General features: G+C 43.1%; 1 protein-coding gene across 1 annotated transcript; it reads right to left on the bottom strand.

Annotated features, from left to right (window-relative positions):
• Positions 1–21720: 21720 nt before the first annotated feature.
• GHRHR (growth hormone releasing hormone receptor) lies at positions 21721–54172 on the bottom strand. The gene is made up of 13 exons (XM_065398482.1): positions 54116–54172; positions 47107–47209; positions 46148–46255; positions 36697–36794; positions 32609–32706; positions 31869–32001; positions 31553–31706; positions 30467–30527; positions 29225–29294; positions 27678–27769; positions 27096–27225; positions 25670–25711; positions 21721–21846 (listed from the first exon to the last, which is right to left on the bottom strand). The coding sequence occupies exons 1-13, from the start codon at positions 54170–54172 to the stop codon at positions 21721–21723; spliced, it is 1272 nt and encodes a 423-aa protein (XP_065254554.1).
• Positions 54173–72089: the final 17917 nt, after the last annotated feature.

The following is a 72089-nucleotide window of genomic DNA, read 5'->3' as shown; positions in this document are numbered from 1 at the left end:
CCATCACAGATGGGATTTTCAAAAGCGCCTAATGAGTTAGGAGGACATGTCCCATTGAAAAATAAAAGAGAATGGGAGTTAGGAGCTCAAATGCCATTGCCTGTCAATGAGGACTGTGATCCTAGATCCTCTAGATGCTTTTAAATATCTCTTCCCTTCCCTCTGCAATAGAGTAAATAACCATTTTTACAATTTAAGGCCTTTTCATGTGAGATTATAAAATACAATGACACTCTATTGGACCATGAATTGGCAGAGGGCAGATTAAGTGTTCTGCTAAATCCAGGCATAATTAAGCAATTTGCCTTAATAGCCTGAACATTGGGATGGATGTTTGGGATTATTTCTGTCCCCTTCACAAGCAGGATTTTCTTTGCTTAAATTTTATAGGGAATGTGTCATCGTAGAAGCTGTTTCTTATTCTCTTTTTTGTTTTCCTCCTGAGGATCTGAAATGCCTGAAGCCTTCAGGTTTTCATTCTCATCTGCTTGAAGAAAGACTACAATGAGGAATTGAAATACACAGTTATGCCTGGGGCTGCTTCAAACCTTCAGAATAAAGTTAACAAAAACAGTTCTTTTAGTCTCAACAGAAAATATGGTGCCATCATGCTGACAATGAAATGAAGTACTTTCAAAGATACTACTGGAATCAATAGACAGTGACCCATCCATTCACACGACATGGCTCAGGGTTACAAAAGTATATACCCCGTCACATGACTGGGGGTCAGTAACCTCTGTTTCCAGTGGGTACTATTACAAATACTAAAAAAAAAAAAGTGATATAAAAGTAAAAAACAACCTCTTGGAAGAGGTTAAAGCTGCCACTGATGGTGATTTTGTTTAAACTCTATGGTGGATAAATCATTAAAGAGTCATTAGAGCAGGGGGATTGGATCCTGGGTCTCCCAAATGGGTGCCCAGTCGCTGGACTACAGAGTCATTCTCACATGGTGGCTTTGACCTAATGGCTCTTTAAGTATTTATCCAAAGTGGAACAGTTTCAACGAGAGAGGGAGGGAGCCCCACATCAAGATATCCCATAAATCAATGGTTAGAATAGGCTCTTAAGTGATGTGGGAGACCCCCATTCAAACCCTTTCTCCCCTCAGGCAGAGGGAGGAATTGAACCTGGATATCCCACATCTCATGTGAGTGCTCTAACCACTGGATAAAAATGATAAGGTGAACACTTCTGCCTCCCCTCTCCCCCATTTTATGTGGGGCTAAGCAGCTGCCTCACTCATTCTGTCAAGAAACAACTTGGCACCAAAGCCATCTGAATCCAGGAGAGGGGTTTCCGGTCGTGGCTCACTAGCAGAAATAGGTGGCAACCTGCAGCCCAGTCTTATCTCCATCAGAAGGACAAAGCTTAACGTATACCCCTCTGGTCAGCATTTCCCATTTGCAAGCTTACGTGGTTCCCTGCCTAGCATGGTGGCCTTTGTGGATCACATTCTAAAGCACCTATCTGTCCCCATCCATTGTACAGGGAGCGTAGTCAGTGAACCCAGGCTTTATGGATCAAACTGTTGTTCCTGTGATTTTTCTGGGTTCCTACATCCCCTTGTGTATCATGGCCGTAGTGTCTGTAAAATGCAGGCCTAGAATGCAAAGTGATATCTCAGCAGTTGACCCCTGGAAACTGAACTACCAGCTAACCTGAGAGGTGGTCCATCCCGTCCATAATTGAAGCACATGGGTAGGATTGTGTGGCCAAGTTAGCTCAGCTCTTGTGAAAAGCAGAATTCAATCTCCGAGGTTGTTAATCGGGTACCTTTTGGGAGCACTCACATTTCCTGATACATTTTCAAACCTACCCCATTCAGGAAATCATAATGCCCTTGGTGGGCAATTAAAAAAAATCAAAACTACAAACAAAAGCAAAAAAAAATCAATGTGAAATACGAGACAGGCTCCTGCTGATTCCGCTTGAATTTCAGCACGAGTCTGATTCTTTTGGTTTGGTACCAGGAAGAATCAGAATGCATGGCAGCAGGGGGCTTGTCTGCAGAGCCCCGAAATCTCAGGAGGCAAAGTAATAAATTATACATCTTACCTGTTGCACACTGCTTTCAGGTTTCCAGTAGGGGAATGCAAAGTGAGCAGCATGGCAGATGATTGAGGGTTCTCATGGGGACTGCCTTTTTTTCAAAAAGCTCTCTATGCTTCCATGCTATGGAACTATTGTCCTGACATCATTCCCAATCTACATGCGTTAACCTCATCCCGTCACTGCTTCTCTGCTCTGCGGCCCCCTCTCTTTGCCCATTTTTCCTCTCTTTCTCTTGATATAGGGCAAGCCACAATCCTTTGTCTAGTTCCAAGCCTTCCGTCTCTCATACAACAAAAACAGAATGGAAAATTTCACTCACTGTCTCGATTTTCATCCAGCAAAGACAAGTAAATATGTCATTTATAAATACAGTCAATGTCAACTTTGCCTCTTAAAGGACACTATTTCCCATCACAAGGGGAAGATAAGTCTTGTGATCAGAAATGTCAGCCCTGGTTAGCAGCACCCATTTTCACTTGGTTTTGCAGAAAGAGAGGCAGCATTTTAACAGCACTCTCTGGCAATCCAGCTGGAAAAGTCAGGAAAAACAGCACCTTTTCTCCTAACCCCACTATCTCTAATGCTAGTCTGTTCAGTTCTAAATGTTCATGCATTTAAAACTACTGACCCAGTTTCTTTCTGTTTGAGGGCTTTCCCTACACCCCCTCCCCTGGTTCTTGTCATGCAGGCAGAAAGCAGAAGACCAGAAGTCTGAAGTGCAGGCAATGCGATGTTTATTGGGGTTAGTTCCAAGAAAACATATCCATAACTCTACACGCCAGCAGAGTCTGTTTCCCAGTGTTTCATTTCCAGCTCTAACACCACAGAGCCTTTACCCCATGTCCCCCTTCCCAGCTCTGATGCTGCAGAGCCTTGCCTGTGTCCCCCCCCATTCCCCCTTCCCTATTCCCACCTCCTCCTCCTTAGCAGGCCCAAATATACCTGCAGTGCACGCCCACAGTCACACCCCTTACAAGTTATGGTCATGTTCCATTCTGGAGGGTCATGAGTCTGGGGTCTTCATCCCATCCCTTTTGTACCCCATGGGAGGGGTAAGGAGTGAGGTTGTGTCAGGCCTTTCTTCGGCTTTTAGTGTTTCTTATGCGTCCCCCCTTGCCCCTCCTAACTGGTTGATTGACCTTGCCTTGAGATAAGAAGTTGAGGCAGTCTTTAAGTGTGTGCTCATATAGTACATTCCCACCATGCCCAGTAACACTTTAACTGCTCTATCCCTTATCTCTTCCCATTGTACTAAAAGCTCCCTCTGGTTGTGGGAAATGCAACACACAGTGTCTTTGTTCATTGTTCATCACACATATTAGTATAAGATATAAGAGTATCAAAAAGTCAAACCCCAAATTCTATCTCAGGCTGACAAACAAGCCTATACGTGAACACCTTCAAACTTGGCTTGATTTACAGATCGTAGGGATTTAAGATTCAAACTAAGCACGTGTGTACTTTGACTTTCTGGATGTAAGGCGATGAAAGAAATTCCAGGTTGTATAACATCAGCCTTGCAAATCTAACATGGAGATTTACCAGGCAGGTACAATGATTTTACACCTGCTCGTGGCATGAAGAGAATAATAATTAAATATAAAAATAAAAAATGAAAGGCAATGGAGTCTAGTGAATATAGCACTGGACTGGGAGTTAAGAGAGAGAGGTTCCTTTCCTGGTTTTGTGACTGATATACTGCATGACCTTTGAGCAAGTTCAGCACGAGTTCACCCTTAGAGCTGCAGAAACACCCTAAAAGTGGGAGCGGGGGGCACGGGCGCCTGAACCATGGCCCCACCCACATTGCCACACCCCCAGAGGCCACGCCCACACACTGCCCCTTCCCCAAAGACCCCACACCCTCATTGCCTCTTGCCCCAAGGCCCCCACAGCACACCCTTCTCTGCCCCCTCCCCGCGTCGCTCACCTTTATAGCTGGTAAAAAGTGGGAGGGGCCATGGCTCCCTGGCCCTCCCTGTTCCAGGACCCCTGTTTTGAGCAGCAACTGTTTCTCACCATGAGTTGATACAGGCCTCAACTGAGGCCTCTCGGCACTTAATGAATGACAACGTTTGACTCTTCCATCAAAAATGTTCTTTGCCCCTCTGCACAGGATTTCACAAAATCTTTGTTGTAAAAGATAGAAAGGCCTTATCTAGCCTGTGTCTCTGCCAAAGGAAGATTGTTCCCTGCTAGAGTTGTTGATAAATTGGGGAGGGTTCAGAGAAGAGCAACAAGAATAGTTAAAGGATTAGAAAACCTGCCTTTTTGTGATAGACTCAATCTAGTCTGTTTAACAGAAGGTTAAGAGGTGAACTGATTACAGTCTATTAGTATACACACGGGGAACAAATATTTCATAGTGGGCTCTTCAATCTAGTAGAGAAAGATGTAACATGATCCAATGGCTGGAAGTTAAAGCTAGACAAATTTATACTGGAAATAAGGCATTAAAGTTTAACAGTGGGGGAAATTAATCATTGGAACAAATTTACCAAGGGTCATGGTGGTTTATCCATCATTGGCAATTTTTAAATCACAATTGGATGTTCTTCTAAAAATATGATCCAGAAATTATTTTGGGAAAGTTATCTGGCCTGTGTTGTATAGGTCAGACTAGATGGTCACAATGGTCCCTTCTGGCCTTGGAATCCATGGTTGAAAAACAGGGAGAAAAAATGTGAAAACTAAAATTTGTTTCCCTATTTTTTCATTAAAATTAAAAATATATATATTTGACCAGCTCCACTGGCTACAGTTCATTGTCTACAATGTCTTGTGCAGTCTAATTGTATGTGTCTCTGACAATGGGCCTTTTCATTTTGTTTGCACACAACCAGGGCCGGCTCCACGCACCAGTTTGCCAAGCAGGTGCTTGGGGCGGCCACTCCGGAGAGGGGCGGCACGTCCAGCTATTCGGCAGCAATTCGGCGGACGGTCCCTCACTCCCGCTCGCAGTGAAGGACCTCCCACCGAATTGCCACCGCAGATCGCAATCGCGACTTTTTTTTTTTTTTTTTTGCGCCGCTTGGGGTGGCAAAAACCCTGGAGCCGGCCCTGCACACAACACAATGCAGTTTCACTAGTTTTTTCAGTCATGGTGAAAATATACTCCAGCAACAAGGATTTTCTGCTGCACTAGCCTGGGACTCAAGAGATTTGGGTGCTAATCCTAGTGTAACCCACACACCCTCTGGGTGTAGTGTTCTGTCCCATCTAGTGGCATCGAGACCACGTAAAGAGAGAGACTTAAATGAGTCTGCTCTACAGTCTTTGCTAACAGTCAGTTGGCTTTTAGCTCATGTGGTAGACACTCATACATTAAGCTCCAGCGGTCCCAGGTTCAATCCCGCCCACCAACAGGAGTCTGTGTGTGTTACACTAGCTCTGCCAGTTACCTGCTGTGTGACTTCAGCAAATCGCTTCCCTCCCAGTTTTTCAGTTTCCCCATCTGTAAAATTGGAATAGTGATACTTGTCTCAGTTGCAAAGTACATTGAGATCTCCTGATGAAAAGTGCTATCTAAGAGCTAGATTGTAATATATTGTCATTGATGTGAAATCAGCTCCAAGGCATTTGTCTGGTTATACTGTCAAAATTATTCACACAGGCCTATTTTCTCATCAAAGTTTTCATTGCTCATAATCTCAAATGCCTTTCTGGAGGAAAGTCTTCTATGCTCTCTTATGTGAATCCATCCCACTGCCGTTTCTTCTCTTTGCAGTTCCCTGCTTCTGATGCTGCTCCCTATTTAAAATGGCATAAACAAGTCTGCTTCTGCTGACAATTCGCTTTTTTGGATGTTTTTAACTGTTATATTTTCGGGAGGTGTTTAATGGTAATTACACAGGTACATATGCATGCAGAATAACAGGTGGTTTGCAGAGATTGTAGAGCAAAGCACACTCCTACATACAGGTAAGAATAGATGTACACTGGCATTAGGTGCAGTATTTATAGATGCAAGTATGTACATTGGTGTTTGTTGCAATATTTGTAGACACTGATGGGTTCACACTGGTGGGTGTTTATTACAGATGGTCAGGAATTCAACACACTCACACCCCCGCCCTGGAAAAAATATTTTTAAAGAAATGATTTTTTTTTCAGCCAAAATCTGACAAATACAAACCATTTTTAGGCAAATGTCAGTTTTCAGATGGACAAGGTGGGTGAGGTACTATCTTTTATTGGAGGTCCAATAAAAGATATCACCTCACCCACCTTGCCTCTCCTGGGACTGACACGGCTACCACAACACGGCATACAGATTTCAGATGAACAGTTTTGCTTTTTGGTTTTCCAATAAAATAGTGGAAAATTTTCAAGGAGAGCACCCACTTCCTGGAAAATTTTTCATTTGGTCAAAACCCCAATTTTCCACTGAAAAATAGTTTTCATTGAAATGTTTTGACTAGACATTGTATTTACCCATAGGCATTAGGGGCATGACCACCCCGGTGTCTAACTTCAGTGGGCTTTCGGTATGTCTTTGCTGCACAATTGTTGTGTTTGGGGAACAATGCAGATGCGATTCATTCAGGAGCAGATTCTTCCTCCCTTCCGGAGATGCTGGATTTATGGCTTATTACAAAAAACTTGTAACCCACTAACAAGCCGCCCAGCTGCTTCCTTCCCCACCCCCCCATGACTGGAAGGGCGTTAACAAGCTACTTCACCTTGAATGGTCCCTTGAAATATATGTTAACTACTACTTATGCTAAACAATCTGTTCAAATCTTGTATTTAGCAGTGACATTTTGAGTAAGTCTTTGTCTACACTAGCACTTTTGTCGGTCGGGCTGTGAAAAAAACACCTCTGACTGACATAAGTGTCACTGAAAAAGTGCTGGTGTGGACAGTGCTATATCAGTGGAAAACGCTCTCCTGCCGACATAGCTACCGCCGCTCCTTGGGGGTGGTTTAATTATGCCAATGGGAGATCTCTCTTACAAAACTTCATCAGATTTGATATATCTTGGTGAAATGTTTTGGTTTTGATGAAAAAGCACTTTTCAATTAAAGAAATGTTTTGTTCTAAGTATGTTGACCAGCTCTTCTGGTAACACATACCTTTCGTTGTTGTTCTGTATATTTAGCATTTGATAATTCAAACATATTCTGGGGTAAAAAAAGGTTGCAGGAAGCAGTAATAATAATGTACTAACTGGAAAAATAATGCTAACTGAACTGATTGCGAATGATTAAGGCTGCGAGTCTGTCACGGAGGGCATGGAAGTCGCAGATTCCGTGATTTTCTCGGACCCCTGGGACTTCTGCAGTGGCAGGTGCAGCTGGCCTGAGGGCCGCCTGAGCAGCTCAGGTGGCCCCTAGGCCAGCCGCACTGGCCGCTGCTGGGGCAGTCTCAGCCCACTGTGCCCCTCCCCCCCAGCAGCAGCAGGAGTTTGGGTGTGGGAGGGGGCTCAGGGCTGAGGCAGGGGGTTGGAGTGCGGGAGGAGTGAGGACGCTGGGTGCGCTTACCTCAGGGCTCCCCGGAAGCAGCTGGCATGTCCAGCTCCTAGGTGGAGTCACGGCCAGGCAGCTCCGCATATTGCCTCTGCCCTCAGGTACCACCCCTGCAGCTCCCATTGGCCACAGTTCCTGGCCAATGGGAGCTGTGGAGCGGGCGCTTGGGGTGGGGGCAGCACACGGAGCCCCCCGGGCTGTGCCTCTGCCTAGGTACCGCAGGGACATGACAGCCACTTCCGGGAGCCACGCAAAGCCAGGTAGGGAGCCTGCCAGCCCCCCCAGTCCCTCCCCAGCACCAGCAGGGGTCCCGGGACACCTCCCCCAGAGCACCCACCATGCCCCTGTGCCACCCTCCCTGACACCCAAGTTTTAGTCGGGGATATATAGTACAAGTCATGGATATGTCATGGGCCGTGAATTTTGTTTATTGCCCAGGGCCTGTCCATGACTTTTATTAAAAATACCCGTGACTAAAATATAGCCTTACAAACGACCACCTGTGAAGAAATGGAGTAGAAGAAAGAGATGTGATTGCCTTCCTTTTGTCTCATCCATTACATAACTCATCAAACGAATGTGTTTGTCACATATTACAAGACAGGGCACCAGTGTTCTTGTGGCTCACACGTAGAGCACATAACGTAGCCGCTTCCCACTAAAGGTATCTGAATTCTTTTCAGATGGTTTATATGTGCAACTTCCAAAAGGAAGGGGGGGATTTTAAAGATGAGCTGTGAATTAATCAAATTAAATTATATTCTCTGCAGTCTCTTTGAAGAGGCCGGGAGGAAAGAAAATTACCTGTGTTCCGATCGTCTCTACTTTATTAAAAGCTGCTCTCTATTTTTTTTCCCAAAGCTTTTAAAATGTAGAGAACTAAATTAAAATCCAGACAGCACTTATATGCTACTTTCCCTTTGTTACTGAGATACTGAAACAGCACTCAGGAAACAGGAACTATTGAAAGTGGAGGGACAGGGAGAGAGCCTTAGATAGTGGCACTTGCAACTAGCTACTTTAATGCACAACCACCCACGCCAGAACATGTACTGACAACATTCCTCTGGAGGGCCCCAAGCCAGTAAAGCACTTAAGCACATGCTTAACTTTAAGCAGGTGAGCAGACTATTTGAATTTAGTGCTTTGTTGGGTTGAAGAAATAGGGCCTGAGGGAATCACGTAGTGGCTGAGTCTCACATCCTCCCAACCCTTGTCCATATGTAGAACAGCAAGTGGTAATCAACTGGATCTGTACCAGTATGTAGCTTATGCACCATTATTGTACGTGGGCTGATGAGTTGAAAAGGATCCCCATATTTTTTCACTGGTGTTAATTTCCAAAGAATGTTAGTTCAGGTAAAATATAATGGATCCACATTAGAGATGGTCAGAAAATGAGTGGGTTGTTTTTTTTTCCTGTGAGAAATGTTGATCTTTTTTGTCAAACAACTGAACATTTTTGATTGGAAAGGGAGCAAAACACTTTCCAAGAAAAATGACATTGATTCCAAATAGTTTTGATGGAAAATTTTCATCCAGCCCGAACTGGCAGCCCTGAAGTCTGAAGTACAATGTGTAGCCACAGTGCTAGTGCAAGCTTCCCAAACTCACCCTACCCTTTCACTTCAAGCCATTACCTCGAGGGACCATGTTACATAGAAGGGGCTCATTTCCCTGATCATGTAAAGTGGCATCACTTCATTGAAGTAAATGGAGCTGCTTTTTACACCAGCAGGGAATTTGGCCCAAGAAGGTAACATTCTCTATAGGTAAAATACTGCCCCCACCCCCACACCCACACCCTGCCTCAATGAAATCAATAGGAGTTCTTCCATAGGCTTCAGTGGGGCCAGAATTTCACGCTATGGCTATTCAATACTTCACTCTGTAGAGACTGGCAACTAAGATGCAAAGTAGAGTCATAGTGCAAATGGCTGGTTGCTATAATATGGACACCTGTACAGTGTGAACTAAACCAGATTCATTTCCGCCAGACTACTGGATAGCAATCGCTGTTCAGCTACTACCATCTAGGATTTGAATTTGCCATCTGCAGGTTAAAGGCTCTATCTCCATTGCTAGTCCTCTCAGGCACACTTAGATGCCTAATACCCATTGATTTCAATTAGTTACCAGATAGCCTCAAATTTACAGCTGAAAAATACTTGATCCAATTCTTTGTCAACAGAGATACATCATAATAATTATGCTTAGTAGTAACATAGGTCTTAAGTCAGCAAGGTACGTAAACACGTGTACCTTTAAGCATGTAGGTCAAGACCTATTGGTTTTCTTGGCTTGTTGGATCAGGGCCATCCTTTCTTTCATGCAAGGATGTGTTTAGAAACATTAATTAAAGAAGATGCAACATCAGTGGGAAATTTAGCTCAACAATATCTGTTTTTTAATTGCAGTTTTGATTGTTTCTAAATTTTCCAACCAGTTCTAGTCAGCCTCTGAGCCTCATGGTATTTGTTCTGATTCCTTCATGGTCTCAGCATTTCTCAGGTAGGCAGGAAAGTATGCAAGCCATTATGTTCCACATTTGGAAAGGAAGTCTTTTTCCTGTAAAATATGCGGCAGTTATAGAATATGTAATGGTGGAGTATAGTATAAAATATTATTGACACGCATCATGCTATAAAATTCATATTCAGTCACACACGCAAAATCTACATTAAAAAAAACCCAATAGATGTAATTAGCAATGTGAACAAACTAAAGTCCAGATTTCAATAAACCCCTCTTTAGAGGATTCAGAATCCAGGTCTGGATCCACATCAGAATGTCATGGCTACTACAAATGGCCCAAATGATGAACACTGTATGACATCAGGGGTTTCAAAAAGTTGGATCTCTATCTATATTGTGTGTCCTGTTGTCCATCTCTGAAAGCCGGGGTGGAAAAAAACACAGAGGGACCAAGAGTGTAATGGGCAGCTCCCAGTTCCACTGCCAAAGATGTAGACTATGACCCAGACTGTGAGTCTCTCTGGTCCCTGGGTCCCCATTTCCTCCAAGGGAATGCACTAGCCCTATCCCTGACACAAATTATTTCCCCTTTTACTCCAGTGCAGCTGTGCTGACTGGTACAATTGGAGGGTGGAACCAAGGCTCTACCAGTTGCCCCGCCCACCTACTTCCTGTTCACCTGAAGGGAGAGTAGCTCTATGAAGGCTGTTTCCCCCCTACCAACACCCATGCTACTACCAGCAATACAGAAAGCTCTTTCAGTGTAGTGAAGGGGTGCCATTCCTTCCCCCAAAGTGCCCTGAGCTGGCACACAGGCCCAGGGACACAATGGTGCCCAGAGGAAATAGCAAACATTGTTGTGCTGTGAAGCTATAATTCCACTGAGGAGATCTCTCGGTGCCATCACAATCACCGAGGGAGGCAGAATAGGAGAGGGATTAGCATCCCAGCTGGAGGATGGATAGTGGATTTCACTGGTGCTGGAATTCCTCTGTATTTTGAAACACTCTCTGGAAAGCTAGTCAAGCAATTCATCCTTCGAAAGGAACATCTTAATTGTTATGTGTCAAGAGAAAGAGTCAAAAATAGGAGCAGGCTGCAGATTGAACGACAGTCTGTTAAGGTCTCCTGCTGCCATCTAGTGGGAGAGGTACTTATTGGTTTTGAGTATCGGGGGTAGCCGTGTTAGTCTGTATCCACAAAACCAACAAGGAGTCCGGTGGCACCTGTTAGTCTTTACGGTGCCACCGGACTCCTTGTTGTTTTTATTGGTTTTGAGTGTTTTTTTTTTCTTCAGACCTAAATAAATAAAATAATAGTAATAGTCAAAATAATGGATTGAATATAATCCATGCTGATCTATACAAAAAGTATCCTGGATCTTTATAACATAAAATATAAAGATTAAAGAACTAAAAAAAGTATCAAAACAACAATTAAATTGAGCACAGAACTATCAATTAAAGCACCGTCCATCTCTGTAGTCATTCTCAGACCCAAAAGGGGGACCCTCCATATTCCAAGGGCCACAGTGGCAAAGATACCATTCTTTGTCCTCGTGGCACCACCAGCCCCAGATGTTGGAGGGTGAGATTCTTCATAGGGAGCTAGAAGCTCAGAAGGTTCTTGGATCCATTCTATTAATTGAATAAAGTACCTGTTTCCAAAAAGCACCTGAGCTCCATGCATAATGACATTCAATGATGCTTTCATTACCCAGTCTCATTGGCCCATCTACAGGTCCCCAGCCCTAACTCCATCCTCCAAATCTACAGACAAGTAGAGCTGGGAGAAAAATTGATATTTTGGTTTGCTGGTAATTCAAAAAATGGGGGAGGAGAATCATTTCAGATCAAACTGAAAATATATTTTTAAAATTTTGGGGATAATCAAAAAAAATTGTATTGCAGGTCAATTGAAACGTTTCAGTTGAATAAAACTGAAATGTTTCATTTTGATTTCAATCATTTTAAAATGTTTTATTGGGATTTAAATGAAAAGTCATTCTGAACCAAAAAATCAAAACATTTTGTTTCACAAAGGTTGAAACAAAATGTTATGATTTTGGGATTTTTTATTTTTTTTTAGGTTTTTTTCAACTGAAACAATTTGGCAAAACCAACAAGCATTAATAAAATGTTTTGATGTTGCCACATTTGCATTTTTCACCCAAAAAAAGGTTTGGAGAAAAAAATTCCCCCAACTATACACACAACACATTAGTATTGGGGAAATCTTTAAAATAGGAATTCTCTTGCTTGTGTAATATTGTGTCAAACCCACTTATTTTCCTGTAATGTTGCTTTTCTCTTTAGCGTTCACTCGTTTCCATTTTCATGCAGGCAGAAGATCAAGTGACCTTCCATTGTCAAAACAGATTGGGTTTTGTCTTCTCTTTTGTTTGTTCAGTCCATTATTATTTTCCACCCACTGAAGGGTGGTCATTGTCACCGGCATTGAGAAGGCAGCATAAGAGCTAACCTGAGAAATGACTCCAGCCTGTCAATGCAGTAGGCGTGCAGTTAAATTGTTCTGTTTACATTATAGCAGTCACCGGGCAGTGCAGTGGTTATTGAGAATAATGTACATTATAAACGTTCAGTTAGGGAGAGATGCAGCCAGAAATATAGCTTTGACTTGCAATGACTGTGAACTACTTGATTAAACTAAGTGAGCACTTGTTGTATATGGTATAATAGGTGAGTTGCTGGAACAAAAGAGTAATTTTCCTAAAACACTGTAAACATGTGAACATTCAGCCTAGCTACAATGGCAATTGGATAAAGAACATTGCTTTCTATCTAGTGTCAAAGATTTTAAGGCCAGAAGGGACTCTTATGATCATGTAGCCTCCTGCGTAACATAGGCCACAGAACTGTACAACAGAGGAGAACCAAGAGGCATTTATAGCTGAGTTTTCAGAAGTGGCCACTGATGCAGGGTGCCTTGGTTTCAGTTGGCATTGTGGGTGGTCAGCTCTTCTGAAAATCAGGCCCAAGGCATCTTGGGTTCGGCAACCAAAATAGATGGAATTTTGCAGAAGAAGAAAAAGAACAAAAGTACAGAAAGAACTTGCAACAACCAATGTATTCATCATCATATGGCTCCTGTCTTGAGGAGGCTTCTGTTTACTGTATATAGCTGGCACCCAGATATTGTACTGCAATGCAAAGTATATTAAATATGCATGTATAATTATGTAAAGGCCCCTTTACGGTACAAAAGGTCCATCAAACAGGTGTAAGTTATATTTATCCATAAAGTGTATTTACATACACTTTAAATGAAAATGAGAACAAGGCCCAATATTTCTGTCAAACAAATAACATTTCAAACATAGAGGAAGAGTAGATAAGTCAGTGTCACTTATAAAGGCAATGTGATAAGTAAAGGAACAGAGATCCATTCGATATTATATTATACATATACATATACATACATTGACTATACATATATTCTAATAATTGTTGAAAATTTAGGAGACACTAATATACATACATATGGTTCTTAGCCATTAAGATATATAGCATTTACTATTAATATACTGTAAAATGCTTGCCAAATCCTATTGCTGCATAAAATAAAAATCTCTCTTTCTACTTTCTTTTTTTCACATTATACAATAACTATAATTTTTCAAAAGCTTTTACGAGATCATGTTCATCAAACAAACAGGATTGGGACTTTGGGGACGATCATGTATATTGGTTTACAGTTTTGATTAAAAGCATTATGCACATGGAGTAATTATGCAGTCATTGATCTTGAGGACATCATATTAGGCTCTTAGTTTGACACACTGTGAGCGCAGCTTGGGATGGGCACTCCATATGAAGATATAATTGACTCAGTCAAAGCAGATGTAGGTTCTGCTTGCCCGATCTCTTTCAGTTTCCATTTTCAGAAAATTCTCTGATAACCAGAGAATAGTGTCTTCAGAGTTAAGGTTACCACTGGCTACTGTGTTTGGCTGAGGTGGTTCTTTGTTGTAATCTACCTAATTTAGAAACACAGGAGTTTCTGTTTTTTGTTGTTGTTGTTTTTTAAATAGAGATCGCTACAAACAACATCCAATGACCCAGACACTCAAACATTGGGGGAGTCTAAAGTCTGAACCCAGTGTCACATCCAAATTTTACTAATGGACTCATAAGAGAATAAACCAAAAATTCCTTAAGTACTTGTGGTTTGGGCCCATCTCTACTTTTTTATTTGAAGGGGATGTAAAGAGTGGAATGACTGTTCTTTTGCCTATTGTAGGGCAAGTGCTCAAGAAGGGATAGCTCAGTGGTTTGAGCATAGGCCTGCTAAACCCAGGGTTGTGAGTTTAATCTTTAAGGGGGCCATTTAGGGATCTGGGGCAAAAATCTGTCTGGGGATTGGTCCTGCTTTGAGCAGAGGGTTGGACTAGATGATCTCCTGAGGTCCCTTCCAACCCTGATATTCTATGATTCTAATATACTTCTGACCCCACAGAAGTATGTCAGAGGAAACTCCCTGTATTTGCTGCACTGTAGTCATGGAAGAGAGGTGGCTGTTAAGGGTAGAGACAGAACCACTGAAAAGCTATACTTTGTGGCAGCCATCCCCTACAAACGTATGGGAATTTCACTGGGTAAGCTAGTGCTGACCCTGTCTATATGTTGGATAAAACCATAGGAGGCTGCACCTTTACTCACATGATTATAATCAAATTGCATGCTTCAGAGTTTTAACCTGTCACCTGCAGGGGTCAGGAAAGATTTTTTTCTCCCCGATGCTCAATTGGTCAGCTGTACTTTGAGGTTATTTTTCACCTTCCTCTGAAGCATCAGATGGGGTGAACCAATGCATTGAGGTGGTATAAAGAATCCCCTTTCTTAGATGCCTGGCTGGTGTCTCGCTCACATGCTCAGGGTCAAACTGAATGCCAGATTTGGGGTTAGGAAGGGATTTCCCCCCAGCTGAGATCAGCAGGGATCTAGGAGGGGGAGGAGGCATTGGCCATTGGTGGCACCTTGGTTTCTCCTGTTCCCTACCTCTGGTTCACAGCACTTTAGTCTTCTGAGGACAGCAACAGTTTAGTCTAACCCAAGTTATTGGCTCTATGTAGCGGGTAATGGAGTAAAATTTAATGTGATATGCAGAAGGTCAGACTAGATGATCTAATGAAATTCTGGCCTTAAATTCTACAAAACACATAATGCTGTTGTAACCCACATACCTTCTAGGTATGGTGCTCTGTCCCATCTAGTGGCACCGAGACCACTTAGAGAGAGAGATTAATGAATCTGCTACAGCCTTAGTTAAGGGCCATGTGGCTTTTAGCTCACGCAGTAGAGGCTAATGCATTTAGCTCCAGAGGTTCCCCAGTTCGATCCCACCTGCCGACAACCAGCGTCTGTCAGTGTTATGAGTGGGGGCTCGTCTGGGATTTCAACTGGGAAGTCTCTGAAGCTCAGTACGTGCTTCCTCAGCTAGGGGAAGTATGTAACCCACACACCTCCTGGGTGTGGTGTTCTGTCCCCGCTAGTGGCACGGAGACCACTTAGGAAGAGAGATAAAATGAGTCTGCTCTACAGCCTTAGCTAACAGCCAGTTGGCTTTTAGCTCATGTGGTAGAGGCTCATGCACTAAGCTCCAGAGGCCCTGGTTCAATCCCGATGACCGGGGTCTGTCAGCATTACACTGTAACCTCACTTTTTTGTTGGTTTGAATTTGTTACCTTTGCCTCTCTGTGCTGGTTCTGCCACATTCATAATAAAATAAGTAAGCTTAGCACTAGGGACTTTGCTATTGCTATTGCTCTGACAAGGAAGGTGCTCACATACTGTGGTGATGGGCAGCAATAGAAACCTGAATATAGATAGATAGCAAAACTAATGGCGCTGCCTAAATGAACAAATTGGACTCAAAAGTCTGAGGGCAGAATAATAGACAAGAGAACAAGAGAAAGTGCTACCTGGGTGAATAATTTAATGCATTGAACACAGATTCAACATGGTACAATAGGACATTTATTCTCAGCTATTAATTTGACGATGGGGTCTTCAGCTACACAGTGCTCCCAAAGCTGCTATTTATTATTAATTATTAGTATTGTTATTTATCTATATCCCTAGGAACATGACAGAAATCTATGAAGATAAGAAAATAACGTCCTTGACCCAAGAGCTTACAATTTTAGTAGATCTCCCACAGCCAATGGGGGTCACAAAAAGTTGCTAGGTTGTTGATTCTGTACTGACTGAGAGATATGCATGTAACCTACAGTATCACAACACCATTTCTTACAGAAGCCTTGAAAATCTTGGGATTTTTCATGAAAGCAGAAAAAAGCTTGTGAGATTTCATTGGATCACAGTTCCGGTGCTCTGGCTGTAGAAAGTCAGAATATGTCTTTTAAGAGTCCCCCCCCCCCATTCCCATGAGAAACACAAATAAGAGTCAGGTTTCAGAGTAGCAGCCGTGTTAGTCTGTATCCGCAAAAATAACAGGAGTACTTGTGGCACCTTAGAGACTAACAAATTTATTAGAGCATAAGCTTTCGTGGGCTACAACCCACTTCAACCTATCCTGAAAGATGATCCTTTACTCTCACAGATCTTGGGAGACAGACCTGTCCTCGCTTACAGACAACCCCCCAACCTAAAGCAAATACTCACCAGCAACCACACATCACTGAACAAAAACACTGCCCCAGGAACCTATCCTTGTAACAAAGCCCGATGCCAACTCTGTCCACATATCTATTCAAGTGACACCATCATAGGGCCTAATCACATCAGCTATACCATCAGGGGCTCGTTCACCTGCACATCTACCAATGTGATATATGCCATCATGTGCCAGCAATGCCCCTCTGCCATGTACATTGGCCAAACCAGACAGTCTCTACGCAAAAGAATTAATGGACACAAATCTGACATCAGGAATCATAATACTCAAAAACCAGTGGGAGAACACTTTAACCTGTCTGGCCATTCTTTGACAGACCTGCGGGTGGCTATCTTAAAACAGAAAAACTTCAAAAACAGACTCCAACGAGAGACTGCTGAGCTGGAATTGATATGCAAACTAGACACAATCAACTCAGGGCTAAATAGGGATTGGGAATGGCTGAGCCATTACAAACATTGAATCTATCTCCCCTTGTATCAGAGTAGCAGCCGTGTTAGTCTGTATCCGCAAAAATAACAGGAGTACTTGTGGCACCTTAGAGACTAACAAATTTATTAGAGCATAAGCTTTCGTGGGCTACAACCCACTTCTTCGACTGGCTTCTTATCAAACTGTCTGTACTGGGCTATCTTGATTATCACTTCAAAAGTTTTTTTCTTTTTTTTCTTTTTTCTTTTTTCTCTTACTTAATTGGCCTCTCAGACTTGGTAAGACAACTCCCACCTGTTCATGCTCTCTGTATGTGTGTATATATATCTCCTCAATATATGTTTCACTCTATATGCATCCGAAGAAGTGGGTTGTAGCCCACGAAAGCTTATGCTCTAATAAATTTGTTAGTCTCTAAGGTGCCACAAGTACTCCTGTTATTTTTACAAATAAGAGTGTAAAAGGTTAGACTCACTGGGTCTGATTTGCCACTGTTGCAGTCCAATTTTATATTGGTCTGGCTCTATTTTGAGCCACAATGAGTAAACAGTTGTGGTTGGTATAATTGCCTGAAGGAGTTCCAGCTCCTTTCACTTTTCATACAATTTTTGGCTGCATATCAAAGCCAAGACCCCAGAGGAACATAACTGGGAGGTGTAGTAAGTATACATATGTTGGAAAGCTTTTAATGTTAGGCCAGCTCAGGACTATCTGAATTCACTGTAAATGAATGATACACTCCATTTCTGAAAATAATGCTTCCTTCACCACCTGCTTGTGTTAGCCTTCATTATGTTGATTCTTATCAGGTTGCTTTAGCGCAGCCAAACCTTAGTGGAATAAGGCTTGAGCCAAAGGCCATTGAAGTCAATTGGAAAGAGTGCCATTGACGTCACTTGCCTTTGGATTCAGCCCATAATGCAGGCTGGTACACAAACACAAATACTTGGACTCATTAAGGCCATGTATTAATGTGCCGTGTTATAAATCTGCCATGTCCTTTTTCAGATAAGGTCCAATAGCACTCGGGAGGGACAAAAATCATTAACCAATTGCGAGAGGAGAACATTCGTGTGAGGTAAATATTTTCAGGTTTCCAAGACAGGATTACAAACAATGGAAAAAATGGAGGACAATAAATTCAACAGTTATCAGTGTCCTGATACGCCATATGTAATATCACTGGTCACGACCTGGGGAGACGCAAAATGACATCGCACGTTTAGAAACTTACAACACCAAACATAGAATGATCTAATAAGTACAAGAAAGATTTCTCTTTGCCCTCAGTTTCATTCTCTTTTTTCTCAACGTGGCGACACTATGTGCTCTATGGGGATACATTTCCAAGTTGAAGATTAATTTTAAAACCTCAGAAGCTCTAAAACTCTCTCTACCCAATCATGTGAAAATTAATAATCTTCCTGAGGCTGGATAATTCCTGGTGTATGGAGGGAAAAGTCAATTAATTACCTTGAGGATTTAATCTGACAATGCCTCCGATCTAATACACATTGACTACATCACTCAACTCTTATAGGTATTTATATAAGGCCCTGAGTGCTGGAAAACACTCATTTCACCGTGGGTCACATACATTCATGTGATCAACATGAATTCTAGGTGCTGCCCACAAAAGTGCCCCCAGGATTTCTATGGGCAGGGGAAGGGGGTCTCCTGGCTCTGTGTAAGAGATATTGCGGAGTGCCAACATGTGTAATATTTTCCTGGGAATAACTGCACAGCTGGGAATTGTGCATCCCCAGTCTCCATCCCCATCCCTAGTGCAGAAGGCAGGCCTGTGGGTTAGAGGAAGGGTTGTGGGGACCAGTGGCAAAGAGGCTGACCCCTACTTCTACAAGGGAGGGGGAAGATCTGTGCATGGATGATCAACCCATCCCATTTAATTACCTGTATCGGGCTACCACCCAAGAAAGGGGAAGGCCACTCCATATTTTTTGTTGTTTAAACTGCTGAGACTAAAGCCCAGTGGAATGCCCAAAGATACTGGATGGACGCTGACTGACCTCTCAGCCCTCATCTTTCACTAACATTTCTCCGCCCCACTTTCTGGAACTTGCTGTTCCTATTAGAAAAGTTCACTGATAACAATCTCTGTCCCTCCAGACTCCAGCACCCATTTGGGAAAGCTCAATGAAAAGGACAAAGATAGGGAATGCACTTTGATTCCCAAGCTCCTAAATGAGTATGACGACAATGGAGAGCAAAACCAGCCAAAGCTGTTTAAGAGCGCACTTAAGTCCCCTGGCCCTTTTGTAGTTGATACTGAGCCCCACAATTCCTATGTCCCTGCTATTTCGAGTGCTCAAGGACACTAGAACAGACACGTAGCCCAGATCCTGAAAGGTATTTAAGCTCCCAGCTTCCACTGGGAACCTAAGTACCTTTGAGGATCTGGCCCACAGTCTTTAAGGCAATATGTTCCTCTCAAAGCAGACACTATTGTGGAGAAATCTGCATTCATGCTATTATTTGCATGTACTAATTGGTAAGATCCAGCTCTTGTCTCATGCATTACTCTACTCTCTTCTAGAAGTGGGTGGAAATTTTCCATTGACATTTTTTTGTTTAGTTGGTTTTGATGGAGGATGATTTTTCCAAAAAAACAGAAATCTTTGCAAAAGAGATTTAAATTTTTGTCCAAAAAAAAAAAGTTTTTGTGTTTCCAGTTTAAAACTGAAAAAAAAAATAGGTTTTGTTATTTTTTATTTTTAATGAAAGCTTGAAAAATCAAGAATAAAATTTTTGGCAAATGAATATTTCTTTTATTTTTGTCAAAAATTTTCACAGGGAAAAACAATAATTTCCTGACCCCCTTTAGTCTCTTCCCATACTCATTCATTTCCTTCTTTTGTCTCTCTCAAACATCTCCCACTTTCTTACTCACTGGTTTTTCTATTATTCTCATTGCCTTTCCTTCTCAAGTAAAATTTATGAATACATTGCCGATTCCTATTCTCATTCTTCATTGGTTTCCCTGCTTGTTTCAGAGGGGTAGCTGTGTTAGTCTGCATCAGCAAAAACAACGAGGAGTCCTTGTGGCACCTTAGAGACTAACACATTTATTTGGGCATAAATTTTAGCCCACGAAAGCTTATGCCCAAATAAATTTGTTAGTCTCTAAGGTGCCACAAGGACTCCTCGATGTTTCTGCTTGTTTTAGTTACTTAGCCCAATTTCTCATAAAACGCCACTGTAGCGGGGTGAACGCCCACTCCAGCCTTGAAGGGGTTGGAAAAGCCCTGCAGAGGGCTGGGGCTGAGTAAAGGAGCAAAACCCCGGCTGATTGGCGAAGTGGCTGCAGCTGGGGCCACACCCCAAATGGAGCAACTCAGCCTTATAAGAAGGCCAGGGTAGCTAGAAGCTAGAGGAGTCTCCCTCTGACAGGAGAGAGAGACAGGCCTGGCTGCAGGGAGCTTACCTGGGGACCTAGAGTAAGGCAGGGCTGGGGAAAGGCCTTGGGGGCTGGGAAGCCCTAGGCCAGCAACTCCCCAGGCTGCAGGGCCTGGTCCTAGGCCCACCTAGGTATTGGGGTTGCAGAGGGGAAACCTGAGGGTGGGTAAAGGCAGCCCGTCCAAACCCCTTGTTGCCAGTGATGATTGGCTGATAGACTGCAGTCTGCCCCAGGGCGCGGGGGCTAGATGGTGACTGGCAGTAGCCACGACTGAGGCGACATTGGGATGGGGGTGGCGGTTCCCCTGGGTGGGGAGACCCAGAGAGAGAGTGGGGTACTGCCAGGGGGCAGCACCTAAGCCAAGGGCACTGGGGTCTGGGAGGGACACGGGGGCCAACGACAGGTGGGACACCTGGCTTGCAGAGGGTGCTCCGGATGCTGGGTGAGCTAATTCCCGAGATGACCAGCAGGAGGCGCTGCAGGGGTGAGTCCACGCCTGATTACAGCCACCCTCATGGAATCATCTTCCTCCAACAACTCAGTTTCCTACTTCTTAATTCTCAGAAAGTTTCACCTGTAGGCTACCAAGATATACTCTCTACATTACTGGTGGTCCAGGGACCATAATTTGAGAAACAGCTTTAGCACAATATCAAGAGTTAAGGCGAAACCCAACTATAGCCTGAACTCTGAATCTCCTTGCTTAGGAGGGGACTGATAACATTGTGCTGTAGGTTCAAAAGACATTCTGTTTCTTGTTTGCTAGTCTAGTGATTCAAAATCAGCAGTTTGAATCCAGTTCCCACAATTTGAAGAGGGTGGTAGTGCATTCCAGATCTGACACTTCCATAGTGTCACTTTAGGACACATGTGGTGACCTCTCAGTTGATGTGCTTTAATGTCTAGTCCATGAAAAATAGTCCAGAAACTGGACAAAAGAAGAGGAGGTTGTTGCTGTTATGGGTCTGTTGCTGTGCTGCATATGATACACATTAAAAGGATTATATAAGCCAATCGGTGTTTGATCTGATGCTGTAATGCTTGTAACTTCTGTAGAGGTCTGGTGGGAGGAATTTCTATGGAACTAGACAGAACTGGATTAGTCTTCTCTAATTCACTCAGGCATTTTAAGTTACAGTCAGATGATTTAAATTCAGTTTCCTAAATCATGTTTGGGCTCTTAAACACCATTGCTCCGAGTCCAGCAGCTGTCACTAACACACAGAGGTAGTCATTTTTATCCCAGAACTAGATGGCATGGTCCACCTAGTCCTCTTCCTCCACACTGGCATAAATCCATAGCTCTTCCCATGCCATCTCCGGCCAATTTCCGCTTGCACCTGAAAAGGGAAAGAAGATGTTAGTGGTCCGTTAGGTTGATTTCATCTCTATGCCAAATGAGCCCGGTGAGAGGAGACTTGGATAGGTACGTTCATGGTACCCAACTTGAGTACATACATTATGGACCCACTAGGGAACGTTTGCCATGAGAACTAGTGAACATTTTTCAAATGTGACAATTTTAATGACATTTCAAAATAAAAAATGGAAAAAACCTCAGTGTGATTTTTACTGTATATTTTCCAACGAACTACAGAGCTAGAAAACATTTTTTTAAATGTTGAAATGTCAACATTTCTAATTTAAAAAACTGAAGAATTTTTTTTAAATGTGTGACTTTTTTAACATCTTTCTGATTTTAAGAAAAAAAATAAGTGTAATTTTTAAATGAGCTTGAAGCTGCTCTGAATTTTCATAACTGCATTTCTAAAATAAATGTCTTCTCATAATGCAAATAAAGTATTACTGAAAATTTGGTCTTGCAGTTGGAACTATAAAAATAGACCAACGCAACCAGTAGTTATACAATAAGTGATAACCTAATTCATAATAATACCTTTTGCAGCATCAGACCTTCTGCAGCATGCATAATACCATCTAAGCATCATAAAAAGTTAAAAGCATTCCTGGGAGGGAGGGAGTTAGATAAGTTAAATATTATTATTCCTTTGTTCCAAAGAGGTGAAGGCCCAGATCCTTAAAGATAGTTAGGTGACTAACTCTGATTGATTTTAATGGCAGTTAGGTGCGTAAATACCTCTGAGAAGATGGCCAAAGTGACACACAGTAGATCAGTGTGAAAAATGCCAGCCACACATTTCAAAGCCTTTGTGACAGGGACCACATCTATAGTGTTTGTACAGGACCTAGCACATCAGCTTTAGGGCTTGCAGGAACTGCCATAAAATAATACATAATAATAAACACCTAGATGGACAGAGATGGGATTAAAACTCAGGCGTCTAATAAATTGATAGCATACCCAATTTACTGTGACAATTGCTTTTGATTCTGTGCATGGTATCTAACCAATGAATAAAAGGCACACCTCTTCCATTTCAAATGAACACCTAGTTCAAGCCTACTGCATGACCCAGGTCTGTTAACTCAAAGCCAGTATCAGACTTATAAAGTTCACCCACTAGAGGGTGACAGAGAACCATACTATAATGTGAATTGCACACAACACATATAGCTGTGTCTACACTAGGGTGACTAGATGTCCTGATTTTATAGGGACAGTCCTGATTTTTGAGTCTTTTTCATATGTAGGCTCCTATTACCCCCCACCCCCTGTCCTGATTTTTCACACTTGCTGTCTGGTCAACCTAGTCTACACTAATATTTTCCTTAAACTTTCCCGATCTAGCTCCAGCTCTGGTGCTAGGAATAGTAGGGTGCTAATATAGATGGCCTGCTGGCATTTCAACCAGTGAGTCATGCAATAAAAATAATCTCTAGTACTTACATAGTGCTTTTTATGAGTAGATCTCAAGAAACTTATTATGGGATGTCAGTATCGTTAACCCCATTCTACAGATAGGGAAACTGAGGCACAACACAGTGCTGTGGATTGCCCAAGGTCACCTAGCAGGCCAAGCTGGGAACAGAACCCAGCTCTCCATTATCCCAGCCTAGGCTGCTATCTATTGGCTCGCATTGCCTCTCTCATGATGCTACGAACAGTGCTTGAGGAAACCCTGGTTAAAAATGCCAGCAGTCTAAGGTGGCTTAACACAAACGCTCCCACCATTACTACCTCTTTTGGAGCTCAGTCGGTGGTAGAAATCTAGTATTAACAATCTAGTATCGACAAGGCTTATGTGAGAACCGATATCAGCTGGTACATATTGACTGGCATGCCATTCTTTTTTGACTTCTGACTCCTCTGTCATGTTTGTGGAACTAGTTGCTTTTACTGCCAGACCGTTTTAATTAAAACATTTTTAAAGCTATTTATGAAATAATCGTGCATGTCTCCCAACATGGTGTGTTCCTCTGAGCTTCTGATGACCAGGAGAGTGGTTTAACACACAACTCTTTCCATGGGGGGGGTGCCATTTAAGAAGCGCCTACTGTGCAATTTTCAAAGCTTGTGCTGGGGATGAGGTGCACATCTCGGTGTGCGTGTGTAAATTGTTCGGGCTTGTTTTCTCTTTCTCATCTTCAGCTCCCACAGAGCAGGCACCCTTCTCTGCCTCATAGGAGCTAGGAAGATTCCACCACTGGAATACCGTGTCCTGTTCTGGTGCCTACATTTCAAAAAGGATGTTGAAATATTGGAAAGGGTTCAGAAAAGAGCTATGTGAATGATCTGAGATCGGGAAAACATGGCTTACCCGTGGGCCGCATGCGGCTCATCACGGTAATCTGATTGCGGGCTGTGAGACATTTTGTTACAGAGACTCCACCATATACACCAGTTTAAACCTGCAAGTGACCAATTTCCCACACTGCAGAGGAATGCAACCCTCCCCCCAGGGTCTCTGTCAATCTGACCTGGGGGAAAATTCCTTCCTGACCCCAAATCTGGAAATCAGTTAGACCCTGGGCATGTGGGTGAGACCTGCCAGCCAGACACCTGGGAAAGAATTGTCTGTAATAACTCAGAGCCATCCCCTCTTATGTCCTATCTCCAGTGGTTGGAAATATGAGCTAGTAGCAGTTGGGGATGGCTGTATGTCACTGTGGGCAACCTCATCTGACCACCCCCTCCATAAATGTATCAAGCCAGTTAGGTGTTTTACCCCCACTGTTCCCCTTGGAAGGCTGTTCCAGAACTTCATTCTTCTGATTGATAGAAACCTTCATCTAATTTCAAACCTAAACTTGTTGATGGCCAGTTTATATCCCATTTGTTCTTGTGCCAACATTAGCCCTTAACGTAAATGACTCCTCTCCTTCTCTAGTATTTATTGAAAGCAATCATATCACTCCTCAGTCTTTGTCTGGCTAGGCTAAACAAGTTAAGCTCCTTAAGTGTCCTTTCATAAGGTAAACTCTCCATTCTTCTGATCATCCTAGTAGCCCATCTCTGCACATGTTCCAGTTTGAATTCATCTTTCTTAAACATGGGAGACCAGAACTGCAGACAATATTCCAGATTAGCACGCTCCCACTTTTTTGTGCCAAGACCGTTAATGAAAATGTTAAATAAGATTGGTCCCAAGACTGCTTCTCCACTCCAGCCTGACAGTTCACCTTTCTGCATGATCCACTGTAGTCTCCCCTTTAACCAGTTCCTTACCCACATTTTGATTCTTGTATTAATTCCCATCTTCTCCTATTTAACGAATAATTTCCAATGTGAAAATGTATCAAATGCTTTACTGAAAACCGGGTAGATTAGATCTACTGCATTCCTTTGTCTTTGGTTGTCTTCTCAAAGAAAGAGATCAAGTTGGTCCGCCATGATCTACCTTTTGTAAAACAATCACTCTAAAGTTGACATTATTTCCAACTTAATACAAATCTGTTGGCTCCTTGGGGTATGGACCTTCTTTTTATTCTATGTTTGTAGATCACCAGCACATCCATGTGTTGGTTCATTACTGAGCCTATAACAGTATAAATAATAATAAACAGAGATGGTAATAATTTTCCATTAAATTCAGGACAAAATAGCAACAATGTTTCTGCCCACTAGGTGGCTTCATTCTCATGAAGATAGTTCAAAGAGATATTCAGCAACATTAACTCCCATGTCACTAGGCAACCGGGCTAACCTAGGACATTTGATCACCTGCCACTGTGAAATTAGGTATTAACTCTATATGACTTTCATTTAAATCAATAATGAAGAAGAGAATGTAGTTCTCTTACCTCTTGATTAAGGAAACAGTACAGAACGGCTACGATGAACCCCTAAAGAAGCAAAACAGTTAAGTGATAGCACAGTTTTAAAAAGCTGCTTCAGCTTCATCAGTCTGTGATGATACTCATATATCCTATACATTGGAATGAGCGTAAAATATTCTAAACTGAATTAAATCAAGTTATACAGTTAATCAGCCAGATCCTCAGCTGGTGGAAACTAGTATCACTCCATCGAAATTAGTGAAGCTACACCAGTTTACACCAGCTGAGGATCTGGTCCAATGAAGCGCCACCAAGAATGAATTTGGCCTTATATCTGCAACATGGTGGTCAAAATTACAGCTCTTCCAAATATGTTGTGGGCCAGATCCTCAGCAAGTGTAAATCAGCAAAAGCACCCTGGACTCCACTTGGAGACTGTGTTTGTTCTGGATCATATTGCTTCCAGTCACTGCTTAGCTTTATTTTTATAATTTCTCTAAATACCAAATCACTAGCTTTATCTCTATAGCACACTGCAGGGCATTAATATTATACACAGCGGGCCTGATTCTGATCTCACATACAGTGGTTTTACACCAAACAAAAACTCCAGTGAAACCACTAGAGTTATGCCTGGTGGCCAACAGCTCAGAGCAGAATCAAGCCCTAGAGTGTTTTAGGAAACATTTGGGGGTAAATCCTCCATTGGTGCAAATCTGCATAGCACCACTGAAGTCAGTTGTTCTATGTCAGTTTACACCAGCTGAGAGTCTGGCCCTTTTAGTATCTTTTCTTACATTGCAAGATCATTTAATGACGACTGAAAGCCCCAAAGACTGAAATCCCAGGCTGAGTTTAGACAGGAAGAATGAGAGTCTTTGGACTGGAATTTGTGAACACCATGGGTCCAATCCTCAGCTGGTGTAAATCCTGGACTAATGCAGGGAGTCAAAACAGCCCGCAGTGTAAACCAGAGCAGCCTGGAGGTTGCTCTAACTTATGGCAGCCTCCCCACTGCCCCGAATGTCCTAGCACTCAGTGCCACTGGCACACTTCCTATTCTGCAGTCTGCCCTGGGTGTAGTATAGGGCTGATTCCTGCATTGGGGATTTCTGCCCTGGCCTGGTGTGGTTCATCTAAGGGCTTATACACTGCCAGAGCAGTGTATAGGGGCTGAGGAGTGAATTGACCCCTTCGTTTTTAGAAGTGAGACATTGATAGCCACTGGGTGATCTTCTGTAAGATTTAACCGGGGAGGTTTAAGTCACCTCACCACAGGTTGGCCACTGCAACAAAGAGGGTAAAGTTCTGTGCAACTCCACCATCTTCAACGAAGTGGCACCCATGACTGAGTTTGGATCACAGTCCCACTTGAATGTGCACAGAAATGATCCTATCTGTTCAGGCTAGACAAGCTACGGGAACATGTGCACTGTTTCAATGGGTTTACCTGGAAAGATCCAATGCAAAGCTCTAAATATAGCCGGACTCCCAGGTTGGTGTATTCGGGGAGGAAGTTGAAGACAATGTAATGTGTCCCAAATAACGGAATGAGAAGCAGCGTCGATTTTGAGAGACGTCTAGGTCAGGAAATAAGAAGAGGCCAAAATGTATGTGTATATATAATTCTTCTGAAGAGCATTAGGACAGGTGAACTAGAAATTCTCTAGTAATGAGTGATTCTCAACAGGTTAAAAAGGGACCCAGATATATATTTTCAAATTTCCTGGGACAGGTTTTTATGAGAACAAAGGTGGGCACAGATTTCCAGTGCTTCTGGCTGGAGTGGAGGTACCACATAACCAACCTTTTTTTTTTGCTGTGATTTGGCATTCTTAATGCTTGAATAAGAATGAATAAAAGTGATCTTGACAACAGAACTGGGGCCAGGCACCCCTGAGTTCCAACCCTGGCTCTGAAAATGATTCTATCTGTGACCTTGGGCATGCCCTTTAATTTCTGACTCAGCTGCTCCATTTGGAAAATATCATGGCTGGAAGCATTGCTCACAATGTGTGTGACGCTGGATTACCTGTACTGACATGAATTATTGAAGTTGATTTGTCTCGGGTCCAGCTTTTTCAGCAAGATTCTGATGATGTTGATAAAAAGGATAAAGTTGACCTGTTTCCATTTTTTTGGAAGAAAGAAGATTGTTACCTTTTACTACCATACATTCCTGTGAAAAGTATATTGTGACTTAAATAATTGCTAGCCGTTACTGCAGATAGAGTGGGAGTTGTACAAGAAACCAACCTTACTAGGAAACTTCCCGTCTTAAAGAGACAGCAGCAAAGTATCCCTAAGGATATTGCATATAATTCTGTTGTTTTCTTTGGAAGACCATCTCTATTAAGCAACCATATTTGTTAGTCCCTGGAGTAGAATCATAGAATATCAGGGTTGGAAGGGACCTCAGGAGGTCATCTAGTCCAACCCCCTGCTCAAAGCAGGACCAATCCCCAACTATCAATCATTTCTTTATAGTTTGCAGCACTCTTAATTGTTCTGGTTTGAGACAATTATAGTTGTTGCACTGAACTATAGCTGATACCTTTAGAGCTGACCAGTCAAATTTTCTGCTGGTGTAATTTGTCACAGCTCCATTCAAACCAACATTGCTGGACCACTTTATACTAGCAGTGAATTTGTCCTTGCATGCCATGTATTATGTGCATCCATCAGTCTTTCAGGTGATGGCGAATGGCTGTTTTGGTCTAATGATGCCCATCTCTCCCCAGACATTGCAATTTCATTTTATCCACCTCTAATGAGTTAATTAGGTGATTTGGACAAAAATACATTCCTGGCTTGCCTGTATGGCATTCACACCTAGTCAGGAATGTCAGTCAAACGCAATGAGGCAAAAACCGTGGAGGTGTAGAGCATTTTAAAACTGCCTCACGGCAGAATAAAGCTGATAACGATCTGTCATTTTTGGATTCCGCATTCATACTACTCTGTCCTGCAACAACCCTTATTTAGACTCAGATGGTGCTGCCGTCCGATTAAGTCACACAAATGCAGTGGCTTTAATTACAGCCTGGTGCACTGCACACATTAACTGTTTATTTTATATATTTCCTAGGGATTAATGACCAGTTGTGAGTAATTGTGCATCCTGACCCATTAACCCTAACCAATTATGAATCCCCAGTAAATGCACAGCTCCAGGGCCATTATTTCGATTATCGGCTTAGACTGGAAACAAAACTCAATAGGACTATTCCTGTGCTTCTCCTTAAATATGTGCTTCAATGCTTTGCTAGATCTGGACTCCTAGTTCAAACCTTGCATTTTCAAAGCGCTTCAGGGAGTGTTTGCCACCCAACTACTCCCAGTCACTTCAGTGGGAATGACAAGTCTTTGAAAACTTAGGGAGAAGTGTTTTCTCTGAGATTCAGCAGCACTCATCTTTAGCCCAATGGGATAATCCCTTTAGTGGATTAATGCTACGGTTTCTGCTTCTACTCAGAAGCAGTAGGTCAGGTATTAGTATTTAAGCTTTAAGCCATTTCCCACCCCCATAATCACTTTGTTGTCCATTCACGTTTCCAAAATGAGAAACATCACACATACCCCAACAGAAATGATAATAGGTCCTTTGATTAGCCACCAGTAAGGCGAGCCCTGGTTAATATCCCAGCATCTGGAAAAGTAGCACTTAAATTAACATAGTTCTACATGGTCATTGGAATACGGTTACATGGAGAAACCACACATTAGGGTCAATGGAATTATGAGTAGACCTATTACCTCATTTTAAGATGGAATGGAGCCATCCAAATCCCTGCAATTTGGCTTTGTAGAGTCCAGGTTCCATCAATATTATCCTACTCATACCAAAATGACAAAATTACCACTGACCCTTATGTAGCAAGTGATAGCCAGAAATCTATTGCTTCACGGTTGAAAATATGAATGACAGCAGGTTATAAGGGCTGTTGCTGAAAGCCAAATCAAAAACATCATTGTTGTTTGAAAATCTCTTTTTGCCCTATGGGACATTGTCTTTGTAGCAGGAAGAGCGCCTGAGACAGAAGCCCTTGTGTTAGAGGTCTGGTATGAGGCCTGAACTAAAGTAGTGGTTAAAACTTTGCTGATACGAAGCAAAATCAGATTGTGAGCAAAAGGCAGGCCCTGCTCACAGAATTTGGCAAGAACAGCTTCACTTTATAAGGCTATAAAAGTATCTCAGGCTTCTGATGATATCAGACACCACTGTAGCTCTGCTCCATAGTTATCATTATTTCATCTGAATCCCTTGATTTCCCTGAAGCATAATACTTCAAGTTTCTGATTATAATGTTTGCAAAAGCAAGTGCTAGAGTGAAAGCTGTAGCTCCACTCCCATTACAAACATATTTTCAGTCGCTTCTTTAAAAATTCTTCCATTCTTTCTATGTTTTCATAGTCTCAGTGCAAGAGGTACATTTGTTTTGGACAGTTTGAAATAAATCCCTTAATCCTTTTACCAGACCGGGGGAAAAAATACAAAGTAAAATTCTGATTCTACTGAACTCAGCAGCAAAACTCCCATGGACTTCAATGGGGGAAGGATTTCACCCACATATATTTTCCATTTAATTTTTTTTTTGTGCTTATCATTATTTTTTTTAAAAGGAAGGGGTAAGGGCCTGATCCTCCACTGCCATGCCCTTATGAAACCATTCACACTTATGCAAAATGGATGTAAAGATGCAAGACATTGATTTCAATAGGACTTCACACGGGCACAGAGAAAATTGCAGGACTGGAACCAATCATAACATTAAAAATGCAACACTACAATATGGCATCTAGTATGAAACGTCAACTTACGCGGTGTCTTCAAAATATAGCTTTGCTAATATCCACACTACGGTAAAAAATGTTGGGAAACCTGTAGAAACAATTTAATACACATTGGGGTTTTTTTTTCTGATTTCATTAATTACTCCAAATTCAATTTCCATCCTGTCTATTGCAACCCAACCGGGATAGCATGAGACACATTTACTGACCACAGAAAATGCCCCGTGCAATGACTGTTATGTCTAACGGGAATTGCATTTTAACCTAACGAGGTTATGGTGAGCTGCATAAATATAATGGGAAATCTCCCAATGCACACCATGAAATGAAGTAGCCTACTGCATTAACCAGTAAATGTTTGCGCAGGATGGATAAGTGAATATGAAAACAATACAATAACTCCAGGATGGACTTGTCCCCGCAAACTATTGCTCATATGAGAAATCCTTAATCATGTGACTAGTTGTCTCAACTAACATCCCTAAAACCAGGTTGCAAGTTCCACCCCCAGTTTTAGGTAAGGAGTGGTGGTTTTGGCATGGCAGGGTGATGAGGGAGGAGTGGCATTTATCTATTTCAATAATCCCTCTAAACACTTTACAAACATCAGTCAGTAAATTATCATAGTGTTCCTGTAATACCGATGGGCATGGTACAGATTAGACAGAGATAAGCTTTATTATCCATATTTCACTGATGGAGAAATCAAGGCATGCAGATTAATGTGAAAAGAACGAGGAGTACTTGTGGCACCTTAGAGACTATGTTTTTGCTGATACAGACTAACACGGCTACCACTCTGAGATTAATGTGACTTGCTCAAGGCCACACAGGTAGATACTGGCAGAGCCAGAATTAAATATCAAGGGTTCCTGGCTCCCAGTGATGTATCCAGGCCAAGAGATGGTGCATCCCCAGTGTCCTCATACAGTCTCCAAATTCTACAGGTTTCATACAATCATCCAAACCATAGAACCCTTTGAGGTTCATCCATTTGACAGTATATGGGCATTTACTTTGGTGTCAGGACGTTTCCGTTGACCCCAATGGGTGATGGCTCAAGCCCTGAAACATAATCTGATCTTTTCTAGTCCCATCTCAGTCCTCACTTACCCCATCCAAACAGAACAAGCCACCAAAAATAGCGTCTTCCATGAGGAAAGGATGATAAGAGCAGACAGTTCAGGTAAAGCGCCTCTACCAGCAGCCACATGAAATTAGTCATCATAAAATAGTGACAGAAAGCCACTGATATCTTGCATTCAGTCTAAGAAGCAGGGAAGGCAAAGTTTCATTATTGCGTATTATACAGCTATTATGGGTACCACAATATCACATACAAGCACAAGCAGTGGCAAGGTATTAACCAGTACATTAATGATATACAAAGATATCAAATGCCACCGTAATCTCCTTTTCAAATGCTTACTGTAGAGAAGCTGCAATGGTCAATATCTTCCTTCTGGAAGAGGACCGCATCCTTAATGAAAATGGCAATCGTTTTCAAGATGAAGGTGAGAAAGAGCTGGATGTGGATATAATTTCTGGGACAGCGGAGTCTCCTGGAGGAAAAGAAGGAAGGCCAGCAAAATGAAGTGGTGGGAGATGGGTAACTCATCTTTCACATGTATGGGTTTCCTTAGGGTGGGGATGTCAAAAGTGCTCCGCTGTGGCCTACCTCTGCTCACATTGAACTCAATGGCTGAATGAAATCTGAATTTGAGAAATAACCTTCCCTGATGTAACACTGACTGTGCTAACACAGCTCCCAAGCAACAAGGAGTGGTGCAGAGAGACCTGTGAGTATCTAGATAGCTTTCTCAGCAAATTGGGCAGTGATTATATTTAGAGGCTGATTTGCAGAGGTAATATGCAGCTGCAGCTCAGCGTCTTCAGAAGGAGTTGGGGATGCTCAGCAACTGTGAAAATCAGGCTGCATTAAAGGCTAATCCACACCAGATCACTCATGCCTAATCATAATGTTTGCTTCTAGTGTGATGAGTGTTGCAACTAAATGGAAATGCAAAATGCATTGTGAAATAGCAGATATTTCTGCCAGTTATCAATCTGTAAATCTCTCGGCCCGTAGCTTCCAGCATGTTGCATTAACTTAATATCTGTTTATTCTGTTTACTTTTGCGGGCCCAGGGTAAATGTTCAGAAACATACCTGAATGCAATAAGAACAGTCACAGCCAGGGTGAGGGAGGAGATAGAAATGCTGTAGCCCACAGTGTAGATGATCTTTACAGTAGAAAAATAGGACTGCTATAAAGAAGAGAATGAACAAGTCACACATAGGTTTTAATGAAAATAGAAGGAAAAGAAGCTACACAGAATCTGGTGGGTTTGCTTTGTTGGGCCTCAGAACCTTTTCTGTGGCCTCAGTCTGTTCACACCCCTGACTTTCACTTTTTGAGGGTTCATGTGATCTCAAAGCAAAACTCAGCTGGAATCCTTTATCCTTTCACCGGGCTTCATATCTAAACCTTGAAGAACAGTAAACTCTGCATGGTTTTGCTGGAAAACCACCAGAGGGCCTAAGCTGGCTTGAAATTGGGTCCAAGTTAACTCAAAGGGTTCTAGGAATTTTGCAAGTCTTTCCATGAGACTGCGCTGGCTTTCAGGCTTATAATGATCTCTGAAACCAGGCAAGTTTGGACCAGTTTGGGTTTCTTGAAAAAAATTCAACCTGACTCTCTTTGTGAATATATTGTTATACCACGACTGGTCTACATTAATCCTTCCTATAAGTCACCACTCACTCATTTACTAAACCAAAATCTTCTTGCTTTGATAAAATGTTCAGATAATTATGGCAGAAGTTCAAGGTAATCAATGGTAGAAGGTCCAGGGAGATGGGTAACAAGGAGAGAAGGATGAATCTCATGATGTGCAAGGTTTTGTGATCCTCTCAAACTATATTTTTAGGGGATTCCAAATGGCAGTAATTTGAGTTCACAAAGCTTTGTCTGCTACGGTTTAAACCCACATTTGTTTTGCGAGAACGATTCCATTTTTAACCCCCCCTGGGTGACATCCTGGCCCCACTGGAGTAATTGGAAGAAGTCCCATTGACTTCAATGGGGTATGGATTTAACATCAGATTTTCCTAAATTGCAGGCAAACTAGAGCCTGGTATTAGAGATAGAGGTAATTCCTCAAAAGCTAGGCTGGCACTAATGGCTGCCTTATGTATGACATACACAACACAATGTATCATTTTGCCCTATGACTGGAGAGCTGGCCAGTTCACCTGGACTCATCCCTTAAGAATATGTGTTAACTACTTATGCTAAACAATCCGTTCCACACTGTATTTAGCTATGACACTCTGAGTACCTTTTCCACCTAAGTACCTGTTGAAAAGCTCTGTATAGCTCGAAAGCTTGTCTCTCTGACCAACAGAAGTTGGTCCAATACAAGATATTACCTCCCCCACCTTGTCTCCCTAATATCCTGGGACTGATGTGTCTACAACAACACTGCAAACATCAATTTTTTCATGATTCTCTCTCTCTCTCTCTCTCTCTCTCTCTCTCTCTTTACTTCTTTTTTTCAACCTTGCCCTATCTGTATTTCACTGTTTGTGCTTTGTTCCTATTTCCACTCTATTTGTCTACTGGATATTTTTTCCCTATATCCCCAAACTCAACTTTTCCCATGTACAAGAAGAACCTAATAGTGCTTGAGTTAAAATCCAGCTTTTTTCAGACATCATATTTGAGTGGGTAGGAATTTGGACAAACTAACTTCATCCATCTCTAGAGGAAGCAGCAAATAAAAGTAGACGTGGACCCAAGATGTAGAGTTTGGATCTGAATCCAAACTTTCCCTAAGTCTGGAAGTATCTGTCTTGGTCCTATTTTGATTTTATTGTATAGATGTTGTCACCCTGGCCAGCCTTTGCAGTAGCACAGCTCCAGGTTGGAAAGGAAAGCTGGTTAGAATCTCTAATCTCTCTCTCTCAATAAAATTTAAGCAATAATTATAGTTCAATTTTCAGAAGTGCTGAGCAGTATTGAAGCAAGAGGGAGCAGCAGCTCCTTTGCTCATAATAGGGTTCATACTGTGTCTACCACCTTGTGGCGAAACACTAGATTGCACTTAACCAGTTAGCAAAGCCCTGGTAGCAGTTCTTACTCAGAGTGCGTTTATCCAGCTAAAACTCAAACATGGGATCCTCAGCAGCAAATCCACCAGGTGCATCAATGAGAACCCATCTCATGAGCAAGTGTTTCAAAGCTGAGGGAGGGTCATCCCAGCTGGCAGCCATTCCTTGCAAATCAGATAGGAAAGAAAGTCCATATAAGGCAATAATCCAATTCCCAAGTGGATAAACAAGCAGGCCAAAGAGTCAACCTAGGTGAAAGAACAGGGCAACTGCCAACGAAAACAGCAGGCTCATGCTATGTTTTTGCACTAGAAGTGCAAGGAATAAATAAAAGGAAGGGAAAAGAACATTTCAAGAGTTGCATTTCTGCATTACAGATCAGCCAGCTGGAAAGCAAGTTCCAAGTTAAACAGCATGCTGACAAACAGTGAAAAAATAAATTTAAGATGACAACAAAAATCCATCCAACCCATATGGAATGGATTATTGACTAAGGTCTCACTGACAGGTGAAATTAACTTCAATAAGTAAAACAGAATCTTGCTTTCATTCACTCAGTTAGCACCATTTGCTGGGCACAAACAGCAAGGGTCCGATTCCCTGCTGTTTTCTACCAGTTTTACCCTAATGGAGAGACTTCTGATTGACTTTACACCTGAGTAACTGAGAGAAGAATCAGCAACAAAGCCAGGGTGACACACAGGTTTTGAACCAGTAGACGTATATCAGGTAGGGTTCTGATTTTTTTCCTGATATGGAGATACCAATACAACCCTAATGTATGTCTATTCCAGGAGAGCTTTACCAGTATGGGAATACTGGCAGGCTATATCAGCAAAGCACTCCTAGTGTGGATGCAGCTTATACCAGCAAAAATGTGGTTTGCGCTGGAGTTGAAAAAACACCTCCCCTGAGCAAAACAAGCTATATTAGGCCTGGTCCACACTAACCCCCCACTTCGAACTAAGGTACGCAAATTCAGCTACGTTAATAACGTAGCTGAATTCGAAGTACCTTAGTTCGAACTTACCGCGGGTCCAGACGCGGCAGGCAGGCTCCCCCGTCGATGCCGCGTACTCCTCTCGCCAAGCCGGAGTACCGGCGTCGACGGCGAGCACTTCCGGGATCGATCCGGGATCGATTTATCGCGTCTAGACAAGACGCGATAAATCGATCCCAGAAGATCGATTGCTTACGGCCAGACCAGGAAGTAAATGTAGACCTGCCCCCAGTCAGAGTGCAGCTTTCCTGGTGTAACTGTCTACACTAGGGGACTTCTGCCAGACCTGGCCTAGGGTGGATGCAATGATACTATTATTAAGGTGCTTTATACCAATATTGCTTATTCCCCTTCCTGTACAAAAATAGCTATGCCAGCAGAAGCATATTTATACCTAAGCACAAGGTGTAGTTAAAATGGGAAAAATTTTCCGTGCAGACAAGATTAAAGTGACAATGGTTTTGGGAATCAAACTGACAAAATGTGCCAAATACTAATCTAAATTACACAGGTGTAAATCCAGAATAACTCTGTTGAAGTCAATGGATTTACACCTATGTAATAGAGACCAGAATCTGGGCATGGTATTTTTCTTAAGCCCAGATTTCCTTTTGCTTTGCTATGGCCGCTTATTTTTTCTTTAAATGATTTGTTTTCTTTAAACTAGATGAGGAGCAAAAATGCAGCATCTTCTGTTTAAGTGATTCAATTTGTCCTGAGTCTGAAATTCTGGTGAAAAAAGGGCATGTTTGCCTTATTATTGCAGCAATGCTATCGACAGCTCAGACTGATTGAGTATAACTGAAGTATTAATCCCAGTTTTGGACTGGATCTTCAGCTGGTGTATGTCCGTGTCGTTCAAGAGAGTTACACGAATTTACAACCCCAGGAGATCTGGCCCTATATTTTTCTGACACAGCTCTCTAGATCTATTAGATGTCTAAATGACTGCTCTCTTAACCTGTATAATAAATGTCATTAATAATTTCACAGAGCAAGTGGACGGAGTAAAAATACAATGGCATTTTATACTTAGTGAGAATGTTGCTGCTTCAACAAAGTTTCCATCCCCAACTTCTGAAATAGAAAGGTATATGACTAGCATCAGCATATTTCTGAATGGTATTGGTTCAGATATACTTACTTCCTCAACTGGAATCTCATCGTTCACTGGACAGGCAATGTGATAGGAGGGATATGGATCAGACCAGCCATTCACTGTACAGTTTCTTCTTACCAAGCCTGCAAAAAATGCTTGTTTTTATTGCTAATCAAGGCCGTACATTAGATTGTAAGCCCACAGGGGCAGGGATTATCGTTTTGTTCTGTATTTGTACGACACCTAGCGCAAAGGGGTCCTGGTCCATGACTAGGGCTCCTGGGCACTACAGTAATACAGATAAATAATAATATTAATGCATTCATTCCACTGGAAAACAGAAAGGAGCAGTAGTAGGTAGCTTGCTAATGAGGCGCTTCAAAATGGGCAGGGGCAACATTCCTGGTGGGTAGGAAGGACTTACATTCCTGCTGCAGAAGAACACGTGGGAGCAGTTCTAGGAAGAGATACAGCTTGTGAGGTTCCCTGGACCTTCTTCATCCTAATCCTAAAATATGTCCTGACCTGATTGGTCCAGAGAGAGGGACCCCGAAGACACCACCACCTCCATCAGCTCTGGCTGAATCCCAAACACCACCTGGGATGGGAGACTTTGTCTCTCTCCTCCCGTCCTTCTTCCCCATGTATGTTTTTCCTTCCCCAGCTCTCCTATCCCTCTCCATTTTCCTTCTGGCTAATCAGAGTCTGGCTTAGCCGGCCTAGTCAAGATGTATCTTTTGCAACACTGCCGCAAGTCTGTGACCAGAAAGAGGTGAGTAAAAGCAATGCCCTAACCAGCCCGTGCTGGTACAATTTGCCATATCTTGGAATGACTGATCAGACCAGGTGCTCTGCCCATGTTTCTCCAACGGTGAGGCTGCAAGGGAAAAGCAACACCAGACACAGAAGCGGCATTTTCTATTTTGCTGTTCTTTCCTCTTCCCCTCTTGTGTGTGTTTGTCTTGTTTTGTCTTTTAGGAAAGGTGATCGGACATTAACAACAGCAATGACAGCTTCAGCCCATCTCAACCAGAGACGACCCATACCTGCCCATAGTGGCGGGGCAGAGTGAGGACAGCGGCTTCAGCAGATGTTACTAAGCATGCTCAGTCCATGGGAGCATGCTCAGTAGAAGCCAAGCAGAAAATCGTGCCCCCCTCATGCACATGATGCCTCTGATCTCAACTAACTTTTTCTCTTTTCCCCCAAAATTACAGTTATTACCATCTTTAATGCCATGTAAAAGACTGTCAAACAAGGGCTTTTTCCTTCTAAAAGCTCTCTCCAGCTAAAGGGAAAGAGAACAGGGGATGTTGCTAAAATGAAAATATTATTCACTATTTTATATGTCAAATGCTTTAACTGTTTTCCCTTATTTTCTGTATCTTTAATAAAAAGCTTAAAGGATGTTTACTGGTGTGTTTGCCATGGTACAAAGCATGCTGGGGCCTCTGTATACCAAACCCCAACTTTTGTTTAAAACTGTTTAATGTTGGACAGCGACAGGGTTACGTTAACACCGGATTCCATCTAAATTAATACAACACTACTTAATTTAACTTCTTTTAACATCAGTTTATGGGATATCATTTCTAAAGTGTGAAGATTTGGGGGGTTAGGATAATATTCTCCTACTTTATAGAGGAGTTTTACCGTAAAGAAAGTTATAGCTTTGTAATTGCATGAAAGAGAGAAATAAAGATTGTACCCTCTGTCACTGTCATGTGAAGAAACATGCCTCCATACCCTCTCCTCTTATTCTACCCTCTTATTCTAAGAGAGACGTCTTTTGCAGTATCTTCAGCAAAATAATTTTTTAATCATAGGATGAAAATTAAATAATATGAAATTTGAAATAAAGTGTTTTAAAGCAATATTATGCCAGCGTTTTAACAATAATGTAAGCATGTTTTACATTGAATCTATACATTACACCCTAGAGAGGCCAAGAATAGGAAATGGCTAAATTATTTCATTTCCATAATTAAATAACTACCATTCTGCAACGGAGAATAAGGCCTTTGTTACACCTTAAGTCTGGCAAAGTTTTGTCTCAGTGAATTGCCCAGCATGGAAAAACACCCCCAACCAAACAAAAATTTGTAAATACATTTCTCATGTATGTCATTTGTAAAGGGTGAACAAAGTTTTAGATTCCAGGGGACAATATAAAATTTCCATCATTTACAGAGAGGCTTTACAATAAAAAATAAAAATGTTAAAGTATAGGCTTTCCCGATGAACAGGAAAAATCTGAAACTAGGTTAGAAACTGTACACAGACACTTGAGTGTTAAAAAGCAATATCATAAGCCCCCGGAGGCAAGGAGAGAGAACTCCCAAGCTAAGAGGGACAAATTCCAGCCTATATATACAAGATGTGAAAAAAGTCATATCCCGAGAGATGATGCGTGTGTAGCCAGAGGTGCACAGGGTACTAAAGGCATTAAATATGGACATTTTGGAGCTCTTTGCTGAACCAAATCAGTCAGGGAGTTCACTCATATTACAGATAATCAAGAGGGCATTGTTTCTGGAATCTATCACTTTTGATGACAAAAAGCCTGCCTGGAGAATGAAATAGTATATCCATGGCAAGACTGTTGTGCAGCAGTTGTGGGTGGGTCAGCTTTTGTGGCCTGCATCATGCGGGAGGTCAGACTAGATGACCATATTGGTCCCTTCTGACCTTAAAGTCTATGAGTCTATGAGACTATTAGCTTTAAAATTGACTTAAGAGCTAGCATCAAAGTTATCTCAGAAGGGACTTACAATCACCTTCTACACTGCCCAAAGCTGATGTCACCTGACAGACCACCTGGAGGGATTTTGAATTGCATGAGCTAGTTCAGCACAGAAACAACTTTCAAAGAAAAAAGCTATGCATGCAGAATGTGTGTGATCAAAGGACCACAGAACAAAAGCCTTCTCAGCTGCAGTGTGGCAGCCCTGATGGGCCTAGTGAGAAAGGTGGAAGAACTCAATGTAATATTTATTGATATTGGACTTTTGAAAGGAGATCTATTACAAATAACATTAAGAGACAATGCTAAGCCATACACATACACCTCACAGGAATCTTAACCCATTATTTCATAAAGTGGAAACTGAGTTAAAGAGAATGGAGTGTATTGGCATAATCAAGAAAATCTCTGAGCCAGCAGTATGGTGTGCCCCAATGGTATCACTTATAAAGAAAAATGGAAAAATATGCATCTGTGTGGATCTTAAAAGATTTAATGAAGCAGTTGTGAGAGAAAAATATATCCTTCCAACAGTGGATGACTTTCTCCCCAAAGTGAAAGGATATACAGTATTCTCTAAGCTGGATGCCTCGAGTGGATTCTGCCAAATTCCTTTAGCCAAAGAAAGTGCTAAACTAACTACATTTATCACACCTTTTGGGAGATTCTGCTTATGAAGATCACCTTTTTGGATTAATAGTGCACTTGACATTTTCCAAAGAAAGATGGCAGAACTGTGAACGAACACAAATGGAGCTGTAGTTTTCATGGCCAATATTCTGATAGATGGATCTTTGGTGGAAGAATACTACAAAACCCTCAACAAAGTCCTAAGCCTAATCAGTCCATCTGAACTGAAGCTAAACAAGGAAAAGTGCATTTTCTGTGTACCCCAAATCCAGTTTTGGGGACGGACAATAAACAAAGATGGAATCAGTCCTAGACCTGAGAAAGTAACAGCAATTTGAGAATGGCATGCACCAAGACGTATACTGGGAATGGTAAATTACTATAGTTGATACCTAGAAGACTTTTCAACAGCAACAAACCACTGTCCGAACTGTTAATGTCCAACACATCTTGCCTATGGGGGCCAAACCAAGAAATTGCCTTTGATAAGATAAAAGAAATTATCTCAATGACTCCAGTTCTCAAGAACGAGGATGTGAACCAACCCACAATGGTCAGTGCAGATACAAGCAGCTATGGCCTAGGTGGTGCATTGTTGCTACAACCTGGCTCTGAGTGGAAGCCAGTTGCATTTTGCTCTCATTCGCTTAAAGAAGCAGAAAATCGATATGCACAGATTGAAAAGGAGTGCCCGGCAAGTGGATGGGCATGTGAGAACTTTTACAGATATCTGTGTGGACTGGATTCATTTACATGGATAACAAACCATAAACCGCTTATAACCCTCATCAACTGAAAAGACCTGGATCAAGCACCACTGAAATGCCAACATCTATTGCTAAGGTTTACGCAATTTAACTCAATTGCTAGATAGGTTCCTTGGAAAATCTAGTAATAGCAGGCACTCTGTCATGGAGCTCAGCATTGTACTCAGCTACCCGTGAGCTCGAGCGTGATGTAACAGCTGATGTGAATGCTGTGGACACATACAGACAAGTGTCATAAAAGAGGCTACTCCAGCTACCAAAAGCAACCTTGACAGAGAAGCAACTTCAGGAAGGTCTAAGTTACATTGGGGCAGCTGGCCCAAGTATTTAAAGGACACTAAGCAGGTGACATGAGACAACTTTGTGGTGTGTTAAGCGAGTCAAATGGACTCATGATTAAAGGCAATTGCCTCATAATTCCAGATTAAATGAGAGGAGAATTTCTAAACCTCATCCATGAAGGACATCAAGGATTAACTAAATGCTGTGAATGGGCCAACCAGTCAGTGCGGTGGCAGGGCATCAGAAAGCACATAAACAAGAAAGTTGCCACATGTGAACGTTGCAGAACTAGCGGCCCAATGCAACAGAAAGAACCTTTAATAACAACACCTCTAACAGACAGACTTTGGAAGAGACTAGCTGGCGATTTACGTGCATTCAGAGGATATCATTGCCTGGTCATTGTGAACTATTTTTCCAGTTATTAGAATGTATTTAGAAAGACATGTTGCAACGTTATCGAGAAAAATGAAGTGCACTTTTGCTCACTTCAGTATTCCAGAACAACTAGGAACGGGCAATGGACCATAATTCACTGCAGCAGAATTTAAGTCATTTTGAACTAAATATGATTTTAACCATATTACTAGCAGCCCACATTACCCACAAATGAATGGAGCAGCTGAGAGAGCTGTACAGCCAGCCAAGAAAATCCCAAAGCAGGAAGGTCCATTCCTCACTCTTCTGAGTTACAGATCAACACCAGTAGCAGCTACTGGATATAGTCTAGCACAGGGTTCGGCAACCTTTGAGAAGTGGTGTGCCAAGTCTTCATTTATTTACTGTAATTTAAGGTTTCGTGTGCCAGTAATACATTTTACATTCACCGGGGTTGGCAGATGGAACCCCAGATTGGCAGCGGGCTGGTAGGGGCAGGTGGACGGAACCCCAGACCGGCAGTGGGGTCGGCAGATGGAATCCCAGACCGGCAGCGGGCTGGCCGCTCAGCCCGCTGCCGGTCTGGGGTTCCATCCACTGGTCCCTGGCAGCCTGGGGTCCCAGCCGCTGGCCCTGCTCAGCCCGCTGCCGGCCTGGGGTTCCATCCATCCAGGCCGGCAGTGTGCTGAGCAGGACCGGTGGCCAGGACCCCAGCTGGCAGCAGAGTGCCACTAAAAATCAGCTTGCGTGCCGCCTTTGGCACGCGTGCCGCTGGTAGCCGACCCCTGGTCTAGCACAACACCTGATGGGACAACAACTCGGAACTACTGTTCTAACTTGTGAGAGGAATCTGTCTCCAAAGTGGCCAGACAGGAAGAGAGTAGCCAAATTGGATTAAAAGGTTAAAAGAGCTTATGAACACTTTTACAAATATCACTCAGTTGGACAACTGCTATGTCTAGAACCTGGTGACCACTTTTGTGTCAAACTGGATGGAGGAAAAGGAGAGACAACTCCAGCTGTCATAAAGGAAAAGAATTCAGCACCGAGATCATATGTGATCGAGACCAACAGTGGAGAGTTGAACAGAAACTGTTGACAGCTACAGTTTGGTCCTCAGAAAGAACAATCAACAGAGCAAACTCTACAGATGGCAGAAGCAGCTCACAAAGAAGAAGACTTAGAGATACCAAGTTGACACACATTTGGGTCACGTAATTAGAAAAAGAGTATGTTTCAGAAACGGGCAACAGGCTGATAAGTACTGAACTTCAAAGACAGTGTGAAAGTGTAAATACTGTAAATGGTAGGAATGTAGAACTTAAAGGGGGAGATGAAATGGAATGTTAACTGTATTATCTGTTCAACCACTATGTGGTGTAAAATATCTTATTTAAACTAACCTTAACCATGCCTGGCAGAGCATTAAAGGATCTTACAATGAACACAGCTGGCGTATATAAGGGAGCTCTGTAGCCAGAAGTACATGACAGTTTGTTTTGAAAGATTTGCCTACCTGAACTGCTTCGCATACAAAAAACCCCAACCAAACTAAAACTTCTCGAAAGCCAGTTTACAAAGATGGGACATAGGCCTCTTCATAGGCTCAACACTTGTAAATTGCAAAGGAAGTTTTTGATTCCAGTGTACAGTTAAAAAAAAAAATGACAAAAGCCTTTGTGCCTGTATGAGGGACAGAGATAAAGGCTGTAGCCTATGGCATTGGTATCTGAAGAAACATCCCCCGCCCCAAACTCCTTCCTCCTCCTTTCCTGACTTATTTTTTATCTAAAACTACCATTCTCTCTGTATGCTTCTGCTAAACATACTGTTTTAATCACATCAAATAAAGCTTTAAAAATAAGCTATCAGAAACTTTTAAAAGTCTCCCCCCCCCCCGCTTTCTTCAAATCTCCTCTTTAAATAATACTCTCTTCCTGTTCAACTATCCCTTTTAACTTCTTCCCTAGTCCCGTTACTAGGGCTTGAATCCATCATAAGGCCTGTGTTTTCAGCACTTTCTCAGGTTGTTCGCCTGTCCTGTGTTATTCAGTATCCAGGGTTACAGCTTGTGTAAAAGTAAAATATAAAGTGTTAACTAAGAACAGAAAAAATATAATTCTCTAGGACCCTGTCAATGTTATGATCAACAAACCCCCCAAATGTAATTGTTGCTTTGCGGGTGTTGCTATGCAGTATCTCCAAGCATGTCACCCGCCAACGATTTTGAGAATCTGATTTATTTACTATTTCTGATAGCCTGGCGAAAAGGGAGTGGAAAAATTGGCACAATTATGGGAGAAATAATGCCTCATGAAGTTGGGACAATCTTTTGTACGACAAATGTTTGTTCATGGTAAAGCATGACAACTAGCAAAGAGTGGCTACAAAATTGTTTTACTAAAACAATATTTCAGTCATGTATCAATGCTCCGCTAAAAGGCAGGCCAGCTCTCGTCTCCCCATGCCCTGTTTTTCCTGTTAAACTTTTAAAAGCTTATGAGTATTTATTTTTAAAGCTTTAGTTGAGGTGATTAAAATCAGCATGTTTAGCAGATGCATATGGCAATTTTAGATTTAAAAAAATGTCAGGAAAGAAGGAGGACGAGGTGTGGGATGGGGCTGTTTCTTCAGATAAGGATGTCAGATGCTACAGTCTGTACCTCTGTCTTTCATGCAGTAACAAAGCTATGGCTTTTGCCTTTTAAAATGTTATTTTTTCACTGTACACTGGAATCAAAAACTTTCTTTGCAATTTACAGGTGTTGAGCCTATGAAGAGGCCTATGTCCCATCTTTGTAAACTGGCTTTCAAGAAGTTTTTGTTTGGTTGGGGGTTTTTTTTATGCGAGGCAATCCCTTTAGGCAATGTTTCAAAAGAAGCTATCACTATTGTTTAAAGGTTGGGCTAGTGTAGCTTTTAAACATTGTGCTATGATTTGTATTCCACTCAACCTCTTCCTCTGATTTAGACAAAAGCAAAATGTTTATGAGTGGTGGGGTGGGGGCAGGAGCATGTGCAAGAAGTTACGGTTTTCAGGGCCCCATACACTGTAGATTTGTATATAAGATTTTTATCCTGGATCCATCTCATAAAGTCTTTGGCTGAAAGCCCCTTAAAAACCAGTCACACAAAAAAACCCAGCTACTAATATCCAGAAAAATGTTAACACCAAGGAGGGAGTGGGTGCGTGGGTGCAAGAGGTGCAAGGTGTGTGTGTGTGTGTGTGTGTGAGGGACGGGATTTAATATAACTAGAAAAATTAATCTTTGGGGCCACTTCAATGTGATAATCAAATGGGGGGAAAAAGTAATTGTTTTGCAGATGGCTCTATAAAATATTGCTACAAAAGTGATGAGATTGATGCATTTCAATTATACCTCAGGGCTCTTTTATCAGTACACAATCATTTTGTTTGGGCTTGATGTTTTGCATCAGTGTAGCTGCACAGTATAGTCAATGGCTTTGCTCCCATTATTCTCTTCGGTTTCATGTTGAGTCACTGCTTTTCTTTTAGGGTCCGGGGTGTGTCCACAAATACTAGCAAACAAAAATTCTTGTTGCTTTTGAGGTAATTCTATAAAATATCACGAAGGCTGTACAGACAAGGATTTTAGCTGTGTTCGGGTTTTTCTTCTCAGTCAGAAATGACCAATCTTGTAGTTGTGTCCAAGTATGAATACTCCTTCTTCCTGAAGCCTTTGTGTTATATATTTGCTCTTTCTGACCTCCTAATTATATTCAATCCCCTCCCCCCTCACACACACCCCTTGTACCCCTTTGCACCCATTCCCTCCTTGGTGTTAACATCTTTTGGATATTAGTAGCTGGTTTCTCTGGTGTGATTGGTTTGTCCTGCTGGTTATTAAGGGGCTTTCAGCAGAAAGCTTTATGAGATGGATCAAGGCTAAACCTAAGAATCCCAGAGCAGGAAATGAAACTGCAGATGAAAGGGATTTGCCTTATCCCTCGTTTATAACTAACGTGTCAGGCGCTGCCAGGGAGGCAGGAGGTTGAGCTTTGCAGATTACTTTTTCCTTTTTGAAAATGCCAAATCTAGATCTTTCCTGGAAGATCATTTCCCTCTCCTCTCCCGCATGTTTGTTTGTAGTGAGTTACTGGGCCAAAGTCACCTCTGGAGTAAGTGCCTTTGACTTCCATTGGGTTGAGCCTATTGTCTTCAGTGTTGTGCTTGGCCCAATGCATATGCCATTTTAATGGCACAGTTCTGCTTCTCATCTCAACCCTTGGCCCTAAGGAACAACCACATCACTGGTTCCTCATCCTTTCATCTCATCCCACGCTTTATCACAGCTTGAAGCTCTTATGATCCTGTGCTGAAGTCCCGACTCAGCCAGCACTGTGAATGAACTCAACATGAGTGTTTACCCAATGGGCTGATCCCAAAGCCTGTCAAAGCCAATGGGGATCTTTCCACTGACGTCCACGTTCTTCAGTCCACGTTCTTCAGTCCCCCCTAAGTAGGGACTTCAGGACCAGGCCCCGTCATGGGAGCTCTGCAAGGCCGCATATGAGCTGCAGAGCACCCTCAGCTCCTGTTGAAATCAAAGGAGTGGCAACTCTGCGTAGCCCAGCATGGCACAGTCCCATATAAGCTGCTTTCTCAGTCCCTCACTTTCATGAGCACAACAGTCACGTGCACAGTTAAAATAAATAGGTAAAGCGGGTCCCTCACCTGGCTCCTTGAGGAAGTGAAAGAGAACCTGCGGGCAGGGCAAGGTGAGAGTCTCACCAGCTTCTGTATTCGGCCAGCACAGTAACCTGTCCCATGTTTTCCTGCAACCTGCCAGGGAAGGGAAAACACATTTGAAAGCATTTTTATATTTGCAGATGAAAAGTCAAATTTTAGACATGATGCAATATGTGAGAGTGTGTCGGCATGAGGAGGGGGTGAAGAAGGAGGAGCATTACTGCAGCAAGCTCACATGATGGTCTCTGTCCAACTTGCTGGTCCCATTCATTTATTTTTTTTCTAGCTCATTTCTTGCAGGCAGCCCAGGAAGTGTAGGAGGAAACGGAATGAGGAGAGGGAGGTGGCGCAGTGCACTCAGGCTGAGAAACAATTCCATGCCTACAGGGCAGCGTGGCAAAGGGCACAGAATCAGGAGTGGGAGAAGGAAATGAAAGGACCAGTGGGTGGCGGAATGTGAACATAAGAACGGACATACTGGGTCAGACCAAAGGTCCATCTAGCCCAGTATCCTGTCTACTGACAGTGGCCAATGCCAGGTGCCCCAGAGGGAGTGAACCTAACAGGTAATGATCGAGTGATCTCTCTCCTGCCATCCGTCTCCACCCTCTGACAAACAGAGGCTAGGGACACCATTCCTTACCCGTCCTGGCTAATAGCCATTAATGGACTTAACCTCCATGAATTTATCCAGTTCTCTTTTAAACTGAACAGTGAGGATAGACCAGGGGAAAGGGAGGTGGGCCACTGAATAAAAGACCAAATCATTTGAACTTGATGCTCTGCGTGATGGGGAGCCCGTGGAAGGAATCCAAGGATCTGAGTTCACGTCTAGAACCGAGTGGGGAGGATTCACTCATTTCTCTGAACCGGTTCTCACAACCCTGGCAATTTTTCACGTCACTGTCCAACCCGCACCCCTTTTGAGCTGCCACATGCGGTACCTGCTGTTTCATTTCCATGATCTTCAGCGCCCCTCAGACATTCATTCTCATTTCTCTTCAGCTCAGCTAAAAAGTCACATTCTGGATGGATGTGCCCAACCACCTGCAACGAGAAAGGTGCGTGAAGGTGCTTAGCCCTGGCTTGGGGGCTAGGGCACCACTCCATCATGTAACCCCAACTATACAGGCCCAGATCCTGAGCTGGCGTAAAGAAGTCGAGTTCTGTTGAAGTCAGTGGTGCGATGCTGATTTACACCAAAGAGCAAATCCCCCGCGGGTGTAAACTGGCATAGCTCCATAAACTTCATAGCTGAGACTCTGTCCCCAGGTAAAGATTGACTCGGAAGGTTTTTCGTCGCTGAAGCATCAACCATAAGATTTGCCCTCTGCAAGATTTGCATCTAACAAGCATCTCCTGCCACTGACTCCTAAGGGAGCTGCTCTGTTTCCTTCTCATGCTGTTTGCCCTTCTCCTGCTTGAATGATGTTATGGGCAGGATATAATCCTCCGTGTTTTGAGGCTCTCACAACCATACGTTCTGATGGGCAGGTCCTACCCTTTGCTGCTTGTGTGCTCTGGTGCGGGGGAGAGATGTGCACAGAGACTTTGAACAGAGAGGACCTCTTCCCCACTTCTCCCCCTTGCTACAACAAAGCAGGATTCCAACCTAGACCTGCAAAGAGCTCCGGTGAGTCAGGTAGGACCAGAGCACAATGGCTACAAGCGGGCATAAGCTACTGGATTTTCCAAGGCTCCCAGCCAGCTGGCAAGTACATTGTGCTAGAGACAGTGGGATTATTCAACAATTGTATTTATTTATTTGGAGGGGGGGTGAAGAAATGCCAAACTGTCAAAACCAAAACTTTTTGTAGGAAAGAGTCAGTTTCAACTAAGCTTTGGCCAGGCACAGGTGCTAGAACTAGGGGTGCGGGGGGAGCTGCAGCACCTCCTGGCTTGAAATGGTTTCCATTATATAGAGGATTTACAGTTTGGTTCAGTGGCTCTCAGCATCCCCACTATAGAAATTGTTCCAGCAGCCCTGTGGCCAGCAGAGGTTTCTGACGTCCGGGACAGAATTTGTAGCCAAAGAGAGCTCCTCTGTAGAATAGCCATTAACCGAGGGCACTGACCTGGGGGACAAGGAGTAAAGTCCCTGCTCCAAAGAAAGTAGAGCAGAGATGTGAACCTACCTCTCATATACCAGACAAGTGCCGTAACCACTGAGCTATTCTAGGCTATAACACCCCTTTTTCTCCCTCTCTGTTTTTTCTCAAAAACATAAATGTCAAAAGGTCTCGGTTTCATCCCACTGCTGAACAGAAACTATTCTGAAATCTCCATTTGTTTCACAGGAAGGGAAAACCATTTCCCACCCAGCTTTATTGTGTGCTGCGAGTGATAGCCAGCAGTGCACAACTCCTCTTTGAAGGGGCAGCAGTGTATGCCTTGATCACCTGGCACCATCTTTCTCTGCACCTGCCGGATGACTCTTGCATATCCACACATGGCCCTGACTGCTCCACACTGCCTCCACCCTGTCCTTACTCGTCAGGGAAGAAGTGTTACCTATCAAAGCATTCATTTTTTAAAAAAGAATCAAAACAGGATGAAATCTATCCACTGAGCAGGTGGCTGACTAAATTCGACTCGGCTCATTTTCACACAGGAAGGGTAAATATTCAGCGAGTTTTGGAAATAAATATCTTGCTTTCAGGTCATTCAGAGGGCAGAATGTAATGGTTTTAATAAGCCAGTGTTCTCCATTCATATTAACATCCTTATTCCAAGCTGATATACCGACCTTTTGAACCGATTGCTTATTAGTTTACCATCTGAGGCTCTGTTCCTGCTCCTAACGAAGACACTGAATATTTTGCCATTGCTTTTAATGGAAGCAGGATTAGGTCCCATGTGTAAGGGGAAAAAAGAGATTAGATCCAGGATTCCATGCCATGGAATTCCATACACAGCCATGGCTGTTTTGACTTCGGGACTTGGAAACTTACCAGTGAAACTGGGGTGTATGTGAATATACAAATGTAGTGGAGATGTTGTGATACTGTTTTCTGTGTCCTGCACCTTTAAATGTGTCCTGCACCTTCCCTGTTGTCTGCTAGAGATCAGGTCCCTTGGGTCAATTCAAGGTGTCTGGGAAAGAGTCAGTCCCACACTACACACAGTCTCTTTTTAATTTCTCATGTAGGCTTATATTTGTCCTTCCTTTGTTGTGTTCCTTAATCAGTAATGAAAGTCAGCTATGCTGAAAGGCCAGGATTTGGTCCTGGTGTATTGAAACCCCAGAAGAAAATAGGTTCCCAGCATGAGAACCAGGCATATATTTCAGTGAATGGATAGTTTATAGAACTCTATTGGTTTAGTGAACTGTGTCCAGAAAGATCTCAGCAGGGTGGAAATTTACCCGCTTGCACAGTGAAAAGAACTTCTCCTGGAAAAAATAACCGGTGTCTGCATGTGAAAATGGCCTTGGAAGTCCACTAAAATATTCAAGGTGAGAACAAATAAATGTTTGATTTTTTCATAGACTCAGGAAAATACAGTTTTTAGGGGTGGGTTGTTTAGTCTCCAAAGTTGTGAGAACTTTTACCACATGCCCCTGAGTTAAACGTGTATGCTTCATTTACTGCAGATGATTTAAAAGTTCTGGCTTCTTCTTGATCATGAGCACTTGCAACTTCCTCTGACTTTAATAAGAGTTGTAGGTTCTCAGCCCTAACATTTGTGAATTACTAGAATCTAGTGACTAAAGAACCAGATTCTCCACTGCCTTGTACAGTCATTTTCACCAGTCCAAAGTGTGGGTGTAAGATTCGGCTGTTCCCTCAGTTTCAACAACCCAAGACAGAGAACGCTGAGCGAGAGACACATATAATACACACAAGCTGAATTTGGGCTATGGAAGGGACTGAATATTCAGCTTTTGTTGCCTTCTGCCGAGGCAGTGGATGATTGGATGAATAGATGAGACATTATACCAACTTGGCACAGGACTGGGAGATAGAGCCATGCTCATAGCCACCTTCTATTACTACAATGCTCCAATCAAAATCCACAGTCACAACACTCCTAAACTTTGAAAGCATTTGGACCCTGATCTGAACTTTAAGTCTTGGGCCCATATCTAGCAAGGATCTCTCATCTCACCTTGCATCCTATTTTGTGATCATGCAGTCTGATCCTGCAATGATTGCTCATGTGGCACAGAACAAATAGTCCTACTAAACTCTGTGGAATTACTCATGGGGTGAGACTGCTTGCATGACTAAGGACTTACTATTTCGGGAAGCGGGGAGCGCTTGACACCTCACAGGAGGATCTCAGCACCTCGCAGAGTCAAACCCACAGTCTTTTCTCACACAGCTGCATTAGCACAGTGTATATAATATGAGCTAAGAAGGTGCATTAGCACAATGCAGCAGATCCTTAGTCCCCATTATGTCTTGCACACAGTTTGTGTCCACTCAGGGCTAGAAATCTTGAAGTTGCCCCAGCTGCTCAGGTTTTAGAGTTGGGTCAGAAAATATGGCATCCAAACCAGTTCTGATTACAGCTTCCTGGCCTAATGATTTTAAAGTGACTTAGTGATTCTGGGGACTCCATTTCTGTGGGCCCAACTTGAGCCATCATAATGGGGCCTGATTTTCAGAACCCGCTGCACAGCTGTTACCTGTAAAATGACCCATTAAAGTATTTCAAATTGGCCATCCAAAATCACTAGGTACTTATGAAAATGTTGGCCAAGGACTTTAGCATATTAAAATGGTTATTAAATATATCTACGCGATGCCTTCACTGTGACATTGGCGCGCTAATGGTGTTTCACTCATGTCAAATACAACAAAGGCCACTGGTTAATCACCGTCAAAGAATAAAGACAGTTTGGAATCCACAGAGAATAAAAATATCCTGGTCATGCCAGATCATTTTCCAATTAAAAAGTAAAAGAACTATTTCTCCTTGTTACAAATGAATATTGATTTAACCAGAACCTGTCCCAGACTGAGCCTTCTCTCCCATGTTGGAAAGCACATACTGATTGTATGATTGTACAAAGTCAAGACTTCAGCTTCTGAGCAGGGAATCTCATGAAGTTTAGGCAGAGCTGCTTTGGGGTGCTGGGGATGAGAGCCAATATTGCTGGTACATTTGAGGAATGCACGCAGGAGCAGGGAGCTCTTAGCATCAAAGGACCAAATTCTGATGCCATTTTCACATAGTGGGCAGGACATTACCCCATGGTTGGGTCCACTGAAATCAACGGTTCTGCTCATGAGGAATAGCACTACTGAACCTGAAGAAGGGTATCAGAATCTATCCCAGAGGAAAAAGAAGGATTTATTGATTAGTCGGAAAGAGAGCAAATATGGCAGGAGTGGGGATAGAAAATAAACACAGCCGTGGCAGGTACATAGTGATCAGGTCTAAAATTGCTTCTCTTTTTATATTGGTGTATTTAAGGAAACTGGAAGCCCCACTTACAATGGAGAGGAGAAAAGATTTTCCAATATTCTTTTCTATGAGATCAATCATATTTTCCCTCCAGGGCACAAAACAGTAAGAATGAAACAAAACAATCAGACATGGAAAATAGTTGTATAGAGATTGTGATTAATATTTCTGATTATTTTCCGGCAAGAAGAAGTAAATAAACCATTAGTCTTGTTGATGTTGTAAAATTAAACTGTCTGAAATAAAAAAGTAAATTGAGATATATTCTAAACTTAGAGCTTGTTTCTTGAGCTGTTGAGTAACCAAGTCAACTGGAAGTGTGGGCTCCACAGCCCCTCTGAAAATCAGGCTGCTCTTGCAACCCTCTGGTCATTTGAAATCAATGCTCAGGTGAGTAATGAACGCAGGATCTGGCCCAGGAGAGCAACCAAACACTTCACACTCTGGGATTAGAATGTGTCTTATTCGGATTATTTTATGCAGTTTTATTGTATCTTGCGCTCCATTTATTTGAATGTTGTTTTTCTTGTGATCTCTCATTGTTTTCTTTCATGGATTTCAGCATTGCACAGTCTCTGCATTCTTTCTTACACCGTACTACAACAAATAGCATACAAGCAACAAATACAAAGCATAAAAACATCTTACGTTTACAAAATGTAGAGACATTTTAAATATTGTAAGTATTTAAAACCATGCTGAAAAGTTACCCCAAACCATACAGGTATACTGATGGCTGAGAATGGATGGTTGTTTTTCCAGCTAAGTTAAAACAGTGTTTTCTTAGCTAATGTCAGTTATAATAATAAGGATACCCTAATGTTCTGTAAGAGCCTGATTCTGCCATCCTTACACACATTGAGTAGCATCTTATTCTGTGAGTTGGCCCTTTGTGACTCTTTGGGCTGGTCTACGCTAGGGGGGATCGATCTAAGATACGTGAATAGCATAGCTGAAGTCGAAGTATCTTAGATCGATTTACCTTGGGTCCTCACGGCGCGGGATCAACGGCCACGGCTCCCCCGTCGACTCTGCTACCGCCGCTCGCTCCGGTGGAGTTCCGGAGTCGACGGGGAGCGCGTTCGGGGATCGATATATCGCGTCTTAACGAGACGCGCTATATCGATCCCTGATAAATCGATCGCTACCTGCCGATCCGGCGGGTCGTCTGGACGTACCCTTTGTGAAGTACGGTGCTACTCAACGTGAGTAACCGTGGCAGAATCTAGCTCAGAAGAAAGCACTGTAACACCCAGATCTTTCTGATGTCCTTTAACGCTGAGTACGATTAACCACTAAGGACTAGATTCAGACACCCTGTTCATGAGGAATGGTTCTTCACTCCACATAGAGTGCCACTGCAGAGTAGAGTTTGTTACACGGTACAAGCAGAGAGAACAACAGGTGCAGACAGATAAAGTATATGGTCCCAATTATTCCACATCACGGTGTTGTTTCTCTTTCCACACACAAAAAGAAGATCCTGTGCAGTCCACACAAAACAATACTGTAAATACTGTGTTTCTCAAAGCGTGGGTTGCAACCCCCATCCCAGGGTCATGAAAGGCATTGAAAATTTTACTACAGTCTAAAGCAACAAAAATCTCACTCCTCATTCCTTGCACAAATTTGCCCCTCAAGATCAACTTTTCTCTTTCAACCTCTCATAACACACACACACACACACACACACACACACTATATAGGTTGAATGTTATAACTGATAAATTTTTAATTCTTACTTGTATCGGAAACGTGAGAAAGTCGCAATTTTTTTGGACTTGAAATAAGGGGTTACCAACCTTAAAAGACTGAGAAACACTGCTCGAAAGAAACGAAAGGATTCAACCATAAAATGAATTCATCTACAACATAATTTAAGTAAACAGTCGCACAGAGCTTCTCAGGTACAATCAGGCAACCTCGCTCATAAGCAATTGGCTGAAGCAAAACGTCAGCATGATAGGTAGTTTCTTTTTACATAGATGAACTTATGGAGCCAAATCGAACGCTGGCATATGCAGATGCAGCCACAGTTGATTCAATTAATTTGTTATTGTCTACACAGTTCACATTCTAAGTTATCTTAAATGTTACCAAAGAAGCAAGTGAAATGTCAACTTCTACTAATGTTGTATATGCCAAAGGCTAAGCAACAATATCTAAATTCAGAGCCTTTACAGTATCTTCTTGATTCCCTTCCCCTTTGCATTTGTCATCCTCTCTTTTAGCACTTCTGTATAAAGTAACATGCGCTGTTAACGATGCTGTTTCTCTTTCATGGAAGTGCAGTAATAATGAACGTGCAGTAACGAAGCAGTGAAATGCAAGGGCACACATCTCCTACAGCTTATGCGTGTGTTCCTTCTGCTACAGTTTGCACCTTTCATAGCATCCTCCACAGTTTAATATGAAGCGAAGTCCAAAAAAGAAAAAGATGCTCATGCAATGAAATGAGCCGTATCTGACCATCTGTTCCAATGTTAAACTGACTGCTTAGGGAAAACAATGATGGAAAACCTGTTTAACACAGTTACTTACAAAAGCTGCAAGACTCAGGGAGTAAAAGGCACAACGGTACAAAGCACGGGGGTTCATGTTCCGAAGCAAGTGGTGTCATACTCCACTTCCTCAGCCTCCGTGAGCACCTTTTACCTTCCTTTCCTCTTCCTCCTCTCCTATCAGTTGCTGATCTGAAGCATTTATCTTTTTGCCCAGGAGTGACGTAACAGTAAAATGAGGAGGAAACTAAATATTAACAACTCTCTCGGCTGTGATTGACGAGGCTGTGAATGACATGCTTTCTACCTTTTTTGACCTTGCAGTATGTTCAGAGATTGCAAAGGATAGACTGTGTGAGCACTCCCTTCTGGAGAGAGACCCCTCTTTCTGCCTCTGTAATACAATAGGATTTTAGTAGGCATTAATAGATCTATTACCATTGACCATGTTGCATTTAACGCAACAAAATATGTATGAGACAAACCCTTTAAACACGGTGATGGTTAATATTCATTCATTCTAACAAATGTGCATCTTATTCCTGTTTCAAACAGTGTGTGTGTGTGTGTGTGTGTGTGTGTGTGTGTGTGTGTGTGTGTGTGTGTGTGTGTGTGTAGATAAACACATAATATTACATTTTTTAAATGTGTGGCCAAATTCTGCACATATACACAACTCCTGGTGTTTGAATGCACATTGTGCATGCATCTAAAGGCCAACTTCAGTCCCAGGGGTGTGTGTATACATGAAAACTTGCATGTCAGTGTATTTATATATTACATCCCAACAATCTATATGAAAAGAACATTAAGGTTGCAAAGTCAAGCACTCACAAGATAGGAAATGCCTGAATTAACTTGGCCTGTGCTATTGTCCCCACAGCTTCTGCCTGTTCCCTTCTCCCTTTACAACCCCTGCCCCCTCCCTGCTCGTCCTGTGCTTTCCCTGCTCCCCCAGCTCCTGCCACTGTCCCTCCCACTCACCAGTCCCTCTCCCCCTGCCCTGAATATCTTCCCCCTTCCCTGCTCCCATCTGTCGCTCCTCTTCCCCTCCAGCTTCCTAGATGGGGAGCACTGAAAGCACAGGACAGCTAGTCTTCCTGTCCTCAGATCTGGTGCCTGATGCTACAACAGCAACCAGCAGCACAGAAGGGCTCCTGAAAACTCTCGTGGGGGCCCCTGCGGGGCCCGGGGCCTGGGGCAAATTGCCCCATTTGCCCCCCCCCTCCCCCGGGCGGCCCTGCATATACATTCCAGTTGGCATGTAGGAACTCTGAGGGGATGGAGCATGCTCAGTCCAGATGGAATCTTTGGAGAATTTAGCTGCCAAACTCTAACTCTCTAGCCAGCATGTGTGAACTGAGATTTTTTTTTTTTCCGGTGGCTTATATCTTGGTGTAATTTGTGTAAATTTCGTGGAGACAACAAAGGCACATCCCTGAAAGCAAATCAATCTTCCGGCCAAATTTTAAGTCCCTGCACCAAACCATGCAGGCACTAGAGCATCTCAACAAAATATTTGTACATTTTTTAACATAGGCAAAACAACATATTTTTTCTAATCTTATTATCAGAAATTACTGAACCGTTTTAGATGGGATTTTCCAAAACTACTCAGTCTGAGGCAGATGGAGAGCATAGAAAATTTCAGCCCAAATGATTAAAGTTTGGCAAAGTTGAATGAAACTAAAAACAAGGTCTTATAATGGAAAGTGTCAGGGAACCTGAAGTACAGGTATTGCTATTTCTGCTGCCTATATATATAGCTCTTTTCAGGCATAGACCTCACAGTACTTTACAAAGGAAGTAAATATTATCTTCATTTTACAGATGGGGAAACTGAGGCACAGGGCAGTGATACAACTTGCCCAAAGTCACCCAGCAGGCCAATGGCAGAACCAGGAATAGAAATTGGGTCTCCTAAGTCTCAGTCCAGCACTCAAGCCACTAGGCCACACTGCTGCTGTAAAATACACAGCTAACCTATAAGCAGCCATTAACATTTGCTGATTACCTCAAATAACTAAATAAACATGTGGAACTAAATAAACGCAGTATTTGCACTAATCAGAGCATTTCCAATAGTGAATTAGAACAGGGAGATTTACCAGCTTTCTGATATTTTACATTGCTTCCTTATAGTCCTTGTAATTCCTGTAAATACCACTCATGACCCGTGCAGTCATCCCAATCTCATGCCAAATAAATCCTTTATGTCACAGTGCACCATCATATATGTGATTTCAGCCTCTCTCTACAGAGAGATACAATATTAATTAAGTGCATTTTGCCAAGCATCCATTTGGGAGGTCTACAATATGCCAGTACTTATCGGGGTTAATTCACATAGTACCTTAGGATGTACCTCATTTGGTCCAGGGGTCATAGCCATGTCGATTCAATCCAGGGCCCGCTGTACCATTTCATTGATCACCCTGCTATCCTTCCCCTCATACCACCTAGATGCATATATTCATATACCCACTGTGAGTATATATGCATCTAGGTGGTATGAGGGGAAGGATAGCATAGTGGTTTGCGTATTGGCCCCCTAAACCCAGGGTTGTGAGTTCAATCCTTGAGGGGGTCATTTAGGGATAGGGGGCAAAACTCTGTCTGGGGATTGGTCTTGCTTTGAGTAGGGGTTTGGACTAGGTAACCTCCTGATATTCTATGATCTGTCTGTGTATTTAATGCATACCTAACCAAAAATTGGTCAAGGTTTTCAAAAGTGGCTGGTGATTTTGGTTGCCCCAATATTTGAGTGCCCGCCTTGACATACCTTAAAGGGCCCTGATTTCCAGAGGATGGGAGCTGAGCACTTGCTGAAGATCAGCCCCCTTGAAGGTGTCTCAGGTTGGAAACCCCAAAACTGAAGCGTCCGTGGTCATTAGTCACTTTTGAAAGTCCTGGTCCATCTTCCCCTGTTTAGCTTAACTGGCCTTTTTTGTGATTCTCTGCAGCATGGACATTTTCTTCAAATGAAGTCTAGTCTATTGTCAACGTTTTATGTGACGTTTCAGCTGTTTGTAATTAAGGAGAGGTGGACTGGTTCAAATAAAATCAGAGCCAGCCTGATAAGTTTTTGTCTAAAATATTATTTTGCAGTTCTCAAAGAAACCCCCCCCGTTCCTCCCACTGTGCGTGCCTCTGAGCTTATTGGTTTTATCTAAGATGAACAGTAGAAGAATCAAAATACCCCAGGCATGAACAGCTTACCACTTCACCCCATAGCTCTGCTACTGCACCTTGGTTTTGAATTACCCTATCCTGGCTCTCCCTTTCCTGACCCTCCCCTGAGCAGGCTGCCCACTGTGCCAAATCAGTAACTAGTACATTTTCTTTCCAATTGTTGTTACACAACCAGTGATCAACAGCTTACTATTGCTTTTGCACATGCATTCGGTTTGCCAAGTTGTATCTAGACCTGGCAGATTGCTTAGAAGATGGCAGAGATGAAGAAGGAAAGAGCAGATTTCTAGTGGAAGAAATCTGCATATTCCTCAGACTTTCTCCGAAGGTGGAGGTCGGCCACTTCAGTTCTGTAAAGATTTCAGTTGCAGCTTTTTGGGAGAGCTGCTTCAGCAAGCCCTAGCCACTCACGCTATCAGTTTGTGAGATATTGGCTGCTAAAGTGAGGTCAGGCCTGCCATCGGACAAAGCAAGCTGGCTATAAAGATTGTGATGGTAAAGATCTCATTATGTGCCAGAGGTGAAAATGAACTCCTGTCAGGGCCCTTCACAGTTTTGTCTCTCCTACCTGTTTGCTCTTGTCTGTTACCACCATTCCCGGCCTCCTCCACTCCACCAGCCTTGCCTGCTTCTCCTAGAGCCATTTCTGTGTGGTCCCTTCTGCCAACAAAAAGGGACGGGTTCTAATATTGAGGGGTTCCTTTCTAAGTTTACAAAGCCCACTGGCTCTAGGCACCCCCCCCCCCAGAAATGTGAGAAAAACCTAAATGCCCTCCCTGCCCTAAGAACAATACTTCCCTGCTCGCAAGCCCTGAATCTGGATAAAACTGGAAACTTTACTGGGGATGGGGAAAGGAAGGAAACACAGCATTCATTTAGGAAAATACAGCAACAAGAAATCAACAATACGAATACCCCAGTAACTCTGGCTGTAGTCCTTTGCCTCAGTCTCCCCACCAGCTAGTGTGAATGTCCAGATAAATGCCCTCCTCCCTGCCCATGGGTCATTGCCATTGCTTAGCAAGGTTCCAACATCCAGGAGTACACTCGGGCAGGACTGTCGTCAGTCGCTTGGGGGAAGTGCTGCCAGGTCCTCTCCCTGTACCACCTTCCACTGTACCATCACCTCTCCACCATCTCTCCCTGTGCTACCGCTGCTCCCTCTCCTCTCGCCACGCCTGCACTATTTCTCACCCTGCACCTTATGGCTAGCCAGACTAGCCCTAAGGACTAGTGCATAGTTGCATTGTGCCGGGAGCAGCCTAGGAAGCCGACTCCGACCTGGCGAATCATGGTCTGCTTCCTGGTTCCTCTGCTGCTCCAGGGAAGGGAGTAAACAGTGCTGGGCCTGTCCCTGATGCAGCATGCACTCCTCAACAGGCTGAACAGCCATGCTGCTGGGCATGGAGGAGACCTTTGCTCAATGTTCTCTCCACGCCCTTCCATCCCTTCCTGCCCAGATGCACAAGGGGGGACATAATGGCTCTGTGGATCCTGCTACTGCCTGTGTGCTGAAGCAGTGGTACAGTGCATTGGCACAAGGGCGCATCGGGCACTTGTGCCCCCCTGCCGCCATGTGCAGGGCAGGACGCCGTCTGACACTTAGGGTATAAGCTGTTTGGGGCAAAGGCCGTGTCTTTCTATGAGACTGTACACTGACTAGCACAATGGGGCCCCAATCTGCATTAAAACAATGACTGTAATCATAGAATATCAGGGTTAGAAGGTCATCTAGTCTAACCCCCTGCTTAAAGCAAGTCCAATCCCCAGACAGATTTTTACCCCAGTTCCCTAAATGGCCCCCTCAAGGATTGAACTTATAACCTTGGGTTTAGCAGGCCAATGCTCAAACCACTGAGCAGTGCTTCAGCCGTCAGTTGCAGGGGTCAGGAAGAAACTTTTTCCACAATGCACAATTGGTTGCATTCTAGGGTGGGTTTTTTTTCCCCCTTTGCTCTGAGCATCCGAGTTTGGCCACAGGTGGACGTGAGACACCGATCAGGGTGGAGTGGTGTCCTGAGGTGGTGAGGAAAACTCTCTTTCTTAGATGTTTGTCTGGTGTGTCTTGCTCACATAGTCAGGGTGAAACTGATCAGCAGATTTGGGGATGGGAAGGGATTTCCCCCAAAATTAGATCATCAGGGAACTTGGGGTTGTTTTTGTTTGTTTGTTTTGTTTTGTGTTTTGCCTTCCCCTGCAGCAGGGGCTGTGAATCACCTGTTAGCATCATCTGGGCATATCTCAGCTAATCAATTCCTTGTCTTTGCAGGGGTGTCAGGCACTGGTGGCATTTCTTGAGTTCTCTGCCTGTGTTATAAAGGAGGTCAGACTAGATGATCTAATGGTCCCTTCTAGCCTTAAAATTGATGAAATTGAGCATCCTGTTTGTAGTCTTTGGGCATTATCTATATAGAAATAATAATAATAATTAATTGTCTCATAACACTGGAAAGCTGGCAGAATCCTAATTTTCCTATGGCCTAAAACAGGTGTTTCTACCCTTGACGTTTCATCATCGAAATAACCGTGATCCCCACTCCCCATCCTGGCTGATGCCCCAGGATTGAATTGAGAACCTCCATCACTAAAAGCATGAACGGCGATAGCCTGAGCTAACGCTGTCTACCTGGCGCTATAACAGACTCATATCCTCTGTGGATTGGGCTCAGAAGGGGACCTGTACCACACCCAGATCAGGTACTAGCACTATCTCTTGGTACTTGATAGTCTGATCAGAGAGACCAAGAGTTGAGTGGGAATGTAATCTGGAGTGACTTCTTGCATGGTCCATCTAGATCAGGGTTGAGAACCATGAGCAGGACAGCACAGAGAAGCTTGTATTACCAAGGATATTCATGTTGGGGGATCAATTGAAGATCTCAGCCTCAGAGCTGCTAACCCAGAGCCTTCCACCAGCAGAACAGTTATTTGAAACAGTGGTTCTCAACCAGGGATACACATACCCCTGGGGGTACTCAGAGGTCTTCCAGGGGGTACATCAACTCATCTAGAGATTTGCCTAATTTTACAACAGGCTACATAAAAAGCACTAGCCAAGTCAGTACAAACTAAAATTTCATACAGACAATGACTTGTTTATATTGTTCTATATACTATACACTGAAATGTAAGTACAATATTTACATCCCAATTGATTTATTTTATAATTATATGGCAAAAATGAGACAGTAAGCAATTTTTTCAATAGTAGTGTGCTCTGACACTTCTGTTTTTTTATGTCTGATTTTGCCAGCAAGTAGTTTTTAAGTGAGATGAAACTTGAGGTACTCAAGACAAATCAGACTCCTGCACGGGGTACATTAGTCTGGAAAGGTTGAGAGCCACTGATTTAAAAGATACAGTTTTGGAGTGAGGGTCTGGGAGGAAGTTTGAGGGTCGCGCCTAACTTTTTTGGACTACAAGAGCTAATCAAATGTCCAGTTTATAAGAAAAGCGGGAGTGTTTAAAATATGAATTTACATCAATACAGAAAAGTTATACATTGTGATATTTATGTCGCTATGATAACAGAATGGCAATTACAGAATTGTACTAACAGTTTGGCCATTTTGACTAACACTTGCTGACTGAAAAGCACAGCACAGTCAAATTGTATTCTGGTAGATATTTTTGCCTAGCAACATACAGACAGTGTAATTGTTGGAAATGATTTTAATTACATTGTATATGAAATGGGCAGATGGATTTTAATGAGCAGCAATGAGAATTGCTTCAAGGAAACACTCAGTGAAAAGCCTCCAGTCATGTTTAAACCTATTAAACTAAATCTGTGTAAGTGCATTTATATTGGGAGTTTGTACCAATGTACCAAGAACAATTCTGTTTGGGGCAGGTTTTCTAATATAGAGAAGGCCGGATGTTGCAAAGGCTGATGGGACTTCCAGGTGAAGTTTTCAGAAAGCACACTGATGTCTCAGTACTTTCCTTCAAAGAAATCGTAAAGGAACGATGTGCATGCAGAAACAGGACTGCATGAACTGGTGTGTGTTGTATATATGAATAATTCTAATAGGCTAGTTAGCTTTCTAAATGGTAGCTTGTGTATGTTTAACTGGGTGTATAGTGTGCATTTATTTCATTCATGTTTAACATGGCCAAAGGCTACATCAATAACATTTGACTTGATTTGCTTATATATATGTAAAAATGTTCCCCTTCCGTACATATTATAAATAGCCCAAGCTGGAATTCAATGACAGGGTTGTTAATTTTCATATTAATGGGGTAATGAGAAGCTTTTCCTACTGAAGGGTATCTTACAGAGTCTCTCATGAGCATATCAGCATAGGCACACTCCCCACGCTAAGTATAACATCACACATTTTACATAGGTATAGGTCAAAAATTTTCCAGCAAATATGTTTTTTTAATGGAAAATGGCGTTTCGAGCTAATGGCAATTTTTGTGGGGTAAAAAAATCTTTTCACTGAAAAATGTCAGGTTCTCGTCAAAAGCAAAAAAACTGTTTCCAGAACAGAAAACCGAAATGTTTTTGTTTTAAATTGAACATTTTGGGTTTCAGCTCCTGAAAACAGTTTTGGTTTCCAGATGCTGAAAACAATACCAAACAAAAAATCAGCTTTCACAGGGTTGGTTTTTTTTACAACTGCTAGAAAAACATTGACGAAAAAAATTGATAAAACTGATTTTTTTCCTTTTTGTTGAAATATTAAATGGTGCAGAAAAAAAATAATTCCTTGATCATCTCTAATAGGTTCATTATAGAGGTGGAGAAAGGGAAAAGCGACTGCCATCCTCTGAAGCATCCGTTATGATCACTGGATTGAACAATGGTCCAATGTGCTATGAGAACTAACATCAGCCAGAAAGATTTTCATCTAAACAATTTTCAAGTGAACTAGAAAAAAAAATGAATAAAAATGCTCTCAAAAACACCAAGTCTCATATGGATCCTATTGGAAATTCTACTGTGCTCTATGGAATCCTTCAACTAGTCTTTGCAATCATCAATTGATCTCTCTTGATTATACCTGGAGTACCCAGTAGGCCAATAGTATGATTGCTCTGTTCCAGAAGCTAGTTGTCATCGATGATGTCCGTGGCACCCGCACAGAGAAGTTAGATAAAAACATAAAAGACTCTTTCTGGAAGGTTGCAGCATAACACTACTTTGTTTCTTTGAACTCAGAATGATAACACCCCAAAACAGAGAGACAAAGCAGGCTTCCCCCTAAAACACAGAGCCACAACTCAACCCACCGTACTCTAGGCTGGTTCTCTGCAGACTGAAGGCACAGATATTCATGTTGCCTTACAGAGCCCCTCAGCCTGCAAGTAGGACCAGGAGACCCCCCTGACAATTGAAAGTGATAGCTTACAATTTTAACACCATTTTCAGTACACCACATGGCCTGGAACCAGTAAAAAAAACAACAGAGAGTTAGTTTTTAACCAGGGAAATCTTCTGTCCCTATTTTTTTTAATTGGCCAAACAACAAGAAAAATCGTTTCTAATAAAAGAATTGAGATTACACTTCCCTGCTGCACAATATACCAGAAAATCACAGGGGATTTAATATTGCAGGGCCCAGAAAGTCTACTTTTTCAATCCTGATTTAATCAACTGCTTGTAATCACCTTGCAATTGCCAGATACAGCCCTTTGATAGAACTAAGTATGTGATCATGCCGCATATCTGCTGGCTGTACTCAGTCTGGGTCCTGTGGCAGAGCGGGAGAAAGAGAAACTCCATTCCTGCTTGAGGTTCAGGAAGGGGGGTCCCAGCCCCCTAAAGATGGTGAAGTCCCCGTTTCTTCCTTCCTCAGAAGTCTTTGACTCCCCCGCCCCCTGCCCTTGGGACCAATGGGCCTTGGGTTTGTAATGACTGGTGCCTCCATTCATTGGCCAGGTGAAGTAATAGCTATGACCTCTAGGATAAATTAACTAATATATTAAACCAAAACCATATAAGATAGCAACCATTTACTTTCTGGAACAGGACACATGGATAACGATGGAAGGGGAGGGGAACAGGGGACAGACTTAGGGACGGTGACTAAATGGATCCCCATCCTGCACTACAACACCACACGAAAACCCCACAACAGCCATATAACAAGAAAACACCCCGCCTCGCAGCCCTTCCCAAAGTCCCCACAGTTGGGCAGCATGGCTGGGGTTTGATGGATAGGCTGGTGTCGCTATCTGTGCTGTGGGCTAGTCAATGGGCTGGTATCCCAGGCAAATCAAGCCATGGCCGATCTCAGGCTTTCAGTGCAGCGGGGGGGGGCTCTCAGGCTTTCTGGAGCAGAGCGGGGGCTCCAGGTCAGCTTCAGGCTCTCTAATCTGGAGAGTCAGAAAATGGTTTCCTCTCCATGTGGCTGAGAACAAGCACTCCTTCCCCTACATCTCTCTCTTCTCTCTCTGTCTGATCACAGGGTGCCGCTCCTGAGCCTCACTTGGGGCCACTCTGGCAGGTCAATCAAGCTTCTGGGTGTGCCCTCCAGCGTAAACCAGCAAGCAGGCAGTGTCAATCTGCAGCTCCAGACTGCCGGGGTTACCCAGTTTGGGGGGCTGATATTAGGATGTGCTCTGCAAAACTAGCAAGGAAAGAGAATGATGAGCCTAGAAGCCATTTGTGAGAAGCTGGAGCCTAGTGCCCAAACCTTGTGGAAGACACAGACACTGTGACTCGTTTGGTGAAAAATCGACAATGGTTAGACCTCTGGTGTACCAAGACCATTGCCTACCATGCTGACCAATACTGTCTCATTGTTTCCTTGTACTCTGTCTGTATGTATCCATCTTGTCTTATACTTAGGGTATGTCTATACTACCTGCCGTATCGGCGGGCAGCGACCGATCCAGCGGGGGTTGATTTATCGCATCTAGTCTAGACGCGATAAATCGACCCCCGAGTGCTCTTCCGTCAACTCCTGTACTCCACCGCCGCGAGAGGCTAGGGTGACCAGATGAGAGGAAGAAAATATCGGGATACATGTGTGGGGGGGGGGTCGACGGCAGAGCAAAAAAAAAAAAAAAAGGAGTACTGTGAAATATTGGGACAAACGCCTAAATATCGGGACGGTCCCGATTTTATCGGGACGTCTGGTCACCCTATGAGGGGCGCAGGCAGAGTCGACGGGGGGGAGCGGCAGCAGTCGACTCACCGCAGTGAAGACACTGCGTGAGTAGATCTAAATATGTTGACTTCAGCTATTCAGTTATTCACGTAGCTGAAGTTGCATAATTTAGATCGACTCCCCCCCCCCCCAGTGTAGACCAGGCCTTAGATTGTAGCCTCTTTGGGGCAAGGACTGTCATTTTGTTCTATGTTTGTACAGCACCTAGCGCTATGAGTAAATAATAATAAACAATGAAGGGAGATACAAGCATAACATAGGGCCACCCTATGAAATTAATGGGGCTATTTACAGAGTAAGTTACTAATCAGCATAAATTACGATGACAGAATTAATAAGAAACAGATCTTTGTGTGCTCATCCCAGAATAGTCTTTAGATACCAGTTTCATGTTCTTATTTGTTCCTTCTCTCTTGTTCTGCTATCAACCCCTGTTCATTCTGTATGGTCCACAATGGGATTCACATTGCACAAGGATTTTGTAATGAGTAAAAAGAACAGGAGTACTTGTGGCACCTTAGAGACTAACACAAGTACTCCTGTTCTTTTTGCGGATACAGACTAACACGGCTGCTACTCTGAAATTTGTAATGAGTGTTACTCTAGGGAAAATTCTACTCCTGGAGACTCTGCCTTGTAATATTTTAAGAAAGGAGGAGAGACATGGGTTTTGGCCATGATAATGGCACCTTTCACGTTCCTGTGTTTGCTTATTGATCCAGGCACAGGATTGGAAGCCAGGATCTCCCAACTTCTTAACACAACTCTGACATTGACTCTAACTGGCACTGAGCAAATTCATATACTGTCTCTGTGCCTCAACCTCCTCATACACAATGGGAATAATAAAGGTTTTCCTATAATTTTGGAGATGAAAAGTCTATTAGACATATGTCACAGGCTGGCTGGCCCTTTAAGACAAGATGGGCTCAGCCTTACCTGTGACCAGACAGCTACCCCCCAACTGACTATGATGGAGAGTGACCCCAGCTGTGGGGAATCAGAGAGATGAGCGCTGAACACAGAGTGGGGAGGAGACCCAGAATAGAGGTGCAAAGGTGGGGAACTCAGGCTGGAAACATCACAGGGAGCAGAGTAGGTTCTGTGGGGGAGCCCTGATATAGAGTCTGCAAAGAGCAGGGAAATCCCTGAGGGAAGCTGCCTGAGTACCCAGGGAGGGGCAGCAATGGGAGAAACCCTGCTGAGAGGAAGCAGCATAAGAGCTCCGAGAAGGGGCCAAGCAGCAGAGAACTTCAGTGGAGCCTGTGAGGGGCAGAAGAATTAGTAGTTTAGGTTTGTTTGGACTTACAGTCAGATCTTTTGTTACCCTGGAAGGGGGCTGAACTTACGAGGTGACCTGGTCAGAGGGTGAGGACACGGAAGACTTGGACAGACACAGCCCATCGCAGAGCCGTGGCAGTGGCCAGAAGGGGGTAGGATAGGCAAAGTTCCCTGCAATGCTATGACTTGATGCCAGGGGGGCACTACGGTAGGAAAAGCAACCTATTACAAGATAGTAAATATTATTTTCCAGATAATGATACCTCTGTCTGCTTATTCACATCAAGCTATTCTTTCCCATCCTTATTTCTTCCTCTGATTATCTTACATGGATCAACGTTTCTTCTTTATGTGTGTTATTAATATATGAATAAATACAGTAAATTAACAGGTAATAGAAGAACTTTCTCATGAACTCAAGATAGATTTTTTTTTAATTCTCTCAGCTTAGGGGGTTGGTCTAATGTTGGTACCAAAGCACTGGAGTAAAGATGGTAACTATGGGTCTATCGAATGCTTAATTGTAGTATTCAGCTCAGTACTGAAAATTGGTCAGTGGCATTTGGCTAAAGCTGAATAAAAAATAGCCCAATAAATAATACAGTCACATATAATATGTATAATCACTTATTTCAGCAGGATGTTCCTAATAAAAACCAGTTGTTAGTCATCTTCATATCCTCACCACATAGGCCATTAGTTAGATATTATTTCCCCTACTATATTTTAATAAATTGTTACTGTCCTCATCGCACTGTATGTGGAAAGCACTACAGAAAGAACATTTGCTTTTAATTAAGCAGGCGGATAGGAATTTCATTACCAAACCCCTAATAACCACCAAAGGTTGTTATTTCTATTTTCTAGGAAGACATTTTAGCAACTGAACCTAGTCTGAAAAGAATGACCTGCACTTTTACAAAATGTTAGTTATTTCTTTCTAAATGCTAAGCGGCCTATTTTTCTCTGGAAAGACCAGAGACCTCACTCAGGATTAGAATGAGGCAACATTTTTCGGATGAATAGTTTATTTGCTGAAAAAATTCAGTTTTGAAGCTGGCTGAAAGAGTTCACAAATTCATGGCAAATTCAGCAAATAGCTTTTGGGAGGAGGAGCCTAAATGTTTCATTTTCTAAATTAAACATCCTGACCTTTCCTTTGGAAATGATGTTTCATCTGGAAATTTAGCTAGATGTAAATAAAAAACAAAGAAGTGTACAAGCAAAATCCAAAACCAAAGAGAAACTTAAAAAATTATGAATTTCAAGTCGAACAAAACTTTTTGTAAAACCCCAAACATTTTTTTTCCAATTTTTTATTTTAATGAGAAAAAAACAAAAAAATTCCATTCTGGGTCAACTCAAAACTAACTTTTTAAATTTTATTTTTCAGATTGGTCACTGAACTCAAGAATCATTTATCTACTCAACTCTCCTCAGAATGCTTATATCATTGCCCTTGGGTTATGATAATATGCAAGGCCCAGATCCACAAAGGTATTTAGGCTCCTAACTTCCATTGGTACTTTGGTAAATCTAAGCCTGATCACCTACTGTTATTGCAGAGGGTACCACTAAGTTATGGTCTGGAGTAAACAGTCATGGAATGTACTGCTGACCATAACAGCTGGTCAAAAAATTTCCATGGAAACACTTATTCACGAGAAAATGGCCTTTTTATTAAACAGAAATTTTGGAAGACAATCTCTGCTTATATCAAAAAAGTTGGGGTTTTGTAAAAGAAAAAATACCAAAACACTTTTTCTCTCTTTTTGACAACTGAAAATTGAGTCTTTAATTAATATTTTTAGTTCAAAACCAACAATATTCAGTTTTACAGTGAAAATGTTCACTTTTTCATATTGCTGAAGACTGAAAAAATGTCAGTTCAGTTTCTTGGTTTTTTTTTTTTCCTTTCAAAAAATTTGACACAATAGGGGAAAACCGTTCTCATTGAAAATGTTCATAGGAAAAGGTCTTTTCCCCACTCTCTCTACTGACTACACTAAGGCATGGTCTACACTTGAAACTGATGTAAGCAGAGTCAGGATGAGCTCTACCCTGACATCTGGTGGTGAATTATGGCGAGTGTGGAAAAGAACTCTAGGGGCTAACCGTGTTTGCATAGGCACACCCACTCGCCTGGCATGAAACAACAGCAACTGAAAGCGGTTACTTTGGCTGGTGTGGGATCCCCAGTTTCTCTGTTATGGGGGCAGGAAGAATAAAGTTTTGTTACCCTGATTCTGTGAATCAAGGCCAGTGGAACTGTTGTATGACAGAAGGACTGAGTGAGTCCTTCACCATTACCTAAGTAGCACTTGCTTGACAAGGGGCATGGGTTACAAAACCCAGTGAATTGAGAGAGGACGGGGACAGGTATTTGTACCTGATGGTATGGGCCCCCTCTGAGGGTTTGCAACACCAATTGCACCACCTCCTGTCTCCACTGTTGAATGTCAGAGCTAACTTTGATTCCATTAGGAGTCTAGTTACAGGCTGCTGAGCTGAATTCACTTTGGGCCAATGGTGCACCAGCACTGGGGCTCCCCTACTATACTATGAGCTGAAATTGCTAAGAGCTGAAATCACAAAAGAGCTAAAGTTATTAAGAGCTGAGATCACTGAGTGCTGTGTTAACTAGTGGGGGAGCCTGAAGCTATATTGCTCAGCAGCTGGTGGAGCAATTTGTGGGGACGACTGGAGGAGCGGCGTGGAGCCTTGCGGGGCCGGTTGGAGTGGCCCAAGGAACGGCGAGCGGAGCTGTTTGCGGGAAAGGCTCACAGGTCGGTGAGCGGAGCGGAGTGGAGTGGAGCGGAGCAGTTCGTGGGATGGCAGGAAAGTGGACTGGCTCGTGGTGAAGGCTGCGGCGGAACCCCCACGGAGAAACAGACGGCTGGCCAGCCTCGGATCACGTAAGGTGCACCTTAACACCCTGTGTGCCCCCCCCTCCTTTACTCTGGGGCTGCACTGACCAGGGACAGAGACTTTGGGGGTTGTTGGACTTCGGGGACTTTGGGTGGTTGCTGGACCCAAGAGACTTTGGGGGTGTTGGACTTTGGGGACTCTGGGTGATTTTTGGGTTGCTGGATTCAAGAACCAAAGGGAAAGGACACAGCCCAATTTGCTGGGGTGGGTTTTGCTCATGGTTTGTGTTATGAATCCTGTTTGTGGTGTTTTTCCAATTTTATGCTGATGTCGTTTACCTCATGTTATTAAACATTTTCTGCTACACTCAGACTCCGTGCTTGTGAGAGGGGAAGTATTGCCTCTTAGAGGTACCCAGGGGGTGGTATGTAATTGTCCCAGGTCACTGGGTGGGGGCGCGAGCCGGTTTTGCATTGCGTTATTGAAACGGAACCCCTAGACACAGAACCCGGCCCTTGTTGCTGCCAACTTAGATGGGCAGAAGGGTTACATTTTTGGGGGCTCGTCCGGGATTCCCTGGGTCAGTACCCCTCACAAGCACCTGTTGAGTGTTCCACTGCATTGGGAAACAATTGTGGTTATATTTTGAGGAAATTACTGTTTGTATAATGGCTAATATGTCAAGTTTGTTGGGCCCCGGCCCTGCAGCCTCTAGCTCAGGGGCCGCAGCCTCAGCCAATGATTGGGCAAAAGCACTGGGGCAAATATTGGAAAAGGTTGTGCTGTCCCAGGCTATGTTAAACTCTTGTCGTGAGTTAAGATTATTTGCTGGGGCAGAGGAGTTCGAACCCTGGTTGGAGCATACCACTGAAATGCTGCAGGAGTGGGCCGTACCTGATGCAGAAAAGCGAAGATGTCTAATAGAGAGCCTTAGTGGCCCAGCATAAGATGTGATTCGCACCCTGAAGCTCATTGACCCTGGGGTCAGTGTGAAGGACTGCCTAGAGGCCCTTGATCATACCTTTGGGAGCGTAGAGGGCCCTGAAGACAGTTACTGTAAGTTCCTTAATTCCCGACAGCAAATTGGCGAGAAGATTTCAGCCTATATACAGAGGCTGGAGAGACTGCTTCAGAGAGCTGTCATGAGGGGAGCAGTGACTGCTGAACAGATGGATCGGACCAGACTGGCTCAAATTGTAAGAGGAACTCAGTATCAGAACCCGATTCTACTGCATCTCCGGCTAAGAGAACGACGGGAACATCCCCCAAGTTATTCCCAGCTGATAAAGGAGGTCAGAGAAGAGGAAGAAAGGCAGGCTGCCAGCGAGTTTTGGGAAGCCCAAACATTGGAGCCAGCCAGCACAACACCACTGCAAACGGCCAGTGTACTGATGGTGAGCACCACAGAGGAACTTGCCCAACAAATGCAGGTCCTGACAGAACGGATAGCTGAACTGCAAAGCACCATTGACCGAGCTAAGACTTCCAGGAATAAGGAGCCTCTGACTGTGGCGATGGAGAAGTCAGCATTTAGAGCCACCATCCCACCTGGACGAAGGGGAAAAGGACAATTCTTCTGCTACCGATGTGGTCAGGATGGACACAGTGCTGCCAAGTGCCATAATGAAGAAAACCCCTCCTTAGTGTATGGAAAGCTGAGGATCAGTTGGGAGAGATCCAGTAGCTGCCAGAGAGTCCGGGGACGGAGACCACCCAGGCCTGCAGGATTTGAAGATTCCCCCAGAAAAGACCGTCCAGCTGGGATCCCCGCAGGACTGATAGGGCCTCAAGCAGAGGTCATGGTGAAGATTGAAGGGGCGGAGTGTAAAGCCGTGCTTGACACTGGATCTCAAGTGACTATTATATTTCAGTCATTCTACCAACAGATGCTTAGGCACCTGCCTATACAGCCACTGACTGGCGTTGGTCTGTGTGGCCTCAGCATGGATGAATACCCCTACCAAGAGTATGTCATAGTGCACCTGGAATTCCCAGAGGAGGTTGCTGGGGTAAGAGAAGAGGTGGACACAGCTGCATTAATATGCCCTGACCCTAAAGGGACCTCTGATGTGTCTGTGCTGATAGGGACCAACTCCAGTCTCTTCAAGGTGCTCGCGGATTACTGCAGACGACGGGCTGGGGACCAGTACCTGAATACCCTGATGATCCATACGCTTTGTGATGAAGCCTATAGGAAGATTGAGGGTGCTAAAAAGGAGACATCTGAGCTACCGATTGGGGCACTGAAGTACATGGGCACAACCCCCTTAGTAGTGCCTGCAAGGACGGAGCAAGAAGTGCTTGTCATGAGTACCCGGCTGAAAGGCAGTAAAGGGGCATTAGCAATGGTAGAGCAGCCAGTTGAAGGAGAGCTCCCGGAAGGAGTGCTGGTCCCCAGTGGAGTCATAACCCTACCTGCTGAAGCCCAGGAAAAGGTGACTATACTGATTGCTAATGAAACAAGTCGAGATGTTGTTGTGAAGCAAGGACAAAAGATAGCAGACCTCTTCGAGCCTGAATCAATTGTAAAACCCCAGTGTGAGACTCAAGTTCCGACAATAGACCCAGCAAAGTTTGACTTTGGAGATTCACCGTTGTCCGAGGAGTGGAAAAATCGCCTGAGGAGGAAACTTTGTGAAAGATCCAAGGTGTTCTCATTGCATGAGTGGGATGTGGGATGTGCAAAAGGAGTAGAGCACAACATCAGACTACATGACTCTCGACCTTTCAGGGAGAGATCTAGGAGGATTGCCCTCTCCGAGATGGAAGATGTGCGACAACATCTTCAGGAGCTGGCTGCGAATGGCATCATTACAGAGTCCCGCAGCCCATACGCCTCACCCATTGTGGTGGTCCGTAAAAAGAATGGGAAAATCCGGATGTGTATTGACTACCGCACCCTAAACCGCCGTACTGTGGTTGACCAGTACACAATGCCCCGAGTCCAAGATGCCTTAGACTGTTTGCTAGGAAGCCAGTGGTTCTCTGTGTTGGATCTTCGGAGTGGATACTACCAGATCCCTCTGGGTGAAGAAGATAAGAAGAAGACAGCCTTCATCTGCCCATTAGGGTTTTATCAGTTTGAACGCATGCCCCAAGGGATTTCTGGAGCACCTGCCACATTTCAACGTCTTATGGAGAAAGTTGTGGGAGACATGAATTTACTGCAAGTGTTAGTTTATTTGGATGACCTGATTGTGTTTGGAAGAACCTTGGAGGAGCATGAAGAAAGACTTCTTAAAGTGCTTGATAGGTTAGAGGATTATGGTTTGAAGCTTTCAATTGACAAATGCCAGTTCTGCAGGACCTCAGTGAAGTATGTGGGTCACATCGTGTCCCAAGAGGGTGTGAGTACTGATCCCAATAAAATAGAAGCACTCACTACATGGCCATGTCCAAGTAACTACAGAGAACTCAAGACCTTTCTTGGGTTTAGTGGCTACTACCGCAGATTTGTGAAAAACTATGCTACGATTGTAAAACCTCTGAATGATCTTACCAGGGGATACCAGTCCAGCAGGAACAAATCTAAGACCAAGAATAAGGGGA

The sequence above is a fragment of the Emys orbicularis genome, chromosome 2 (genome assembly GCF_028017835.1).
Source record: "Emys orbicularis isolate rEmyOrb1 chromosome 2, rEmyOrb1.hap1, whole genome shotgun sequence".
NCBI classification, from domain to species: Eukaryota; Metazoa; Chordata; order Testudines; family Emydidae; genus Emys; species Emys orbicularis.
The sequence above is the reverse complement of the archived record's forward strand: the minus strand, read 5'-3'. Positions and strand labels throughout refer to the sequence as shown.

Coding starts and splice junctions, on each gene's coding strand:
- GHRHR (XM_065398482.1), bottom strand. CDS start 54,172: ATGAACCCCCGTGCTTTGTACCGTTGTGCCTTTTACTCCCTGAGTCTT. Junction 31,707..31,868: donor ACCATTGCAGCTTCTCTACA/GTAAGCATTTGA, acceptor CCTGCTTCTTAG/ACTGAATGCAAGATATCAGT. Junction 27,226..27,677: donor AATAATTCATGTCAGTACAG/GTAATCCAGCGT, acceptor TTCCTGACCTAG/ACGTCTCTCAAAATCGACGC.